The sequence below is a fragment of the Motacilla alba genome, chromosome 2, assembly GCF_015832195.1.
Source record: "Motacilla alba alba isolate MOTALB_02 chromosome 2, Motacilla_alba_V1.0_pri, whole genome shotgun sequence".
Lineage (NCBI taxonomy): Eukaryota > Metazoa > Chordata > Aves > Passeriformes > Motacillidae > Motacilla > Motacilla alba.
Window position 1 is genome coordinate 11821444 of NC_052017.1, and position 72089 is coordinate 11893532.

The window sequence follows — 72089 nt, forward strand, 5'->3', positions numbered from 1 at the left end:
TAAAAGTCAGTTCAGTATCCTGAGCTTTAGTTTGTCAATAAATCTCATGAACTCTGCATGTAAGTTGGGCAGGGTGAAGAATGTTTTTGAGCTTTCAGATTTAACAGTGCAGTGCAGCTGCATCCCAGCTCTTTGTTAGTATTCCTGGATCCTACTTTGGGCTGTGTTTTTGCTAGTGCACATTGCTGGGTCATGTTAAGCTTCTCATCCAACAACACCCCCAAGTCCTTCACCTCTGGGCTGCTCTCAAGCCATTCATCCCTCAGCCTGTGCTTGTCCTTGGGATTGCCCTGACCCACATGCACAACCTTACACAGGACCATGTTGAACTTCAGGAGGTTCCCATGGGCTCACCTCTCCAGCCTGTCCAGGTCCCTCTGGATGGCATCCCTTCCCTCCAGCGTGTCAAGCCTGCTGAGGGGGCCCTGACCCTGCTGTCCACGTCACCAACAGAGACCTTAAACACCACTGGTCCCAGTACTGGCCTCTGAGGAGCAGCTGCCACCACTGTTATGCAGTGAATACAGTAAAACACTATTATACAGTGAGATCCTTAGGGAAGTGGACAGTATTAGCAAGATACTTTTTCTACATTAGGTTATTATATAATTTCAGTATAGCATATTTTCTCTATCAATTCCTGGAATTCATAAGAGTTTGTTTTTCTCTATGGCTATTGCTTCTGTGGCCCTGTTAGGATCACTTTTAGCATGAGTTAGGCAAATGAAGACCACTTTCTGAAACACTTTTTCTGACTAGAGTTTCCGTGTCTTTAGTTTCAAGAAGAACTCGTCTCCTATGCAGCCCATTTCCCTTTTCGGTTCTACAAAATTTCTGCAGAGTTTCTTTATTTCCCTTATTTTATATGATGCAGTACATATTGAAGAGAAAAAATATCAAGCATATGATTTAATAGGTCTCTCTGTGTATGTGTGATATTTGAATTCCACCAAAAGCTTGTGTATTTTATAGAGAATTCATTCTGCATGCCCAAAATGAGTTTTCAGAATCTTTCCATTTTAGAACTTGAGGTTATTAAAATGCATTACAGCAGCATCCCGAATGTACACAACCGGAAAAATATTTTGTTCTTATGAAAATGCAACCTGTAATAACTTCCTAAGTTTACAAATCATGAATATTGTTAGTGGGTACTGTGCCTTACAACAAGTTAAAATAATGTGCGGTCCCAGAAAAAAGGAATTAAAACAAAACAAAAAACAACAACAAAAAAAAAAAAAAAAAAAAAAAAAAAACAAAACAAAAAAAAAAAAAAAGAAAAAGAAAGAAAAATAAAAGAAAATAAAACCGGGCCACTAATCTGAAACAGAGTGCTTTCTTCACCCCCTTCTCTTGGGTCAGCCTGGCCTGAGGTGAGGCTGGGAGGTGCACACAGTAACAAGCATGTTACAGTTTATCTGTTCCTGTCAGCTGCTGCTCCTGGCTGAGTGTGCTAAATCAGAGCTCTGGAGGCTCTATTTCAGTAAGAAATATAACATCAGGGCTGAAACTTGTCAGTTCCTAGATTAAGGCTTCACATATGATGGAGGCCCATTAAAACATGAGTACTTTTGAGAACACATGCGAATGGAGGATTTGTAACCATAAAACTGACACGGTTCCAATGGAAGATAGCAATATATTCGTGCCTGTTGAATATAACGCAGAGAAAGCTGACTCCAAGCATTCATATATTAAATGTGAGGTCCCAGAAAAGTACAGCATTGGCTTTAAAGCAGTGAAATGTAGATAATAAATAAGTTCCTTTTATTATCCTTCAAGTGTTAAAGCACCGAGGGTTTATGTTTCAAGTCTGTCTGAGCAAATAGGAGATATACAGAAAAGTTACATATCTGTGTGTGAGTATTCAGATATAAAATTGTGGTTCCCAGTTGTTTTTTTTCAGACACTTGTACCATGAGACCAGATATGGGATAGGAAGAATTTTGCTGTAGAGCTGAAATAATTTTCATATTATAGTCTATGGTTATACAGTTGGAAAAAGAAACATGCTTTCTCAGATTTAGTTTTAAGTTATGAATAGATAGCAAGGCTTTGTCCAGCACTTCAGGATCTTAAAATCACTTAATTCATAGCAGTGCTCAAGTGGGACAGCTGATAGAAAGCAAACCGTGAGAGCAGTTAAACCCTGGAAGAGTTTGATTGAAATGCCTTTCTTAAATAATGTGCCACAGTACTTTGAAAATGTTAGAGTCTGATTGTCAGTATATTTAATAGGTATAACACTGGTGTCACTTAAGCTTCTGCAATTTGAAATCACAGAAGCACACCCTGTGGTTTAGTAGTTCTGGGCAGATGGTGGAACAAGGTAGCTATTTTTTACTGCTAGAAGATAAAAATGCTATTTGACAGAGCACAGAAAACCATGTTGCTTTTACAGCAAAATTATGAAATCTTCTGTTTTTATGGGCTGGAATTATAAAATGATGCTTGTGTCACAAGGAAGATAAGAGTGAAATTATGTAGGGTGCTGAGGCTTTTCAGGATGTATTTAATTTTATGCTGAATTGCAAATTCATATTCACTGCAATGGCTTTCCAAATAAGTTAAATTTTTTACACATTTAAAAAAGTAGTGTGTTTTGATGTCAAAGAAGAATGCTTGAGGCCTCACTGTGTTCTTGCAGTGTCTGTTGCGGGAAATTGTCCAGAGTTTTATTTTTAATACCTAAAATTAGGCTCTGGGCACAGTGTGGAGCCAATAGATAAACACTGTTGCTATAGAGTTTTTAAGTTAACCCATGAACTCTTTTTTTGGCTGCTCCCTGCCCAAGATAAAAAGCTGGCATTAGTATTTATATGTTATTTATATATTTGTATGGGATATTTGAGTCATTGTAGTGTGGAGTATAACACTTCCATGGCATTTTAAAAATACAAAACTTACAACAGACCAGGAAAATATTCAGAAGATGATGAAATCCTGTTCCAGGAGTGCTGCAGCTGGTGGCATGTTTACTCTCTGTTGTTAGAGGGGGAATTTGAATTTGGCTTGCACAGTTAGTTTCTTTTTGTGCAACTTTTATGCAGTTGTGAACTGTGCTTAAAGGTACTTGAGCCAAAAATGAGTAACAGCAGTGTAGCATTTGAAGGAAAACTGTTTTTTCTCTTTCCACACAGTTATGTGAACTTATATGTAATGCAAAAGATACACACTGTGAGTGACAGTGCAGAAGTGGAGAAGGAAAGAAACTTTTCTGGGCTAGGCTGGGTGCCCAGTATTAAGAGAATTTTTCTTTTACGCTGATTTTAGGAGAAGCAGCATAACACCATGAGCCATTTATAAGTAGTTGACAAAGGATCATGTATCAGGCGTTACAATAAGGCACATACTTGCTTCAGCTGTAATGCCTGTGTGAAGTACTTTAACTGTAACAGCGACTCAGTCATGTTAATTGTCATGGAAAGTTACTGGTCCAGACAAATCTCCTCACTCATCCTCATTCTCATGATGATAATGTGGCTGGTTATACTTTACTCACCCATGTGGGAGAATTCTTGCCCTGGGGGGGTTGAATTTTGTACAGGCAGCAAATTTTAGAGAGTTAAAAGGACAGGAGGTTTCCAGATGCCTTGCATTAAACTGAGTGGTTATTCCTAACCATAAATGTTTGACTACAATCCCTCAGCAAATCACTTTCAAAATAGATGTTCATTTTCAAACAAAACCGGTTGCCTTGTGAAACTGTTGGTTGGTTAGGGAAAAAAAATGACCTAATGCTTCTGAATAAAATATCTGATCTCCTGTTGCCAAGGCTGAGTCACTTCCTGTTACAATAACAAGACTGTCATCAGCAAACTTCTCTAGCCACACAGTGGAGCTTGCCAGCGTGTGCATGGCTTTATTTGTCCATGTTGTTAGAAAGTTACCGTTGAAAAACACGCTGTACTAAATTTGGAGGCACCAGCTTTGCATTCAGTGCGTTAGTGTCGGATCTGGGTTGCATTTACTCCTGATAGAATAATCTCTTATTTCTTCGTGCAACATAAGAATATCCACCCAGCTGTGTACAGTAATGTTGTAATTCTGTCAAGGGATTCTAGACACAACATAGTGCATTAATATCATCAGAGCTTTCTCAACTGGAATCTGCAGGATCACAGTCAGCTGCTTCTTATTTACAGGAATGAGATTTGAAAAGTACCTGGAAGTTCATTCCACTTGTCACCTAACAGATAACCTCTAGTGCTTTCTGGACTGTGGTGGGTTTTAAAGACCCGTTTAAGTTATCTTTGAGAACATTAAGCACACAGTGGTTTCGATCATGTTTTCGCAGGACGGGCACTTGCCTGGTTTGCAGGCAGCAGGGGTCTGCTCCTGCTGCACTGCTGAGTCAGCAGAGCAGGAATTCATTAGGGCTTTTACATCACGGCTTGGAACTCATTTCCTGGGCAAAATCAGTTGGCAAAAGCCCTTTCTGCCGTTAAAGCAGCTAGAAAAGAAAAGCTAAATCCAGTGTTTAGCTTCATTGCCATTATTACCCCCTCCATGCCCTGTGTTTCAAACATTATTTGGGAACAGTGTCTGGCAGGCTGTACTCTGGATGATCTGTCAGATCTGTATGTGAATCACAGTGACTGACTCATTCAAAAATGACTTTTCTGAGCCTGTTAATGAGATATGGGGGGGAGTGCATGTTATCTTGCACGTTCTTTGGGACTTTAATCCTGGTTTTCTGTCCAAAAAATCAAGACTCATATCAAGCCCCCAAGCTTTAGGGCCAATGGAAAACCTTCACTTCTTTGTGCCTCAGTTTCCCCCTTCAGGAAAGAGAAGTTTTAAATTTTTTAATTGATTTGGCACTCGTGGACATGCAGAACTAGACACAAAGAAAACTCTGGTCCTTTCAAGCGAACAAAATCATCTCCCCAGGTTCTGGTTTTGTTTTACCATGTTTGCTGTATTTAATATTGGTCCTGCAGGATCACTTACGGTAGTTCTTCCTGAGAGCCATGTGATGGATAGTCCTACATGGCCTGTGCCTCTTTTGTCAGATCTCTTCAGCCAAATACAGAGGACTCCAACTGAATGAACATACTTGTGAAGTGCTACTCACAAGAGGAGGGTCATCACACTCATGGGAAACATGTCAATGAACATCCTTTTCATCCCCCCATTTTTACAGTCAAATTGTAATAAACATGGCACAGAACAAGGATCCTGTTAATAGTTAGCCAAGCTCTCTTAATCTTCAGTTTTCTTGCTTTCACATTTTTACAAAAGAAAAAAAATCACTTTTTTGTCTTTTCATTTATCTTTCATTTAAAAAAGAAAACAGAAAATGTAAGTTGATATGTTTCAGTTGACTATGATGAATCTGGGATAAGTTACTATGCTCTGTTCTCTGATAAACAGAGATGTTATTGTGCAGTCCTGGATAAAGTAGCTGATTATACTGTTTGGACCATGAATGCAAAATGTGTTGCAAGGATTTGGATGTCTGTAATTAACCAGTTGTAAAAGCTGTGGTTGGTGGCTAAGCAGCTGTTCAGATCACTGTCAGAATTTCACCACTGTAAAGGAGCGAGCATGTGTAATTCCATTGTTTCAGGATGGGAAAGAACAGTATGTATATGTTTCTTTTTTCCCTAAAACAGAACAAATGTTGGCTCTCAACTGCTCTTACAGTGTTCCAGACTATATCAGTGCAAGGGAATTGTATTTGCCTGAGACTGTCTTTTTTTCAGGTGTAACATACCAGACACCAAAGAGTATCACTGTGACCCAAAGGTTCATTTTTCACGAGGCTTTGCTGGTGCATACCTTGGACATTCATTCTGCTGTGGGCAGCTCTCCCTGCCCATGCACTGACTCACTGCCAGAATACATCTGTGGATATAATTTACACCAAAGTTTGGATATTAAGAATCTCATACTTTTTTTTTTTTTTTTAAGAACACATATCATCTTAATACTAGGTTCAAGCCTTCTAGGGCTGTCTTAAAATAACCCTTGCAGTTTGACATGGGTAACTCTTTAGTATTGACGTGTAGACAGTAAAAAAACTTTACCACCAGCAGATTATTTCAGGTGCAGCGGGTCAGCCACTGGCTGCCTGAAAATTGTAATACTTGTAGGTGAAACTATGGTGTAAGACCTTTGGCACTCAAACCTCCTGACTATCTAGTTCAGGGAACGGTGAGTTCTCAGTTACAGGGAGTGGGAAGATGATGTCATTGAAAAGCTATTGCCCTGCTTTGATATTAGTAAATGTGTTCAAAGTTCCCTAGGGGCCCCCAAGGACTGACAACTTCTCCCTGCTGTGGGATAGAGGTGTTTCTCTCTCTCTCAACATATCTATATTGTTTTTTTAAAAAAAACAGAATGTCAGTGAAAGACTTGTAGGAAAATAAGTCTGTTTCTGTATTGTTTAACAATTGTTTTGAAAATGAGGCTGAATCCATTCTTGTATCATTAATGAAAACAACGATAGGAGCAGATAAATTCCAGAAGTCTGAGTGCGAGTGGGGAAGAGGGGGAGGGGGGACAGGATGAAGTCCTTTGCAAAACAAAATAGTAGGTGCCAATGTTGATGTCTTTTAAGGCATGCCTTTCACTAGGCACTATGGATAACTTACTAGCAATCAAAACCTGAGGGGCCAGATTCCTAATTTTTCTTTTCCGCATGCACAGCATATAAAAAGAATAGAGTGAAAGGTCCTGGCAAGCTGCCAGTCCTCCTCCTCCTCGGATAAGGGGGTGAGTGATACAACACCATGACTGTGTTTCCTTCTCCATCTTGTCTATCACATGAGGAAGTGAGCGATTGCTGAGCTTTTTCATGCCTGTGAGCTGGACTGGGCTTTGTCCTCCTTGTTCTGCTGACAGACAGCTTTACAGCATTTGTGAGGCCCAAACCAGCCTTGGGGACATCTGACATTTTAAATCTATCTGGATCTGGGTTCTGCTGCTGCCCTATGCCTTTATAGCAGGACCATCATGTTTACTAGAGCCACGAAGCAGGATATGTGCTAAAATGCCAGTAGCAAACATAAATCTCTTAAGTTGCCTCAAACTTCAACCCACACAAATTGCTGAATTCAGCTTTTTAAGCTGTAGGGTGTATGTATTGTGAGTTTTCTTCCCAGAAGTGAAGCCTGACTTTGATTTGTTTAATCATGGAATACTGGATTCTCTAATATTTTCCATGCTGCAGTGAGGCTTTAGCAGGACAACAAGTATCACAAGACTCCTGATAAAATCACGGAGTTAGCAAGGCTAGCACTTGGAGGAGCTTTGTAGATTCAGCCTTTTCTGCAAATAGCATTCCAATGAAACAGAGATAAACTGAATGTCTGAAACAATCTTGCAGAACATTTTACTTCGCGGGATTTTTCCTTTGCATAAAGACCCTCTTCATACCATCTGAATAGGATGTCAATTGTCACAGACCGGCTCCAGTGTCACTCGGTCGGTGACATAACTTGGCAGGGGGAGGGAGGAGATGAAAGAAATGGAAGATTGAGCCCTTTTTGCAAAAGTTAGAAAATGTGGCGAGGACTCTCAGTGTTACCAAGAAGTGTTGTAGTCCAGTTTATGGCACCACTGAAACCAATAACATTTAGTACTGGCCAGCAGCGTGCTCGGCGTCACGGGTGATGTCACTGGTGACATGTCCGGTACCTGTCCCCTGGCCGGCTGCAGCCGGGGGCGGCAGCCTGAGAACCTGGGAGCTCGGGATCGGGCAGGATTCCAGAGCGCTGAGTCAAAGGTGAAATGCCAGCGCCAGGGAGTGATTGCTGGTTTCGCTGGCTGAAATACCACTCGCATTACACATTTATTACACTTACACGGAGAGAATGTGAAGATAGGGCAAAGGGGTAAACAGCAGGAGGAGTGCTGTGATGGGGAGAGGCGGTGCTCAAACATGATAAAAGTGCAGCTGTGATAAAAAAGCAATAGTGTTGGCTGGCACGTATTGTTGCTGATACAGCATTGGACATTTATAAGGGTATTTTTGTTTCCTTAGATGGGGGGAAGTGCACGTTTTTCTGTGTGTGTGTTTATCACATTTCCCATGCAATTCTAAACACCTGCAGCTGTTCTGATGCATAGCAGCAGAACCAAAGCAATATTTATGACAGGCATATGGGCAGTACTTGCTGAAATTGAGGTTCTTGGCATGCAGCTGATCCCATGGACCTGAAACATACACTGAACCCCAGTTCTTACACTTGGAGTCAGGCACATACTTCAGTGACTGCAACAGAATTATTTTGCTTTGAATGACTTCTCCCACTTCCCAAGACTGAAATGTATAATTAATATTGGCTTATATTCAGATAATTCCTCTTGGAAGTTTGGAAGAGTTAGTTACTTGTGACTTTCTTTAAAAACATAAACTAGCTCTGGAAATGGAAAAAAATATATGTTTTGTTTTTCGTTTTTCAGACTTCTGTTATTTTGTGTGATTGCTTCAGTTTTTAGAACTGGCACAGGACAATCTCCACTTGTACACTTCATCCTCTTTTAATTTGTTTTTAATATCTGTCTTGAAAAAGCACTGCAGAAAGAGTGAATTTTGTTGTACTCTCTGAATACTTGTATTGAAGTTTTGTAATTTTGAGGGAAGAAGCTTCAACACATTTAAAAATAAAAACAGGTACTTTCACGAGGTAGTGGTACCAGTAAAGCAAAGATTTAAGTGATAGAAAAATTTTACAACTTTTTGCCACAAACCGTGATGTAAGAAGAATTTCTGTGCATTAAATTAACTTACCATAATAATTATTGGATTCTCATTTTTAATGTAAAGATTCTAATTTCCAGAGGGGGGTGTAGAGACATTTAATGAAGAGAAATAGCCCAAAAAGTTGAAATGGAAAAAAAAAAGAAAAATATTCTGTTATGGTTTATTATTGACACCAAGATGAATGTAATAGCTCTCTCTTAATGAAATATTAGAAGTGACAGATGTGGTTATGGGATGTTCTCTGAGCAGACATCCACATATGACCTCTCTTTAAGAACATTCAATATCCCAATTCTATGAGCACTTGGTGCTGGGCTTGGCTTTATGCACGTGAGGAGCCACTTTGATTCAAATTTCACATATGCTTCATGTTTGCAACCTTACTCTTCCAGGACATCTTCCAGCAAATTCAGCACTCCTTTCATTTCTTCCAAATGTGAACTCTGCTACATGCTCTCCTCCCTTCCAGTCACTTAGAAAAATATGATCTGTTAAGTCAGTGGCAGAACTCCCACTGACTTCTGTAATGCTGGAAGTTAAGCTCTCTGCTTATGAGACTTACACATTTTTTTTTTTTAGAAAACTTTCCAACATTGCAAAAGGGTCATTTCAGTCCTGCAGCTCTCCAAAATGCTCACTGAAAGCATTACACTTTTCTTTTTATTAATATAATTTATTACCAGCATTTATTATACCATTCTTTGTGGTTTTTTGGAGGAGATGCTAAGGATTGATGACTTGTCTACTTATCTGAACATTTAAAGCTCTCTTGATAATATTTATAAGGGTTTTTGGGCTTTTTTCCTCAGCCTTGCCCTCCTTTCCAAGATGCTGAATTTTTGTTGCTATCTGCACCAGAATTGTATTCCATCCTCTGATTCAATTTTTGTAAAAGATCTTAGTGGGAGTTCTGTCATTCAGAGACAGTGGCCAAGAGATGGAAGGTGCTGAAGATTTCTGTCAAGGTTCATTTGCAAAGAAATGTGGAATGAGTTTATATTTTTTCTCAGTCGTGACAAATTTGTCTGTATCTTTTTCTCACCCTTGAAACAGAGGCATGCTGGAAAGATTTTTGTGTTCTCTATGTATCCTCCACTAGCTTTGGCACCACTAAGAGGTAAAAAAAAAAAAAACCAAACAACCATATTTCAGAAGAAATGAAATGAATCTGTGAAGAACTGTGGAGTTGTTACAAATGGATTTACTACGTTCAGTTGCTTCAACATGTTGGTTCCAAATGCACTGTCAAATACAGGGCAGAACATGGCCCTGAAAGCAGCAGAGCTGACACCACATCTGTAGGTCCAGAGTCAGACTAAGCACTGGTTCTGCAGAACACAGATCAATAGGTAAGATGGGTCCTACCTTTTGGTTCAGATGTAAATTCACTGGTATTTTCAATTTCTCTTAAAATAATCTGTGTTCAAAGTGCTCTGAAGTAACAGTGCATTGTGCAGAATTAAACTTCAAACCCTTCTTGAGCACACTGAAGTAACCCTCTAGCATAACTACACACTGTTCACCTCCATATTCCTCGTGAAACAAAAGTTTCACTTTGAAAGTCAGTCTTTGTGGAGTTTTTCTGCAAGTGGAGGTCGGACACTAATGAGAGCTTGGCCAGCCAGTGCCTTGACATGTTTCATTTATGGCTTGATTAGACCCTGATTTAATGAGATACTGTACTACATGGAAGCATATCATCTTCAGTCATTTACCACCGAGTGGAGTCTAAATGTTTCATTTCAGCAGTTTCTCTGCACTTTTGAAACTAAGAAAAACACCCCACAGAATAAAGTATAATTTAAGTAGAATGTTTCATTCCAACTGCAGTAGGCAATTACAAAGAAAACCATTCTGACTCTGCCCACTTCTCTGCTCCCCTTCTCAGTCCTATAGGCTGTACATTAGTCCTTCTGAGGTTCTATTATACTGTATAGAATATGGTTTGAATTTAAGATTTGTAAAGGGAAAGCCAACAAAAGGTCAATCTCATGTTGCCATTCACATTCCCTCTGTGTTATTCCAGGGACCCAAAAGGTTGATACACTGTCTAGATTTTGTAACTGGTGAATTTCCTTGTTACAATGTGTTTTAAGATGACACAGAAATTTTTTACATTCTCTTTCCCGTGGCTTCCAGCAGAGCGGCAGCTCCGGAGCTCTGCAACACTCCAGTGGATTTTCTCTGTTGGATGACATCTAGGCGTCCAAAGGCTTCACTAAATTATCCTGTGGAATGAGCAGCCCTGCAGTTGTACAAGATCTGAAGTGCTGCTACTGTGTTTTAGACTCTCCTCCCTTTGCTGTGGTTTTGGACCAAATGGATTTCAGGTAAACCCAGTGACACAAAAATTGCCAAGACAACCTCACTGTGAGAGGTGGACCTGGTACTCATCCTCCCATGGGAACAAGGCATGGTGCCATGTCGAATGGCTCACATCTATTTCTTGGCTCTGGGTTAATTGTACTAACTTACACAAGAGTCTTCAGAGAAAAAAAAAAAAAGTATTTCTTAAGAATACATTATATCAGGCTGAGATGAGGTTAATTATTTAACATCTGGCAAAAGCGGATGGATTCTCAGTTGACACAGTGAAATCCATTCAGTCAGAACCTTGATAAGCACCGTGTCTGTTTCACTGTCTCAGATGCCTTCCTGAAGAACCTGTGTATGTGCTTCAGGACACTTTAAAACCATTGTCTGCCATCCCCTGCAAGGCTTTGGCAATTTGCAAGTGTGAATGATGTGGCTGGCAGACAGCCTCTTACTGCCTGGCCACCTTGCCCAGAAATTTGCTGCTTTACTGAGCAGGTTTGGTGCTGTACATCAGTATCCTGGGATGGATGTTCTCCAAGGTATATTTAATTGAGAAGTGGCCTCTGCATTCTGCTGGTGCCTATTAAAGCATTGTATTGGAGTAATTTAGGAAAATATGATTCAACACAGAGGCCATATGTGATGTTCCTGGTGGCCTGACACAGGAAAGACAGTTTAAGATTTGCTGACATGGGATGCAGTGTTCCATGAAGGAATGCACAATAAGTTGTCTGTATGTTACAACAGAGTTTAAATATATTTAATTCATCATGAGACATTTTTGACTCAGTGTTGACCATCTTGATCTTCTTTCAAGAAGAATTCCCTGTGGTCCCTTGTAAAGGTAAGCCTCAAAGAAGCACCTTCAAATTATGATGATTAATTATTCATATTTGTGTGCTCCCCCTGGAGCTCAGGCAGAAAATATGTGCAGGATTTCCCATGGCCTTCAGTTTGTCAGCTTTAAATCAGGTGTCATTTGGCTAAGAACCTTGTGAGATTATTCTGTATTAGCAGAAAAAGCTTCAGCCCTGCTCTACTTTACATTCATACAAGAAAAAAAAAACAAAAAACCCACAGAGATCAGAGTTCCAGGTATATTAAAATTTTCTGCAAGCAAAGAACCAAGAAAAATATACTTGAATGAGAAAAAAAAAGTCAGTGGGAACTTTGTTTTTATACCTCTCCCTTCAGATCCTGCACACCCCTGAACCTTGCTGGAAGTGCAACTGTACTGTCAGTGCTGTCATGTCGTGTACGTGGATCCAAATGCAGGAGAAATGCTTTTTCTAGTACCTCATGTTTGTGATCCACTGGATTAAAATCCCTGGTGTTGCTGTTTCGAAGTGCTGGTGTTCCACAGCACCTGGAGATCGGTGCAGAAAAGTGCAAGTTTTGGGTGTGATGCTCAGAAAGTGCTGCGCCTCTCATTTTGGAAGGTGTAAATCAGAGGTTGGTCCACTGTAAGCAGCAGATTTCCTGCAGTTGGTGTGAAATAACCATCCAATTCCACACAATAATGTCTCCAAGTCTGGAGATCCTTGGCCTTGCTGCTTCCGATGCTTTCCAAGGCACAACTTGTGTGTTAGCAAGTGCTTGCACAACTGATGGCCAAACATTCTTTCTGGGGCACTTACGATTTCCAAATATATCTATCTTTCAAGTAAATCAATTTTGTGTTAATTAGTGACAGGTCTCTGCTAAAATATTCCCTTCATTCTTTTATCACCCTGTGGCAGAGTTCTGCGTGCCCTGCCAGCTGTCCTTCACAGCAGGTCTTAAAGGTTTGAAGCCTTATTTGGTGTCTGCAGTGACCTTTTAAATTCCAGAGTAAAGTTGGGGCTGCACAAGTCACAAATACAACACTTGTTAAAAAAATGTCAGCTTTGTAGCAGTCAGACTTGCATGGAGCTTTCAAACTGCATTTTCCATCAGGCTAATAGCTCAGGATTGTGTACATGTGCTGGCACAGCTGCAGGAAGGGTAAAACCTTCAAAAAGAGCTCCCTTCTGGTCCCACCATGTAATCAGGTCACAACTCTACCCCCTGGGGAAAAAAATCATTTTGCCAGTTACAATCCAGCAAACAGTTGTTAGTTCCTTCATTGCTTAGGTGACCTCAGTGAAACCCAGAAATGCCAGGTTTTAAAGACTGAATGATTGCCTATACCTTCAACTCCTGAAACAAGAAATGCCTGAATGTAAGAAATAATAGCAGCAGGGCAAAGAAAGTGTGTGGGGGAGGGGAAGCAGAAGCAGCAGAATGGTGAGCAGATGTTTCCTAAAGAAGGTATAAACATGGAAAGCGAGCGGTCAGATTTTCCTTTAACTTTATAGTGCAGTTTACAAGTTCATTAAACAGAACTTCTGAGCAGGGCAGCCCTTGATGAAGGGTTGTTTAAGTTGAAACATTCTTGATTTCCTGCTTAACTGACTCACTTGGTAAGATGCTCTGTAGTGATATCATCAACCATGGAATAGTTAACAAAATCTTTGGATTGTATAAAGCCCTGTAGTTTAGGTAGTTCTTGACTTTTTCTGTGTAGGTATTGATTACTTACACATCTGCAAGTATGCTGAAAGCTCTTTGTAATGTGCTCAAGAAAAATAACACTGATATTGTTCAAAACTGTCACTTTCTTATTCTTTTAATACAGTTATTATAGCAGATTAGATTCTAATGATTTGTCTGTGCAGTCACCTAAAGTAATTCCTTTTGCATGTATTTACTGAAACTACAGAAGTAGTAAGTTTAAAACATGTGCTGTTCTAAAGATTTATCTAAGGTTAGGTATTGCCTGTGTTCATTCTAGTAAGCACCTCCTGGTGTTACAGTGATGTTTAGCTCCTGTCACTCTGGCAATAACTTTTGGTTAGTCCACAATAGCACTTATTTTTCTCTTCTATAAAATATTTTTAGCTGCAGACCTCTTGTTATCAATGAAAATTTGTCAATGGACATCAATGGATTTCTACTTGGCTCAGCAATGCATTTTCATTACTGGACTGATACTAGACAGCTGGAAGTTGCCTAGTACACATGCCATTCTCATTTAACCAATAATATGGAATAATCAGAATACTTTGAAATAATCACAAACAGTATAGGGTGAATCTACAATTGGCCTGTTCTGCATGGGGAAAAAAAAATCAAACCTTTGAAAATCTATGTCATTGCATGAAACAATACAAGGCTTTTCCAAGTTTTTGCTTCCACTTCCTGACTTGCAGATGTTTGTGCATGACTCCAGTCCTCTGAGATTGCTGGTACACCTGTATTTTCATCACAAAATAAGAATGTTTCCTTGACTGCTGTAGTTAAAATAAAGGTATTCCTGTATTTTTCCATGCCAAATGGGAGAAATGTTAAAATCAACTCAAATTATTACCTCATATGGAATATGAGATTCTGTTAAATGGTACATTGCAAACAGGAACTGTGTCACAATATAGTCATGACTGTTTTCCATTGTATTTTCTAAAATACTATAAATTAATATTCCATAGCTGATAAGGGATGAGATTTTTGAGGAAATGCTAAGTGCCCTAAGGATTACTATTAAGATATTAAGGAATATCTTTCCATCTTTGTATTCTTCTTCAGCTTCTGTGTTCACATAATGGAAATCAGTTTGGAATCTCTGCAAATCCAACAGCAACATTTTGTGCTCTATTTGTAAACTCATTTGTTATGTTTGTGAATCCTTTTAAGTGTTCCTGATGATCTTAACAGACATAATTTCTGCCTTTCAGTATGAGTACTTCTATAATGTTTGCAGTCATGTTTTCTTTGAAAAAAATCAGCATTTAAGTCTTGTAAGGAAGTGAGCTACAGCTCTATTAAAAACCAGACTCCATGAAGTTCAAGAATTAGCAAACACTGCAAACCATGTCAAGTTTAAAAAACAAAATAAGTGTGATCTGTCAATGCTATTGAATTCTGTCATTTACATTTTGTTAAATATTATAACTGTCTTTTCAACTGAAGTGAGGACTACAGTCTATCTTCTGTATGCTGATTTTGGCACAGTGTTTTATCAAAAAAAGCATCTTCCTTCCTAGGTTGGGATCAGCTAAGATCTGTCTTGGGGTCATTCCCTCTTTTCCCTGCTTAAGGTAGTAGCTTCTGGGTAACTTGGAAGCATCTTTTAAATAGACTATTTACTTCTTTATTATTTTTTTTTTGTGAATTGTTTTGTCTAGCTGGAAATACCAGTAATATCTGAATGACTGATTTACTTGATAAAATAATTTATGGTGGCATCAACATCAGCTCCAGGCCTAAGTACAGAGAGACAAGTATCTCATGAACAGATCTCTTTGACAAATGTGCACAATGAATCCATGTTAGGTGACATCTTCCATAGGATTAAGTGTTGTAGAATGTCAGCTGTGAATACAGCAAAGAGTAAGATTATGTAAGAGGGCCTAAGAAAGATGATTCTTAGAAATTCATCTCTCTCTGCTGGTGTCCTCATAACTGCATGGTGAATTAGTGCTCACTCTCACTCTGTCAATCAGCAAAAGCTGAGCAAATAAAATGAGCTGTCACATTTTTGGTTCTTTTCAGTGTGAAACTGAAAACATTTCTCGAGCTAATAAACGAGTCTAGGGCTGCTGGTATGTGCTTGACTTTCTCAAACTGTATACTTCAAAGTGCAGAAGCTAGATAAGCTAACAGCTCGTTCAGTGAAGTTATTGTGCAGGAGGCAGCATGTCTATCAAATGCTTGCTTTATAAATTTGAATAGATGTGATTGTTCTCAGCAATGTCACCCCCTCTGTGGCTGAAGGCATTGTTTAAGCAGAGGGAATGTGATGTGAAGCTTTTTTTTTTTTTTTTTTAATTTCATCCAGAGACGCTTTGCAGGAAAGTCAGCCATTCTTTATCTGGATCCTCTTTATCAAAACAATGGTGCAAGAGCAACAGGGAGGCAGAGAATATTGCTGGCTAAAGTACTGAAGGTCAAGCTGATGGTTTAGTTGCATGGTCTTCAGAGTAGATGAATCCAAGTGTAAGAAGAGAAAGTTTCCATGGCAATTAAATGTTGCTTCTCGTTTTCAGGGAAACTGGGTCAGAAGGCAGCATTAACAGGAAGTATTAAGGAATACATCTTAGGTTTTGTTGTTTACCAAGTGTAAGGACAGATGACACAGTGGCTGATTTCTATCTCCATGGTGTGCTAGGTCAGTGTGTTACAGACATCTGCACATTGCTGCAATCTGGTTGTGAGATGAACACCAATGGCCCAAACACATGCCTTGTCACAGTAACACAAATACAATCTGGCCCCTTGTGTTTATTTCAGCACTGAGTGAATTCTTTCGGCTATTTATAGATCCTTCTGAGATTGTGTCAGTGGGGTGAGAGTGAAGCTGCATGAGCAGCCAGAGTACTCCAGAGAGCTCTGTTGGCTGGCATTCGTCCACTGGCTGTGTAAAAGTCACAGAGGCAGAGATGTGGCCTTGCATATTTGCTACCATAGAGAAAATGGTCTGTGTACTTTGTGCTAGTGGTGAGAGACCTCAGCCATGGACTGGAAGAAGAACTGGAGAAGACTCATAGTTCTGTGTTTGGAAGAAGAACTGGAGAAGATTCATAGTTCTGTGTTTTCTGCCCTGACTCTCCAGGAGGGCAGTAATCTATTTCTCTGATATCTCTGATTCAGAGGTGTTTTTTTGTTTTTTGTTTTTTTTTTCTTGATGCTCTTGAGAAAGGCGTTGAGAGGAAAACAGCAAATCTGATGTAATGGGCAGGACTTCATTTTATCCAGAGAAAGTCAAAGTACAAGACAGTAGTTAATTTACACAGCTGCAAAGCCTGTTATTGCTCCCTTATCTGACCTGCCCAAAAAACCACATAGCTCTGTGCTGCTTCATGTGTCTGTGCTGACAAGCACCTTTAACAGACTTTACCAGGCTTCTGTCAATGCCTTCAGTCCTCCATAACTCCATTATAGCTCCTCAGGGACTCTCAAGAATGGATGAGGAAATTGTGTGGACAGGAACTGAGTGGGAGCTTTCCCCTTTCCATTCCAAGGGAATGAAAGGATAGAAAAGTAATTTTGTAGGTTGGCCAGGGTCTTGATGAGATATTTAATGTTGCTGTGATTTATTTCTATTGCTAATGGTGCATCAAGATGGTCAAGCATTTTGGTAAGAGGCTCTTAGATATTATTTAAATTGGAGTGAATAAAACACAATAGGTGTCATTAGCGATCTCTGTCTTTATTTTGGAGATGTTCAGTAGCACTTTGCGTGTATCTAGTAAAAGACCTTCCTATTCTTACGTTCATTAATTTTTTTTTCCCACCACTTGATCAGATAAAGGACTCCTGATGTCATAAATTATTGATGTTCTTCCCTTCTGCTCCTGACAGAGATTTGCTCAGGCATATTGCCATACTATGCTGCTTTTGAGCAAGCCAGAGTTGTGCTTGAGCTTAGGGGACTAGCTCAGGCTATGCAAGTTTGTGTGCCTTGGCCCACAGTATACTGTTTATACCACAGATATTGTGGTAAATTAAACCACACTATCTTCTCTACCATGTGAATATTTTGGTTTATATCTTTCTTGGACCATCCTGTCTTTGTTAGAGAGACTGCTGTGAATTTTAGGCTACCCATTGTTAATTAATGAAGGTCCAAGCAGCAAAGATGAGTGCTCAGAAAGGGAAACAGATAGCAGCCATCATTTTTGCTAAGGATGTGCCATTCTGCTGCACAGGAACATTGACAACACTCACTGAATGAAGGTGCTTAATCCTTAAATTCCTGTTGCAGAAAATTATGTCCCAGAATTTTCCTCTTCGGATTACCTGCTGTAACTGCCATTATTCTATGTAAGAATTCTTGCATACAAAGACAAACCCTTATGTGAGGTCAAAAACTTACTGAGAATAAATTCTTTTGGTAGACATTTAGGGGGTTTTGTGGTTTTCACTGTGGTTTCAGTAATTGCTTCTGTTATGTTACTTTGTTTTACATTTCACCTTTCTTGTATCTGTAAGATTTTTTTACCTTTCTGAGCCATCTCTCAGCTGCTCCATCACTACAACTTTTTCAAAAGAGATTGTAGTAGTGTCTAAAAGATGTTGTTCTACTGATCTCTTAACACCTGTTTTTTATTCTCTCCAAGGAAGGTAATTTCAGCGTGACAATTCACTCCTTGTTTATTTTGATTGCACATAGATGACCCTTACATGATTTTCTTGCTACAGAACTGAGCAACCTTATTAGTTCCTACTGCGGTATCAGAGGAGTGTATCAAATCCAGTGCTGAGATAATGCTGCCTGGTTTTGGAGCCCCAAAAACAAAAGAAACTTCAATCACAACTTCTTTGAGCTGGAGTATTTGAGTGCATGTTAAACTGTGTAAAGAAAAAAACTGCTGCAACTTGCTTTATCTCAAGCTTGAGTTAAAAGTTTGTCAGGGATAAGTGCTTCTGGAATATTACTGGAATACTGGAATGATTACTATCTCAGTGCTACTATAAATAAGAACATATTACTTCTGCATATTGCTTAACTATTTTCACTGAAGTGAGATTACTACTATTCGTAGTCTTTTGGGCATGGGAATGAACTTTTCCAAGAAAAGACATGAAGTAAAATGTTTATTCATGTTTCCTTTTATTTTGGGCAGGGAAATAATTTTTATTTTAAAAAAATAAAAGTGCTTTAAAACTAAAGAAAGTCTCTACATTGGTTTCTTCATTTAACACTTTGCCTGATTTAAGAACTTTTTTTCTTTTAGGATCCAAAGCAGAGAGGTGGCCTGAGAAATCTGAAGGGCTTTCAACCACAAAAATCATTGTACACTTAGCAAAGCAAACAATTTTTTTCACAGAATATTCCTGAAAGACAGAGAATTCATTCTAATAGTGTTTATATTTAATTGCCTCAAGGGGCACAAGCAATAGAAAATACTTATGACATCTGACAATTAAAGATAATTATTACCAATTAAATAAAAGCTTCCCTCTCGAATAAATAGAAAGAAAAATAGAGCCAGTCATCAGTACAGTAGTTTCAGTTTCTGTTACTTTGTTTCTTTATTTCACTCCAGTTGCTATGTCAGCATAACAGTCTTATGGTGATAAAAGGATATGGAGTAGAAACTTGGAACATTCTTATTTATAGTAGATTTGTGGGTTTGGACTAGATTGCTCATTTTTGTTTAGACAGTAACAAGAAGCTTCTTCATGGGAAGCTCTATCATTGATAAATATTTTTAATCACAGAAATATTTCCTGTATCTTTGCATCTGATGTTACAAATAGGTTTCCACCCCTTTCCTGGGAAGATTTTTTTCCAACCTAAAACTTCATTTGGAGAGTTTTATAATTCATCATTTGCATTGTGATATTAACTCTTTTCATTGATGAAAATTTCTGACAGAAACAAGGATGTGGTCGTCAAGAGGGAATACACATCACACAATTTAGAAGTCCACAGTGTAAATGTCTGCAGCTGGCTGGGTGGGTGAGTTCCCTTTGTAGTCAATGGGGAGGCAGAGGCATTTTTATTGTACACTAACTAATATATTTTAGATGTTTACTGCAGGAAAAGAAGTGTTGCATCCTATGCCTCCACTGATTGTGTTTCCTAGGTATCTATTGACTCCATTAAGCCTGGCAAACTGGACTCTGCATCCTGAATTGTAGAAGTCTAATGAGTAATACACAGAAAAGTGCATGCAAATCACAGAGGTGAAGACAGCAATCTGTAGGGATATTATATGATACTAATTTACAAATTGTATAGGCTCAGGATTAAGCCATTTGGCTGCTCCAGATTGATAGCAAGTGGGGAAGAAAGGACAATTCATACTTTGTACAGCTGCAGCAAAATGCCCATGTGAATGCTGGGATGGTGAAGAGAAATCTGATGAAAATTATGTAAGTCATGATGCAGATAATTCTTCATCACAGGAAAGCTTTTTGAGACCTCTGTTATGTGAGATGATAAGCAGGTATCTGCTGGCAGAGGAATACTGAATTAGGGACTCATAAGGAAAAATAAACATTTGGAGAACAGAAAATATGAGCTGAAATAATGAAATTAAAAACAATTAAAAAGCTGACATGCAGACAAAAATACACTGAAAATAAGATAAGAGATGTTATTGCCCTTGGAAAATCCAGATGAAATTGGGTTCCCACAGGACTAAACATTAAATGAACCTAATATGTGAGACATCTCAAAGAGTTTGAAAAACTAGTTATTTTTGCTCAGTTTTCAAAATAATTTTTTAATGTTAAAAGTTACTGGTACATTGACTGGACTCAACACCATGACAATATTCTGTTGGGATTATTCAGTACATAATCTTTATAGCAAATGGTTATTTTGTTTCCCTTGGTTTACTTTTTTTGTTGTTGTTGTTCACATTTTTGTTTTTGTTTGCTTGTTGGCTCGGCTTGGTTTTGGTTTGTTTTCCCTTCCTCGCTATTATTTTATTCCATTTTTGCCTTCAGCTACCTGTCTATAATTATAGCAACAGTTATTCAAGAATGTGTTCGTTGAAAGTAAATATCACCACAGCTCAACAGTGACAGCTTGATCCATAAATCAGTGACTATGAAAAAGGACATCTCAGCCATTCATGAGTGAGTGAGACATCCACTGAGTTGCTTTCTGGAACAGTAATGCTATAAAAAAATGTTAGTTTCTATCACAGTGCATAATATCAAGAGGATTAAAAAACTGCAGGAAGTCTGAAGCATCCATTTTTGAGATCAGTCACCCTGCGTAGCCCAGACCTGTTTCTTTACAATGGAGAAATCTATATAATTACAACTGATCCCTAGTAATAATAAGAAAAATATAGGGACTAATTTTCATAGTACAGAATTGTAGTTCTCTAAGAATTCAGTAGAAATCAACACAATGCAAAGTCAGAAGGCAGCTTTTGCATCTGACAAATTGTTCAATATGTTAACTAAAGCTGGGCCCCATTAGCAGTGTTTAAATATACAGATCACAACATTTCTATGCAAACAGGTTTTAATTACATGAAATCTACCAGTGCATGTGTTGGTATATAAATGTGTTCCCCATCACGTGGTATCAATGGGAAAGCTTTGTTTAAAGAAATTCAAATTCAGTCAAATTCAGATTTAACTGACTCAGATAGCTAATTTTCATGCACCTTCCTAATAGTTTGATACACACCCGTTGAAGTCAATAGTAATCTCCCATTAAACCCTATGGGAAAACATATGGTAGTAACTGAATTATTCAGTTTTCTTGTAATCAGATGTCGATCTATAAAATTGAAATTTAACTGCCCCTAGATAAAATACAGAAGTACATGTAAATATTTATTTAAAAGATTTAATAATAGGCCTAATATTGAATATGTGCACATTTTGCAGCAGAGGAATGAATCCCAGTATATAGTTACACAATGTGATGCATTAACTCCTTACAGCCTGGTGGTGCATAAAAATGCCAATTATGGCATGTAAGAGGCAAGGAACAGATACAGTCTATATAAGGTTATAAGAAACACTTTCTAATACTGTTTATAAAAAATAGTTTAACTGCAAAAATGAACTTATTTAATCAACATAGCAAGCAGTGATTCTTAACTCAAGACCTAACACAAGATTCTTATATTGTGGGCAGGTTCAGATGGCACTGGTGAGAAGTTAATTTATTTATCTTTATATTAAATCTTTCCTTTTAATCTCCAGGCTGCCAGTATCAATCTTTCCTGATCCAAGGAACCCTCATGTGTTTTAATCAGAGCTTAAATGAAGATGGTTGAATCCAATAGCAGTAATGACCCTGGGAATCACTAGGAATCTGAAAACAGTTACAGTTGCTAATGCACAAAAATGTCACATAAAGGAATACTGTTAATAGCACTAATTTAACCAATGGATTTGTGAATTCCAAAGATTCTTGCACACTTTTTTCTTTAGAAGAGTTTTTTGAAGGTTCTTCTGCTACTGGATAAATGGAGGGACATTATGGCGTGCCAGCACTGAACCCAAGGTCATGAGCAACTTTTCCATTTACTTCCTTGGATCATAAATCCTCAAAATCTTTCCCCATACATTTAGGTTGAGTTGATGTGATTTTTACCTGCTATTTTTTTTCCTCTTTTATTTTTAGGCTACTCACTTTCTCAGATTCAATTTTGTCTAGCACAACAGAGTTTTCAACTTCAGTATGAAGCATACTGGAGGAATAAACCATAAATGACTCTGCAGTTTACAACAAGGTGTCCATAAGATGCCCTCACATAAGAGCATAGAACAAGAAAACAGTGCAGTAAAATAATAAAATATCTATCTCACTGCTCACTCACTCATACAGTAAAACCAAAAGTAATGCCTGGCCTTAGCTGACATGCCATATCCTTTAAGTGGCTGAAAGGACAGGAGCTGGTAGGAATGACTGGTTTCTGTAGTGGCAGAAGGGAGATTTCAAGGGAATTAACATTTAGCCTGTTAGTCCTTTTTACATCCCTTGATATCTGTTTCCCTTGAGATTGCAGGTGAGTTTTTTGCTTCCTTGTGAAACTGGTAATGCCAGGAGTTTTATCTTCAGCTGTTTCTTTCCTGTCTCTCAAAAATTCACTTCCTATGGGAAGAACTTGCTGTGCTGGGTTCCTACCCAGTAAATCTTCCCAGCCTTGATGCCTGAATTAGAAATATACTAAAAATAAGGAAGACAAGACCCCAAACAGCCATAACTAGGGCCATAAGTGGAGTTATTCCCATTTAAATCTACTGAAGAAAGGCAAACATAGTAAAGACGCTTTTTCACAAACACCGCTGATGCACCAGCTCCTTACACTGCATAACTAACAGATAACTTGTCACTATTTCTTTTTGGCTTTTCTGGGAACCAAGTGGTAGAATGAAGAGCTCTTTTAACCTAATTCTTCAGGCTTTTCTTAGAATTTGGTCAGTCTCTTGAATGACCTGTATGAGCTAGGACATGGAATGGATTTGTGTTTGGATCACTGGGAAAGGCAAGAGCAGCACCATTTGTAGCTATTACTGACAGCTTGTGTAAAACTACGAATGATTAATCTCACACCTGAGCTAAGAATGCTCTGAAAGTTCCTCTCAGGTTTGTCTCTCATGTCCATGAGAACCTGGAGATTTAACCTCCATATTATCAATTACTTCCTGTTTCCTGTCTCAAGTGTCTTTCCTTTAAAACTGCTACAGTCTTGAATTAGGCCATTATTTCATCCTTTAAAATCAGTTCCCATTTACCCAGTTCACCACTTTTTGAAACCCCAGTAACTCATGATTTCTGGGGCCAGAGGGGAATTTCCTGAGAGATGTGTAATGTGCTGAGCTAACATGTAAGGCTAAATTATAAAATTTAGGTTATAAGTGAAAGTGACAAGCAAAATTTTTCTCCACTTAGCTTTATTAACGATGCAATATTTTATTGCCTGTGGCTAAAAGTATTTATTGTCATTGTGCTTAGCCATAATTTGGTTTCATAATTCAGTTTTCTCTTTATGTTTTTTTTTTCATTTCATTTTTTTCCCTCAGCATCTCTTTTAGTTTCCATGCAGATTGTTTTCATAGTTGGTTCAGATAGTAGTAAGTGTGTGGTGTTCTGGGAGCAAACACATGCAGATTGGCATTAAACTGAAGAAGCAAAAGCTTAACTGTGGGCCTATTTTAAGCATACAAATTTTAAGCATTGCTGAAATCAATAGCTACATAGATTGTACTTCTGGGGTGATTAATAAAACTGCATGTGGTTCTTTGGTTGTAGGCACAAACATGTATTTGGCAGCATCCAGCTGCAATGTCTTCTAAACATTTATTAAATAACACAAAAAATTCCACTGAGAGCAGAGGGAATATTTGTATGCTTTAAATTAAGTACCTGGTGAGTGACAAGCAGTGTTAAGGATTTTGCAGTATCAAGTCTTGAATTTGCACATCATATATTAGTGTGATCAGAGAAAGATAATGGCAGTGAACAAAAAGAACTTTAAGGAGGAGAGTTACAAAAGATGAAATTATTTGATTTACAAAGGAGAGGAATTGAGCAAACATATCAAAAGTACATAAAATGGTGACTGCTACTGAAATGGAAGAAGGGGAATATCCTTTTTCTCTGATAAATTGTATAAAAAGAAAAAAAGAAAGTGCAAGTCAGAAACCGTTATAAGGAAACACTTTTTGTTCTACAGTGTTTTATTAGGTGATTGAATTCATTCTCAGAGGAAGTGAGGCCAATGAAGATTCCTAGTGAGACTGAATAATCCCAGTGGTACCTAGAGTTATGCAAGCACTGCAATTAAACTCATTGAAATGGCCATCAAATCTTGTGCTCCAGGGCTCAATGACAAAAGTGCTGGACACAATCAGTTGATACCTGACAGAAGAGACAAGTTATATCCACATGTTTGCTGGAGGGTCTTCTACCATTTTCTCAGTGATCTGGTAACAACCAGTCTCAAACCCAGCATTAATGCTGGATGAAGCCAGAGTCTTTTCTTCTGTAGATCTTACCTAACATGATCATTTCAGTCCTTCTATGTATCTGTCTAATATTCTTTAAGAGGGATAGATTCAATGTGTTGTCTCTTGGTAGCTTGGTGCAGTACATTACTAGTACAATGGGCTGTCCCTTGAGACATTTTTTCAGTGTGCATTAAAAAAGGAAAAACAAGGTAGCAGACCTATTGGAATTTTTTTTGTCTGGTTGGTTGGTTGTTTTGTTTGTTGTTTTTCTTTTTTAATTAACTGGACTAGCACTACTTAGATTATTAGATTCTTTCATTGCAGCATTCTTGCAGTATCAAATTCAGCCTATCATCAAATACGATTCTGTTCTTTCACCCATTTTATTGATTTTAATGTTCTTTTCTTAAGATGAATTTTTTTATTGTACTTTCAAATCAAGGATCTTTATAGAAGGGTTCCTGCCCTTTTTGACTATCTTTCATCTCAATTACCATCACTCTAAAGAGAATATAGAAGGATGGTGCTCTTGATGAAGTCCGTAATGACCGTGACAGAGCAGAAGCAACATCATGAACCTGTGCCATATGTGCATGGATAGCATAAATAGCAGTGTGGTCTGACAATAATGATTTTTACTGACAATCCTATCCTCAAAATCATGAGGGTTTTTTTTCCAAGTTGATTCAAGGTGAGCACCTAAAACTCCCACATTGTCAGCAATGCCAATTATGTGCATTTCTTTGCTTCATAGTGCAGATTCAAGTGTGGATTGGAGAATTTAACATCATCTCGGTAGGCACTGGCATGTTCACAGTAAATTGGTGTAAATAGTAAATGAACACGTGCAACGTAAATGACACTGTACATTTTTACATTGAGAGAGAAAATGATTAATTATGATATGGAGTAAATGAATTCATGCATGTTTTCAAGAGGTGTTAGAGGTAGAAGTAGGAGTTGTTTCCAGCTTAGTCTCTTCTGCAGAGGAAATTAGGAGTCAAATTATATTAGACACTAAAGAGCAGAAATGGTCTCCATGGCCTGGGAGAGCAGATAATGACACCTAACATTTATAGACACACAACCTATCATCTTGCAGCTTATACTCTGTCAGGATCACTTCATTTATCACTTCAAGTACATTGCAACACCAGAGAACACGCCCTCAGAAATTTTATTAGGAAGTATGAATTCAGTCATGGTGAATATAAACCAGCTGGAGCACACTTGCAGGAGAGGGCACATGCATTAGAGGAATCACAAGTCATATTATGAAGTCAGAAGTGCAAATTGATTACTTTAGGTCAGCCTTGGAAAAATCTCTGGAAACTTGTTCTTAACTAGTAAAAAGGCTGTGAGTCTATAAATTATTTCTCTTCATTGTCCAGAGATTTAAACTGTGGTAATCCCAAGTGGGGATGAACATTATTTATCCAGTAATAAGGTCAGATTTCTCTAGAAGTGTATACTTGAACCTGTATTTTTTTTTTTTTTTTTTTTGTCTCTATCACATATAAGGGTTTGATGCTTCCTATCAAGTTGAAGTTGCTATTCTAAGGTTTTTACAAATTGAGCAGGAAACCTTTTTAGGAACAGTGCTTTAGGAGGGGAGGAAACACATTATTTGCCTGAAGAAGTGTACTTTTATTCACAAACCCTTGATGCTGCATAAAGCTAACGCCAACCATCTCCAAGAGTTCACAATAAACAGTCCGACAGACAAAGCTTTCAACATTTCCCTCTCAAATTAAGTGCAGCTATTCCTCAGACTGAGGGACCAGCAAAAAAGAAAAGGCATCATTTTTCCAGGACGGCAGGAAAAAAGGACAAGAGAGATGGAGTTCACTTAGCAGAGAACCAAAGTTGTGAGCCTGGCAGAAAAGGAATGGCCAACTGATAAAAGGAGACACAGAGAAGACCAAAAGAAATTGAGGCTTGTTGTCAGACACTTGGTGGAGATATTCTTTGCTTTTACTAACTTTTGGTGTACTTTTAAAATAGAAATAATTTACATTCTGACACACAGTGTAAACAGATTTTAAACCTCTGTGTATGCCACAAAGGAGATTTTGTTTTTCCAGACAGCCATACTGCCAACCAGCATTGCACAGGCATCTACACATTCCTCCCTCTGCTCCATCCCTCATAGTAGCTCTTTCCCTTCTCCACCCCTACTGGGTGTATACAGCTAGAGGATTCAGCCTGCTCCTAACTCTCCTGGCATCACAAAGACAGTGGAAATAAACATAAGTCACTAATAAATGTTACATCCCAAAGCTACAGCATGAAGAAAGATGGCCTTTCTCCCAGAAGCTGTGCACTGAATATTTAAATTTGTTTGCAAACCGGCACTGAAGGCGGTGTTGTCAGCCTGGGCACGTAGCTAAGTGCAAGTGGTGCAGCCTGCAGTTAATTAGTAAGTTTGCTTTGCTAGGCTGTGACTGCAGCAACTTTCTTCTCAAAAATGCCTTTCATGTACATAGCTGGAAACAAAACGTTCCACACAGAAGTTCTGTCCACGTGTTTAACTCTCCTCCAGGGCGTCGCCAATTGACAATCTCCTGAATAAAAACAAATCAGTGTTAAAGTGAACACACAAGGGGGTTTGAATGTTCTTATTGCAACTCACTATTATCTAAAGATTTTCTCTCGAGTATGCATTTTCTCTAGTATTCTAAGTGCTTTCTTCTTGTCCAAAATCTTTCTCACATGCACTTGTACATACACTAAGAGTTTAGTGTGGCTTCTGTAATAATGTATAAATTATTTATTAATTTTCCATTATATAGACAATTTGAGAATTAAAAAATGATAATTGGATAGAGTTAAAATAATAGGACAAAGCTAATTTTTCATACAATATGGCAAACAAGTCTAGTCTTTGAGTATAATTGCCTAAATATATTTCTGTTATTTGAAATACTCAATTATTTTGGAAAAAAAAATTAGGTAAGGCAATGAGACAAAAGGGGAAGGGCAGAAGATGAGGACAATGCCTGATATATTATGTTTCCCCTCATTCATGAGGATTTGTTTTGAAACCAAACTTGTTCATGATTTTGGAAGGCTCTTTTTGCCTGGATTTTAAATCTCTTGGCCCTAATTTGCTTTTCTCACATATTCTAGAATATATGGTATTCATTTTCTTTGAAGTCAGTGAAACTGCACAGAGGTAAAAAACGATAGAAGAAAATCAAAGGTTTTAAAGGACACTCGCTGCAGTACCTTCCTAAAGGTGAAATTAGTTAGGTTAGACTGTTAATCACTTGTCAAACTCTGACATTATATAAAGCATTAGCAGCTGCAGTCTATTGTCCAGACGAGGATAATCAGCAAATCCAAGTTTATAAATTGTTGACTGGAAACAATGGTGTAGAGATAACCCTGGAGAGGTTGTGAAAGACTTCACTGGAGTTTATTTGCATTGTAATTCTGCTGGAAGTCACAGACGCTTGGCTTCCTACCTACTTACTGCCATTTATTTTTGATATGCCCCAAAGCATCCATGACACTTATTAAAATAGAACGGTGTCTAGGCAGCCGCAACGCTACTGTATCTTGTTTCAGCAGTCGCTCTATTTTAAGAACTTCCAAAGAGGTTCAGTGTACATCTTCAAACCTACTACATCTGTTGATTCATGAAGCTCATGGAACCTTTGACCTAGATCAAAAAAATTCCAGCACTTAAGAAAGGAATCTGTCCACTTAGTGTTGTGTGCTAGCAAGGTGTTCTTATTTATGTAGTTTTCTTTATATTTTTTGTACAGTTTATAAATTTAATTTGCTTGTAATAAAAAGAAAATCCACCTTGCTAATCCATATTCTGCATCTTTATTTTTCTTGGTTTATTTTTGTAGTGTCTTGATATACCTTTGCTTGAAATATGCCTTTTATTTTATTTTTTTAATAGTGTCACTATCGCTGTATATATAAGAATTTCCCTTTTTTCTCACTTTTGTGGCAAATTCTTTCTGCATTTTCTGGATGCAAGCCAGGTATGTTAGAGTGAAAATTGGAGCTATTCTCTCTGCAAGCCTGCCAGTGTTCTCGCAACAGGGAATATTAGTTTATAAATTACCCCAGGGAGAAATGCCAGTCACAGAAAACTCAGGAGTTCCACAGGAGCCAAATCACACCTTTCTCATATCCCATTCCTGTGAGTGTTCACATTCAAATGTAAACAATGTTTACATTTAAAACAGATTTTGGCATTATAAAAGACCTCTCTGCTTCATACATCTTGGTGAAATGGTTCTGTCTGAAATGTCTGTTTCTTGCAGACTACTTTCTATTTCTGTTTTATTGGGGGAAAAAAAAAAGCTGATGCAAAATAAACCAAACTGTCTAATTATTCCTGACATATTGCCTATCAGAATATAAGCACCAGGAGAGGAGCAAAAGGCCATCTTCTCTTATCAAGTCTGTTCCTGTTGCTGGCAATTCAGTTTGCTTCTCACAAAGAAGCAGAGTTTTGATGAGCATTTTGAGATGATGAGTGTCTGTCTCAGTAACTGATGGCGCAATAATGCCATGAAATGGAAGATACAAGTCAGATAAAATAGGCTGTAATGAGGTACATAAAAGGACGGCAAAATATCCCCTCAAAAGTGAAGGCCATCATACTGGAAGGATACGTTTCCAGGTCATTTCAGTCAGTATCACTGCAGGAATCAGTGCAGTTAACACCAGCTGTGAATGTTTCCTGCAAGAGCAAGTTGACAATTGTGTCACCCATTTCTGAGTCTTATTTAATAACTCCTATTTCCCATCTGCAGTGATGCTATTGGATGTTGCATGATTATATTGTTTATGGTCCTGCCTTCTTCTCAGTGAACATGCTAGAAAAGCATTTTTTTACTTGAAGGGTTCAGGCACGATGTCTCTTGCAAATGTCCTGAATGCTTTACAGTGAAAAGAAATTACACAAATTGTGACCCATGGCCTATAGCTGTAATTAGGTTTCTAATTAGAGATAGGATATAAACTCATACATTTGCATTAAATTTGTTTGACAGAGGTTCCCCAAATGTTTAGTACCTTCTGGCCTAGACTACCTCAGAGTGAAGATAAAATTTAATTCAGTAACACTATGCTTATTCATGCCTATATGAATTTTTTTTTTTTCATTCCGAATTTCTTTGGATACAGAATGCAATTGAAAAGAGGATCAGCTAAGGACACTTGGCTTCTTCAGCCTGGAGAAGAAGAGACTGAGGGGAAACCTCATTGCAATCTTCAACATTGTCACAAGAGAAAGAAGAGGGGCAGGCAGTGGTCTTTTCTCTGTGGTGACCAGTGACAGAACCTAATGAAATGGTCTGAAATTGTAATGGGGAAGGTTTAGGTTGGATATCAGGAAAATGTTCTATACCCAGAGGGTGGTTGGGCACTGGAACAGGCTCCTCAGGGAAGTGGTAACAACACCACAACTGGCAGAATTCAGAAAATATTTGGACAATGCCCTCAAGCACATGGTGAGATTCTTGGGGTGTCCTGCACCAAGAGTTGGACTGAAGTTGGATTAGATGGTCCTTAGGGATCTCTTCCAACTCAGCATAATCTATGATCCTATGAGATGCAATTGTCCCTGCAGAAGAATCACACCAGCTAAAAAGCATGTACCCCTTCTTGTGTCTTGCAGGACACCCAACAGGGAATAGCATCATTTAAACCTCTGTAGGGAACAGACATAGAAACAATTGTCCTGTGGATAGCAGGGAGTTGAACTTGGTGATTTAGATGGGTCCCTTCTAGCTTGATATAACCTCTGAATTCTGAGAGCACTGGATCAAAGCAGGTTTGTTGTCCTCTGCAGAACAAAAAGTTCTGATAGGAGGGAAAAGACACCATGAGAAACAAGATTTGTCAAGTAAAAAGGCAAAGAATTAGGTTGTGAGTTGAAGATAGAAACAGGGAGAGTTAAAGTTGACTGGAGGAAAGGTTTAAGGGTGGGACAGAGTAGTATCAGACATCTGTGTAAAGGTGAGGTTCTTAGGCAAGACTTCAAAAATACTTTGCCTTTTACCTTTGTGAAGATGAACAGTTAACTTCATCAGTTTACACAGCTCTCTGTCCACCAGCTCCAAACCCTAGTGTGACTATCCCTCTCGCTGCCCTTTGTTGTTCCCCCTCATGCCCTGATCCTTTCGGACAGCCTGGGGAGGATGAGAGCACCCTGGGGTTCCCAATGCTCAGGGGGAAGGATTTCCTGCCTCCCATTCTCTGCCTCAGCCCCAGACACCTTCTGCCACGTGCCCTAGGAGGAGCAGTAGCCCCTGGTACTTTGCACTCCCTCCCTTCAGCCCAAGATGTGCTTTCCTTCCATGTAGCACTGGCTGCAGGGTGGACCTCTGCAGGAGCTGCAGCACGGCCCCAGGGACTTGGGGCCGTGAAGGAACTGCTTCTCTAGAGAAAAATATTTTCCATGTTCCCTAGGGACAGATTTTGTTTATTTATGTTCAGATACAAATCTCTTCAATTGTTTGGGAATGATAGGTTTCTCCCCTTGGAACTGAAAAACACAACCTTTGTGAGATGGAGGTAGAGCAAAGCAACAGCATTCATGAGCTGCTGCTTGGCATGAACAAAGGATATCGAGATAAGACAGAGTAAAAGAAAGGTTTCTGTTCTCCCTGATTATGCACAGATGCAGTAGAGGCATGGGGGAGGCTGGGGAGAGGGAAGGGGCTGTGAAGTGGCAGAATCACAGATGCATTACACACTCTGTGAATTTATCCACAAGCCTTTTTAACACCTCAGCAAACTGAGCTGGAGTAGTATTTCCTATTTTTGGTTTTCTGGCTAACTGCACAGTTAGAAATATTTTATATTAAAGTGGGTCAAACACAAAGAGAGAGGAATAGACAAGTATACAAATATTGGCCACGTTGTTATGCCTTTTTCAGCTTCGCAGAATCGTGGAAAAAAAAAATTATTGAAATCTTAAAGGGCCCAATTGTTTCAGCAGCTCCTTAGGTAGATTAGAAAATTAAAGCAAAGAAAGTTGTAGATGATAATTTTCCTACTTTTGTTTTTAATTTTTATATTGGATATATGTGGCATTTCATTTCTGTTTATATTTCTTTCCATAAAATAACAACTTTGTGGGGAAAAAGAAAAAAGGCTTAAAATAGTTATTACAAGCAGAAACCTTGGTCAGGCCCCTGAACTGGGTCTATTTCTTGTTTGATAGAAGTCAGTGGAAAACTCATATCAATGTCAATGCTTTGGGGTTTTTTGCTGCATTTATCATGCCCAGATAGACAGGTGATAGATAGAGTGCTACACATGCCTGGAATATTTTTTCCATGAAAAATGTGACAGATACCACCAGACACTACTACAGTAATATAATGCTTCAACACTGATTTCTAGAATTCCATGATGGGCTTCATTAATCATGAACACACAACCTGTAATAATAATTCATAGTATAAACATAATTGGAATAATAATTAGAGTTTTTAAAATTTTCTTTCAGAATTGAAATCACTACAGCAGGTTGATGCAATCTAAAAAAGCATTCATACAATGAAAAAAGATCAGTCCCATATTCTGTGTTAAACTAATATAAATAAGATTACAAGTTATTTAAGACTACCCACTTGAGACAAACAGTAAAAGAACCCTCCATAAGTGGACTAATTATCTTATTATCTAATTATGCTTACTCAAACAGGGACTTAAAACTGTTTGGTGTGGGATCCATAAATGAGTCTATTTTTTTAAGGTTGCTTTAAACTGTATCAGTATTTCCCTATGGAAGTACCCTTCACAACCTTTGAACCATGTCAATCAAGACAGCAGTAAAGTCTCTTCATGGCTGAATACAGACACCCAAGGCTGCCTCTGGTTCATGGTGTGGCAATCCCCCCAGTAGACAGCACATCCCCTCAGTGCCTGGGTGCTGGTGTCCCCTTCACTGCTGGTGCACCAGCTCCTCTAGGACCTAGCTCCTCTAGGACCTGCTCAGCTTTCTGAGCACCCACAGTAAATGTTGATCCCAGCAACCATCCTCTGATGTGAAACAATCAGAGAAAATCAGGTAGCAGGAGGTCACACGGGTTTCCTGGAAACTTTGGAAACGTGCCTGAGTGCAGAGGCTTTGCAGTTTCACCCAGCCTGAGCCTGAATGCTGAGTTCAAAACCCAGCGACTGCAGTCTTCACAGCCAGCCAGCTGAGCAGAAGGCAGAGCGGTACTCCATGGCCAAAATACATAATGCACCAGATCCTCATCCTGTGTAAACAGGGAAATGACTGTAGCACAGCTATGCCAATTGACTCTAATCAAGGCTCTGGGCCAAGAACTCAAAGGGCATGTCTACAGGGCTCAAACCAGGGGTGTATTACAGATCTCTGAGCTGGCTTCAAGGATTTTCTTATATGGCACAGTGCAGTTCCTTATTGTGATGTGCATGCGGGCCCCAGAAGTTGCTCAGATTTCCAGATAACTCAGCTACAACACATGGTCACAGGTATGTACACACTGGTAGGTAAGGATGGCGTCAAGGATATCTCTGTGTCCTGCCATGCACTATAGTGCACCTGAAATCACACAGATTTACCTGGTGACACCAATACTTAGGATTTGTATACAACAAAATCAACTGGTTTTTTTTTTAATTTTTTTTCTTTTTAGATATGCTTGAATAAACAAGACAACAGATTTGCCATGTTATTGTGGTAATGCTCCTGGTGGGAGATGTATTCACTGCTTTTATGTTCATTACACTGCTTACATGTAGTCCTTAAGTACGGGAGATGCTTCTCAGTGAGCCCAGGGACTAAAAATTACCATCTACCTACCTGAAATTATTCAGATCCTTTCCCTGTGAACTGCTGAATCAGATGGATGTGCACAGTCCAGCTGCCAACGGCAATGGAAAGACCACAGATGGAACGAGCTGGCCAGTGACATCCCACTCCATCTTCTCATACAGCAAAACCTTACAGCTGTGGCAAATGCCAGATCGTTGTGGGGAAAATTATGTTATGAGCATCTTATAAGCAGTAGCTTTAAATTTCCATGATTTTCAGAATGGGTCCTTTCACAAGTAAGTTGAGATAAAGAGTGATTGTGCCCACATACCTACCAAATAGATGTGCAGAGGGTTTCTGTAAATCAATGCTGGAGAAAGACCTTTTTTAAAGTTTGTCTTTTGGTCTCTTGAGAGAGAGCAATCCAGTGGGTTTGTTTTATCATGCTCACTGCTGCTTAAAAGAAGACAAAATGTGGCAAGCAGCTCATTAAGAGAGAGAGAGATTGGATCTGTGTTAATATGCAAATGCTAATCCATTAGGACCCTGCTCATACACCAATCAATCAATTAACTGGTCTGTCTCTGTATTGTTCATTATTTGAAAAATGCTTTTAATCATTTTGCTATGCATTAATTAATAGCATGCCTAGTTGAAAAGGAAAAAAGAATTTTAGCATTCCTTGGGGCTTACATGTACAAATATTTAGTATTCAGCTGTGATTCCATGATTAAGACATATCATATATTCAAAGATAGCACAGGGATTTACAGGAGCAGAGATACAGGGCAATTTGATTTCTTAGCAACTGTTTTATATATCTATATCCATATCTATATGTCTTTTATGAAGCACTTGATAGAGTAAGTCATTATATGCAATAGATTTTTACAAAATAAATACAGAATTTCCGAAAGAGAAATCAAAGGTTATAAAATATGTTTTTTCATTTTTCTGTCATTTAAGAATGTCAGATTTAACTCTATGGGGCAAAATAGCAGCAAATGGACAGAGTTCCATTGACTTGAAAAGAAATACTACAGAAGATATGAATTTGGCTCCAAAATTCAATGAGGGAGCAATAAACAGAAAAGCTATTCTGAGTGGAACTGGATTTTCTAAACAATAGTGACTTTCCATTTTAAAAATATGTATTGAGGAAGGAAATGGGTTGCAATATGGGAATGAAAATTCTAAACTGGGCAAGAGGTGTGCAGTGGGACAGGCAATTTGAAATTGATGCAGAGGTATGTGGAATTATTTGAGAATAGGATGAGCAGAACTTCTTGAATATCCTAGAAATCAGGCAGCATTATTTTACAAATGTTGTGTGCTGGAGTTAGTGGATGTTGTAGAAAAAGAAGGAGCAGCAGTCAAGGTGAGGGAAGAGTGATATACATGTGAATTTAAACAAAGGTGACAGTCACAGGGAGTGTCTGAAGCAGATTAATAGATGCAGGAAAAATAGGAGCTGAGAACAGTTCAGGATCAAGGATGAAATGAAGGTGACAAAGAGGTAAAGCAAAATGTGAAGCCTGGTTTTGAAAGAGTCAGGAATGATTGTATGGAGCAAAAGGATGTTCCTCTGCTGTGTGCAGAGCTTTATTTCTCTCCTTCAGATGAATATGGCTTTTACACAGGTGAGTAATGCCATTAATTTGATTTTTTTTTTTACACCAGCTGTTGACTTCAAAGAAACTGTGTATCTGAACAGGGTTCACAGAAGCAGTGATTTGCAAGCTCAGAATTCAGTCTTACCTAACAGTCAATTTCTAAGCTGCCCCAGGGCTCATCCTTGTCCCCAGGCATCCCTTGTCCCTCCCCTGTGTCAGGGAGGCTTCCTATCCCTGTTTGCATGTGCGAGTGGCTCCTCTCTTCCACTGCAGCCTTCCCCATGCAGCCATCACCGGAGCGACCTCTGTGTCCTGGGACAAAGAGAAATGCATTACTGTGCAAGTCTTTGCATTTTCTGCCTGATCTGTCTTAAGTAATTTAGTCAGAGACAAGGAACACCCATGCATTATGGACTGCTAATTCTCGGCACACATCTGCCTTGATAAGTATGACTCACAAAGCTCAAATTGCAGTGTTTATCCATTTGAAATCCTGAAGCTTTTACTGTTACAGAAGGAAAATGACTGATCCCCTCACGAAGAGGGCTGTTTTCCAAAATGTTACTATACTAAAGATTTCTAGGAACATCACTACTGCCATAAAGCGTCAAGTTAGATTTTATTAGTGAATGTATGCTGAGTACTGTACATACAGAGTTGAAATGCTATTTATAATTGTGAATTAACCCTTAATTTTATATTGCATGAGCTTATATTCTTTTTCTCTTTCTGACTTTTGTGAGTTGTGTTTATATGTTATATTTTGGGAGGATATTTGAGAATCTGTTCAAAAGCAGCACAGAGTAGTAAAATAAGCAGAGGGCAGGACCTTGAAATTTATAACTCAGGTCATGCCACTTATTTACTATTTATTACTCATATTATTCTGCCTTTTTGCTTCACTGTGGTAGTTTTCTTAAATACAAAAATCAGATTGCCCCTTTATTAGATAATGCTTGCTGTGAAGCTCCTGAAAAAAGAAAAACAGGAAATGGTGGTGAAATATGGACAAATGAAAGTGCTTGTTCAAGGTCACCCTCCAAGAAAGTAGCAAACCTGGGAATAAATAAATACTGAACTGCCAAGTGAGCACTGTGAAAATGCCAAGGGCCAAAGCATATGTTTCATTTTTAGGGGAACTACTGAGTGTGTAAAATGGAGCTACTTGAATAAATTAACCCATGATCTAACCTACTGTATGTGCTATAATATTCACAGTATACCAGGCTTTGGGGGTGTTATGGAAGAGACGACAGCCTCTGAGCAGGAGCTTGTTAGAAAAAGAATAGTTAGAATACCTGTGGGTGTGTAAGACCTGGACTTAAAGCCTCTAGCTGATTTGGGTTTGGAAAGTTTTCAATGCTTTCAGAGGGTAAAAGATGAAAAGATTAGGTTTCTTCAACTTTTTAATGAAAAGAACTGAAATTCAATTTTTGTAAGAAATAGGACTTGTAAGAATACAGAGCATCTTTATTAAAAAAAAAAAAAAAAAACCTGAAAATTTTTGACCAGCTCTACTTTTGAACATGAGACAAACACCATGCCTTTCCCTGTTGTAGGAGGTGGAGTTTGGTAGCAGCTGCTGTGGGGACAGTATGAGTAACTCCTCTGGAAAACCACCATGCTAATGTGATGGGGAGTGGCCTCGAGATGCAGGAATCATTTTATTATTAAAAGTCATCACTCACACGCTGACAAGAAGGACAAATAAGTAACTCTGGCTCTGGCCCAAGATGTGAAACCCTGACACTTGTTCCTTACTCTACCTCTATGCACTGAACCTAAGATTAAAACTTCTCAGAAGTATTAAGTGCTGAGATGCTTTTATTTTACTTTGCCATCCATGGACCGGGAGTTTAACACTTCCCTGCTTCACATGGAGTACTGGGTAGAAAAGAGCACGTGATGTCTGTGGAGCTCTGTGGCTACAAAAGCCAGCAAGATATCCAAGGTTCTGTTGCTAAGGAATATTAAACAGGAATTCTGGGGGCAAAGGAGATATTGTATACAGCAGTATCCCAAATTCTGGTGGACACAAAGGAAATGAATAAAGTTGGACTCATTCATCTCAGCACCATTTAAAAGATTTGAACAATGAGTTCTCACTGGGAAAGGACAGAAATCAGTAATGGAATTTTTTTTTTCCAAGGCATTAAACAGGAAATTCCAAACAATGGAAAGCTTAAAACATTAAATCTAGCACCAAGACTATGAATGTACTTCCTTTCGTACGTATTTGTTTAGATATGAAAAGAGTGAAAAATATTTATTGCCTTTACTGCAGAGGCAAAGACAACATTTAATTTAAAGTCACAGGCATGTGATCATGGGGTATGTTTATAAACAGCTGAAGCCAGAGAGGCTGCAGATTTTATGGTTTGGGTATGGAGAGGCAGAAATTGCACAGCTCTCTGTGCTGATCTCCCCTGCATTCCTGGGAAGAGGGAACTGCAGAACTAAGCACTTCTGAGGCTTGAAGAATTCACCAAGAGACACTCGCCTAACCCTATGATTACTTCTATCTGTGCCTATAAACATACTGTAAATCATTATGGTATGGGAAGTTGTCTCTGTGCATTGATTGCAGATAACAGATGACATTTTAAACAAGAGAAAAATGAAGTCTTCCCGCTCCTGACATTTTCACCACTTCTTTTCTTTTACTAATTTTCAGTGTCAGAGGCGGTTTGTGCCAAAGTGCTAAAGTGTTGCTTCCATAGATTTGCAAAGTGAATTAAGCCTTCCATCCATCTCCTCTGAAGAGTGTATTGATATGCTCCTCTCTGTGTGTGAGGTAGAAGAGCAACAGCTTTTTAGAGGCACAGAACTGGGGATAATATTTAAGAATTACCAGTTAGGCCACAGGTTTTTAAAAGAGTTGTGTCCTGGCTTAGAGTTTATCCTTCTGTCTCTGAGAAATCTTTGAGTAACTGTTCAAAACAGACACATGCCCCCATTAGTGCTTTGCCTTGGGCCCCAGCCCCCTCCCTGTCCTCTTGCTTTGTCTCTCAGAGCTGCGTGGTGGGTTTGTCACCAGAGTTAGGCATAGAAATCTAGACACAGGCTAATGAAAGCCCTGCACCTTTCAGTCAATCCTTTCAGTCACTATAAACATCTTGTGCCCAGGAAATCTGTTCCCAGCATGCTTTTATCTACCAGATCAATAATTCTCCATGAGTCTCCCATAAGAAATATGAAAACCAGAGCAAAAAACTCCTCTCTGAATTTAAACAGTCACTACTCCTAAGTCATCAAAAATGAAAAGCAAGATTTTCGAAAACAGGAAGTCTTATAAAAAGTATACAAATAAGTAAAAGTGCAAATATGCTGGAATTTTTAAATTAATTCCTATTTTCAAGGCTCCTAAGTTCACATTATCCTGATTTTATTTCCCAAACTAGGGCTAGAATTGTGTTTTTTAAATGACATATAAATTACATTCTTTTCCCATAGTTTCAGTAAGTGGAATTTTAAAAAGGCTTTCCCAACACCTCCAAGTATTGCAATATCTTTGCAGACAAATTCCAGTCACAACCACTGACTTCAATGCTCTGCTTAAAAAATGTTATATATGCCACTATGCTTGGGAGTGGCTTTGCATAAGGAAATGGTTTTAAGTAGACACAGGTGCTCCTAGAGTTATTCAAACTTGTTTGTCTCTAAAGTAATTTTGGGTGGGGAACAAAAAATATTTGAACATGACAAGAGGGAAACAATGTCAATGATCTATCCTGAACTCCACCAATTCTGTATCAGTGCCACATTTATGTGTATAGACCTTAAAAAAAACATCAGAGACCAAACACAGATGAGCAGAGGGAATGGATGAAGAACCCCCACAGCTGATCACTGGCCTGGGACTGTGCAGGCTTGTGTTTGAGTCCTTGTCTGACCTCGGGGGAGATCTTGCCCCCTCTGTCCCTCTTGTGACTTAGTTATCCTGTTTATAAGATGAGGGTAATGATTTTGACTTCTCTTGTAGAGAATGTTGAGACCTGCCAATGAAAACTGTCACAGGAAGAAGGCTGAGAACTGTTACAGTGATTGTGTGGTCATTCCCAGGGCTTTTGAAATAATGAAGATAGTAACAACCCAGAAATAGATCCTTTCACTAGATGGGCATTCAGTGGGTGACAAATATTGATTGCATCAAATGCCAATCACATCTTTTAGGCAGGAAATATATTTCTCTCTTTATTTGGAGGCTAACATCTTTCTCTGTGATTTCTATAGGTTCCCACTTGGCAGCCTGTGCCTGGCCAAGGAAAATATCTGAACAGTGATGATATACTTTACTGAATCACACCTTTCAGGATTATTTGCTGGGTCTTGGCATTTTGTCTAATTCCTTCATGGAGCTACTGGATCCCACCACTGCATTTTTTCTTCCCTGCTAAGCTCAATTTTGAGCTCAACTTGTAGAGCCATCTAGATCACATCCCTTATTTTTCTCATGTGGGTTAGCCCTTCAGGTCTGAATCTTACCCCTTTCCCTCATCTCTAATAGCCACAGTAATGCCATTTTGGTTAAGCACTTAATTTGATTTTTTTTTCTTTTTTTTTTTTTTCTTTTTTTTTTCTTTTTTTTTTTTTTGGGGGGGGGGGAATTTCACCTCTGGAACTTTGTGTGTTGGGGCCACACCAGTATGAAGTGATGAAATCCATGTGGTTGCTTTGCCTCCAGAGATGCCTTGAACAAATATGGCCTTGAACCTAATTCCCACTCACTTGATTGGCAGGTATTGCTGTGCCATCAGCACAGATGTTAATGTGTCTTCCTGGACAGTTGTTCAGGATTTGTCCCCACTGTGACATCAGAAGTGTTTTGGCAGGGATTTAAAAAAACAGGCAAGCCAAGATTTTAGCACTGTAGAAATATGAAACTACATCATAGCATCAATATATATTTTTGGCAAAAAATTATTTCTTAAAAGAAAATCTTGGGGGCAACTACGTATCTTAAATTAAAACCCTGTAAAATTAGAGCATGGACTGCAATGAATCAGGGAGAAGTCTGAGGGTTTTGTTAGCAGGTTGTAGCCCATAGCGACGGACAGACTGATTAATACTGAAACCGCCTCCAGCAAAGGGATCCTGTGTCAGGAGAAGAGACCTGTGCATTACTCACAGCGGTCTCCTGGAGAAGCAGAGAGCTCTTTCAGCCTTCCAGTTTCAGTTTGACACTGGGTCAGAATGTACAAGCTTGGAAATGGACAGGAAAGAGTTTCACTTGCCTTGGGAAATTCAAGATATGAATATGCATAACACAATTTAATTCACTTCCATAGATGCCATCCTCTTAGCTCACAGCAGGGTCTAAATGCTATCCCTTTAGAAAATGTTGTCTTGTTGTGTTTTGTTTTTTAAAGAAATTTTCCCTCTACTCTCCTTTTCCCCTTCCCTCTTCTCTCCTTTCGTAAATCTGTAATCAAAATACTTTTCTCATTACAGTTTCTGTATCTGACATTAAAAAATGCTTTAAAATTCATAGCACATTGCTTGATGTTAAACTTTGCTCAATAATAGACCATTAGTTTATTTGATTCATGACTCTCTGAATACTTTGTACCAGTAAATATAACAAACTCATGATAATTACTGTGTGTAATATGTTTGCATTCAAACATGACCTTGAACTTACTTTTCAAACATTTCAGAAATGTCAGCTATGATGATGATCTTTGTTCATTACTGAAAGGAGTTTCTGGGTCTGAATTGTGTAACACACATTTATATCTATTAAAAATGACACAGTAGAGCTATTTTTATTGTTTTAAACTTTTAAAACACTTTTAAATCTCAGTAGCCCTCTGAGTCATGCGATCTTGTGACCATCTCGGCACTTTTCCAATCCAAAAGTCTATTAAAAGCTTTGACAAAAGAAACCTTAATTTATTTCAGAAGTAGTGACAAGGCCAACCTGCATGCTTATTAACACCCTGCTAAAAATGTCATAAGCATATAGCAGCACATTTTACTGCGAGGTATGTAGTCCTATAGTGCAAAGCAAGTGGTATTATTTTGTGTAAAAATGGACATTATGGTGTGTTTATCAACACTGGAAAAACAACTGCAGCAAGGAAAGGTGGTGCAGTGATCCAACCTCTGCTTTTGTAATCACCTAAGCTTGGTGTTGACCTGTCAGGCCCAGCAGGATCAGCCTCTCTGCAGGGAAGGTGATAGTCCTGTGATGTCTTACCCTGCCTTGGGATTGGGCTTTAGGCAGTCAGCTAAGGAGGATGCAGCTCACCAAATGGTTCAGGCCATTCAAACATTCCAGCAGGATACACCATGATGTTGAAAACACGCAGCTGCAGGTCCACTGCCCTCTAGTAGATGACAATGACTTTAACTTACAGCTGAGAAGTGACCCTGACCTACACTGTATTCTGCAAATACTGAAGAGCTTTGCTTCCAGTGGGGGGAAAAAAAAATCTCAGAAGGACGAAATTGTCTGTTGTCTAGGAATGGGTGTGGAGAAACGTGACTGTTTCCAAACCAGAACATGACACCATCTCAGCTGGAGCTGCCTATATTGAGAGAATGGGAAGATTCTTCCCTGCTTCATAAGAATAATTGCTCAAATGCTACATTCATGAAGAGTTAAAATTAGAGGGCCTCTGAATCCTTGTGCTAAAAGCAGCAGCCAGTTCCACTTCTCTGAATCCTGTTTGCTTTCAAACTATGGAAGCTGCTTTAATTACCAAAGTGAAAGTGACACTAGTGCCAGTCATTTATACTCCCTTATACACATTTACATGCAGCTTCTCCCAAGCATTTTCTAATTTAGGTACTGTCCACATTAGAATTCAAGCCATTCCAGCCACAGTTATGTTTAAATGTGGTTGCATACTAGTTCAAGTTCCAGCATACCATTTCTGACCACAGAGGAACCAGGATTTTTAAACTGTTGTGGCTGTTTTCCTTCCCTCCAAAAGTGTTGCAAGCTGTGCTGTGCTGTTGATGGCAGCTCAGGCCTCCACTCAATATTTATTGTGTGATTTTAGTAGAGCCTTACATATTTTGACCTGGATCTGCTTCTGTTTCTCTGCATATACTGCACGGACTGTGATTTGGTACCCACTATTCTGGCAAGCTGAAAACAGAGAAAGAAAATCCTCTGGGACCAAAATCATTGCATGAGAGCTCTGTTAAACAGGAATTACAGCAAACCCACTCCTCATAGCATCTCAGCAGCAAGGCTATTCCTTCCTCTTCAGAGGTTAAATGCCGCAGTTATGACTGAAATGGAACCATTTTGAGCGAGAATTCTCTACTGGAAAAGATGGTTTGGATTCTGCTTTTTTTAAACTATGGTCAGAAACTGGAGATTTTAGATATCGCTGCGATTTGACTCGTATCTCTCAAGGAGGCAATGCACTGGTGTAAAATTGATGCATGTAGGCTGATTAAGGCTCTGGGGAATCCAACCCTCTGGACTTCTGTTTGAATAGCTATTACATTCTGTGCTTAAATGTTGGTGGATAAATAAATGCCCTGCAGTTCACTAAGAAGCAATGCAACAACTTCATTTCCAAACCCTCTGATACAATCTGGTCCAAAACCTGATGTCTCAGAGCAGGGACTGGGGCTAAAATTCATAAATTAAACTTGATTTAGTCCACCAGCATGCCTATTGCTGTTCATCAAATGATGGAAGCCTCATGCTGAAGTCAGATTTAAATCCTTGCCTATGCCTTAGCTCATATGGTTGAAAACTTGGCTGTTGCTCACATTTAAACTCTTCTGTATACCTATATATGGTAAAGAATACATTTTCAACTCATTAAGGCAAGAGAAAAATTGCAACTTAAACCAGAAAGTTGCAATTTTTTTTTCTATGTCATCAGGAAATGCAATCCAGGAATTGTTAAAAAACCATTCTGTAGGGCAGATAACAGAGTTTTTCAAATAGGAAAAATAAGTGTTTATATTCTTAATACTGTTTCTCAAATAATCTTAGAATTATTAGAATTTTCAAGGGAAATCATCTCAAGTTTCATCTATCCTGAAAGACCTTGTACATGGTTCTTTTACCCAGGCCTTGAGTGAGAAATACCACCTTTGATTAACATATTAAGAATCTCTTACTTTTACTTTTTTAAGATTGAAAACAAAAAGCAGTAAAATAGTAGAATTTAAAGTTAAAAAAGTTAAAAAGTAAAAATGTATCACTTTGTAATCTCATGGGAGAAAAGCCTTTAATGGAAAAATATCTCAAGCTTCAATTAGGATACTGTCTCAAAAATGTCTCAAGATCATAAATTAGAATAATCTAATTGGACTTACCTCATTTTTATACCAGCTAAGAATGTGACCCTCTACATTTATCTGCAGAAATCTTCAGTCAGAAAGTATTCTTCTTTATAAAGTGTTTCAAAGCCTTTGATGAGCTGTTGAATGGCAAATTTCAGTGCTTTAGGCCACCTTTTTCACTTAGTGGAACATTTGTGCAATTAAAGATATAACATATTTTTGGTATCATGTACAGTATAGTATTGCTAGTTCTGTCTCTCCAAAGAAGAAAAAGCTTTGTTTAGTGGAAATGACCCAAAGTAGTAGGTGGATAATTTGTGTTTGGGTACATGAAGGAATTTTTGTTTTTCAGTAAGAAACATATTCTTTTGATTAATGGACTCTCAGTCTTCAAAATGCCTTTGCTATGTCCCTTTTTGGATGAAAAGCATATGTTCACCTTCTAATAAACTGTTCTACTACTGCTGGCACAACTTCTTACCACAGGTTTGCCACAGGAGCCATGATTCACACTATCATGTGTTCTTGACTATTTTAAATTATAGTTATTAAGCAGTTCTGAGAAGGCAAAGCTCTCAAAAAATCAGCACATCCTGCAAGGCCCCAACTGTTCTGCAAGCATGTCAGGTATCTCATCCCTGCCACCCACCCCACTACAAATACAGACTTGCATTTGTATAGGGTTAGGTCTAGAGCTATATTCTGCAACAATCTCTTTTGATCCATTCATTCTTTCAAAATGCTCTAATTCTTAATTCCTTTTATTTTCTATTTTTCCACTTCATAGTCCAACTTTTTACTGCTACTTACCAGTTTGTGCTTTCACTTCCCTGACAGTGTTTCAGAGTGTTACCAACTCTCTTTCCTCCTGAACTTCTCACCAACCCTTATTTCATTTCACACTTCCCCATTCACCACAACCACTGTGCACAGAGATAACAGAGCTGGGTCCTACTACGACATTAAACCAACATGCAACAGAGACAGATTTAGGTTTCCTTCATTGTTGGTCTTGCCACTGTATCATGTACTGCAGTTTTTAGACACTTTTGGGGAAAAAAAAAAAAAGTTAGTTAAAGGGAAAAAGGTTAGAAAGGTTAGAAACTCCTATTGCAGAGGGCAGTCGTTTTTTGGATTTTTATAATGGGTGTGTCTGTCCCTGGGGCCCACAGCTTAAAATAAATAAACCCCTGGGATGACTGTGCTGGCTAATTTGCAAGATAAGCCTTTTATGTTGGGATTTTGTCTGGACAAAGTGGACAGGCTGGAGAGCTGAACACACAGGCAAAGCACTCACTGAGCCTCTTGCATCACACTCAGGCATAACTGATACGTTAATCACCGATGCTCAAACACAGTCACCAGATATGATGCCAGAAATAACTTCTGACCCTGTTATTTCTGTTGACCTCCCATATTTCTTCACTTTGGCCTCTCGTTGCTGACCCTCACTCACTTTTGGTTTTGAAACGAGTTTCAGAAATGCTTTCCTCCCCCAGCTTCGCCCGTGTGTGGAGCATCCCCTCCAGCACAGCCACCAGCTTTCCCTGGGGAGCCGCTGGGCCCGGCTGGCACAGACTGAGCCAGCGCTCCGGGCAGCGCTTGGTCAATTATATCCCCGTCATTTGAGCTAATGCAGTCAAACGATAGCGTGTCACAGGACTTACTGTAAGGCCAGGGGATTTCTGCTGCTGCCTGAGCCGCTCAGCCTCAGCTGTCAGCGGTGACGGCACCGTGCGGCCGCTGCCAGGGCCTGGCGGGACAGGCGGCACCGCCGGCACCGCCGCCCGCCGGGCACCCGCCTCCCTCACGGGCCGAGCCACGGCCCGGGGCTCTCGGGAGGGCAACGGGGAGCCAAGGAGTGCAAATGTAATTCTGTGATTCCGCTGCGGCGCTGGAGTGCGCCCAGAGAAGGGCAGCGAAGCTGGGTGGGGAAGAGTCTGCACATGCCACCCTCTTATGAGGATCTGGGGGGCTCAGCCTGGAGAAAAGGAGGCTCAGGGGAGACCTCATTGCTCTGAATCACCACCTGAGAAAAGGAGGTGAAAGACAGGGGGGATTGGTCTCTCATCCCAGGCAGCTACCAACAGGACAAGAGGAAATGGCCTCAAGTTGCACCCAGGGAGGTTAAGATTGGAAATTAGGAAAAATTTCTTCCCCAACAGGATTGTGGAGCACTGGGACATATTGCCCAGGGAAGTAGTGGATTCACCATGCCTGGAGGTATTTAAAAGGCCTGTAGATGAGTCTCTCAGGGACAAGGTTTAGTGGTGGGCTTGTCACTGACATTTAGGCTAAAAGATCTTAAAGATCCTTTCCAACTTATGGTTTTGTTGTTGTTTTTTTTTTCCTGAGCTTCACTTTGGTACCCAAGGGGATCACATGTTTGATTCTCCACTGCCTTTTCCCATGTGCAATTCCTTGGTTTTCTGTGGGATTAGTCCCATTTGACACCGGGGATAAATGACAGTAGCATTTACTCCTGTCTTGTAATAAAGCATTGCATTTAAATGGGCACGTTTTACTTGGATTGCAAAGTACTTTGCTGATGTAAATTAAGTAAACCTCCTGTCAGTGCTTGGAGATAAACACCGAGCATTATATCCTTTTTACAAGTAGGTAATCTGAGGCACAAAGGACTTGAGACAAGAAGCTTGGCTGCCTAAAATTAAACACCTCAGCCCAAATGAATAGATTGCAAATCCATTTCTCGTGTTAGAAAACAGCTCTTTCCCTCAAACATCAGGAAAACAGCAGCGTGTGAAGTATTTGAACCATGCTTCACAGCCAGGCATAGTAAAACCTTGGTGGATATTTATAGACACCAAGTTCCCAAAATAAGCCTAAAGAAAAAAAAAAATTGCTGAGATTATTTTCAAGAGAAAATGTGACCATTAATCAAATTAATTGTTTCAGATTGTAAAAAAACATTCTTTAATCAAAAATTGCCTTCAACATAAGAAAAAAAATTGTTTTCCTTTGAAAAGTGATTAACTTATCACTTGAATGCTATAATAGAGAAATTATGAGAGAGGAACAATTTTGAAGGCATACTCTGAAGCATAGTCTAAAGACATCTTTCAGATACATTGGTTTTTAGGTAAGGATCAACCCCAAGAAAGCTTCTTGTGCATGTTCCAGAAACAGGGACTGGGATTCTGCTGGGGCTTTCCAGTCATTTCACAAAATTCTTCTGTCATTCATCTGCACCCAAACTGTGAGAAGTGAGAGTCCCTCACTAACAGGGAGCTGGGGGGTGTGGAACAATCATGGCTCAGGGTAGGTCCTGTGCAATATCTTAGAAATCCTCTCCAAGTCCTAGAAGAAGGGAACAAGGAGAAGAGAAGAACAAGAAGAAGGAGACAAGGAGACAGAAGTGGCAGCGGTGGCTGGTCTGAAGGCTGACAGGCTGCTCTGGAATAACCTTTCTCTCAGAGAGTCAGAGCCCAAAGGGACTGACTTTTCGCCCCCACAGATGCTGCATTTTGGAAGTCAAGTGCTGACTCCTACCACCTCTTCAAATCACTGACTTGTAGAGGATTTTTAATATACTGAAACAAGCTTAATTCAGTCAGGGTTGGGTTTTTTATGTTGTTGTTGTTTCTTTTTTACCCCCTAGGTACCAGGAACTGATGTATTTCCTTTATAGTAGAACTGACACTAAAATGCATCATGATAAGAAAAGTATCTGTTCCTGTTTTATTTCTGGTTTTAAACCCCTGCTATAAAATAACATTTAGTTTTATGCTTTGTTCAAATATGACATATGATTCATGTTTGGTGAGTCCATACATAAAAAGTGTAGCTTTACCATGTAAGATTTTCTTATTCAGTTCCTTTAACTGACTTCATACTGCACTGACATCCCTGTAATCCAAAGAGGTCTGTTTTTTTCAATGTAAAACACCTGTACAAAAGGTCAAAACAATGCAACATTGATTTAGGTGCTACACAGGGACCATTTGCACATAACTAGTTTCAGAAGTATGTATTAGATCTTCAGATTGAAATTGAAATTTAAGATGCATGCAGATTATAAATGCTGGGTGATCTATTACTTTCCCTTTTTGGCTACAAATTGCTTTTGTGCCAGTAGGCACAGGGGCATAGCAGTGCTGCTGCAGACATCACTCTGCAAGGATGGATAACCAAAGGAGAAGTTCCAGTCTCACACAAACAAAATTTGTTTTTCATGGAGAGGCATTTATAGAAGAATGCAAAACACACATCTGTTGAAGCATTTCACTAAGAGCCAGAATATTTATTGCATTTTCTGAATGGGATGACCCAGCTGACATGCTGATTTGTTTAGCATCTGCTATGATAGTAGAGGAAGAAATCCTCATTGAGCCACAGCATCACGGAACAGAAACGTGGGTGGGAGGGGATCTCTGAATCACTCCAGTCTCCTGCTTGAGGCAGACCTGTCACCACCACTAAATCACATCAACAATGGCTTTGTCTAGCCTAAATTGTTAAAATGTCCTTGGATGGAGACTCCACAGCCCCCTGGACTGACTTTTCTAGCATTTCTTCATCCTTCCAGTGGAAAAAAGTTCTCTCTTTCACCAAAAGAAACTTTCTAAGATGCAGTTTGTGGCTGCTACATTTTCTGTTACAGCTGAGAATAGTTTGGGCCTTTCATCATTGTAGCTACTCTTCAAGGAGCTGTCAAAAGTCCTGTGGTAAATAAGTACATGTTACCATACTTACTGATCCTTTTGAAAACTGACATTTTAGAATATACCAGCCCAGGTTCAGGCTTCATTCATATGAACCATTCTGCATCTCCCACCTAGGATTTGTCCTGCAGAGGTGAGGTGCTCCCATTATGAAGACAGTCCTGCAATTCCCATCCAGAATCAGTGAAAAGACTTCAGGTTACCAGAACCAGCTTCTGGAGGTGCCTGACTCTCATCACTGCTGGTGTTACTTAGCTCAGCAGCTGGGGACAGCTGCCTGAAAGTGGGTAGGATTGGTTGCTTTACAAGTTCTGTAGTGCGTCCCCCATGCCACATAAGATTTTTTTTCTGTGTAGAAGAGGAGGGTAGAACTTATTCTGCCGAAAGTGTTAAAATAGCACAAACCAACCTGAATGTCTCTTTATCACTTCAAGGAAAAATACATACAATTCTCCCTTCCTATTTCTTAGTATTTTTATGTTCCTTAAAACTTACATCAGGTTTTATTTCTTTCTAAAATGAGAATAAGATCATCAGAAACTAATTAGATCTGGTTCTAGTGTAAAACCACAGTGGAAACCTTTCTGAAATGTCAAAGCTGCTGTAATTATTACATGTCCTGGGCTCCAAGGGAGTCAGAGTAGTTTCCAGGCTTTGTGTGGTTTCTTTTCTTACCATTTATTTTTTTTGCTGGTTTTTCTGTTTTGTTTTGGTTTGGTTGGTTGGTTAGTTAATTGGTTGTTGTTGCCTGGTTGACACAACAATTGTAAAATACAATGGCAATTACTATTGTGTATCCCCAAATCACGCATGCCACTCTCATTTTTTTTTTTTTTATTCCCCTGACTCTAGTTCTGACTGTAAGAGGTGGGAGCTTTGAGTAAAAAACCTAATGATGTTATCTGTCTTCTCATTTCACTCCAGGATATATGAATGTATAAATATGTGTCCAGATTATCAATATATGATTCTAGATTAATATTTCTATGGTCTCTCCAGTTAATTCACGTTACTTATTTAAGGGTTTTTTCCTTTGTCTGGAGAATGATGACTTGGAACAAAAGAACTTTCTGGGAACTGGCTAGTTTTAATACTTTTTTTTTTCTTTTTTGGTGTTTTTATTGTGTTTCTCATATCCTTGATGAAATTTTGGTCAAAGTGGGAGTGAAAGGATGAGAAATGTCTTGTTATATGCTAATAGTGAGGCATTAATTAAGTCCCCTCTGGTTTTCAGCAGGAACCTGAGTTACGTCTTGAGTCAGCATCATAACCATCAGGCACTAGAGGGGAGAGACAGCAGTGTCTCTGTCCTAGAAGTCCTACCCAGGTGTTGAAGTGGTGATTGGAAGCTAGACTGCATCCCTCAAAAGGGCTCTAACCACCTACCAACAGAGTGCTAAAGCCTCAGGATTTGAAAACACCTCAGGAAATGATCTGGTTCTGCCTCCCCCCTTTAGACACCCAAGCTATATGAAGCTGTTACTATAGATGTTATTCTCCTCAATCTTTAAAAGCATTCACTGTGGAGAGTCCACACCTCTGGGGATTTCTGTTAGAAGCTTAAAAATGTTTAAACTAGAATTTTGTAATGTTTTTTTATAATTTGGTAATCTTTTAGTTTTTCTTGGAAGTAAGAACCAATATTCCCACCTGCTAGATGGGGAATTGAATTACAGATAACTCTGGTCTGATTATGATGATGCAGAAAACTCCATCTTCCCATAAATCAGCTATTCTACACCATGCATCTACACTTTCTGTCTTGATGAACATAACAACAGTCCAAAAGTGTTGGCATTTTCTGTTTAATTAACCTTCAATGTAGCAATTTACCTCAAAGACAATAGTGCATTGTTTCCTGTGCATGTCCTGCACGAGGCTCTCTCCACGCATGGCACCTGTTTATCAAAGTTAACCAAATGGTTGCTTGCTTGTTTACTGTGATTCATTATAAAATCTTGCAAAAGGTCTGCAAAGAAAAACAAGGAAGAATTAGCAAAAACTGGAAGGGATTCAGAGTTTAAACAGAAAATAAAGGATCGGAAAGGGCTGCAGATGTTCATCTCATGATTTGAATTTGCATTAGATTTCAAGAGGAAAAAGCAGGACAGGTTGTAAAGTGAGGTAAATTTCAGTGTCAGCAGTTTTAATGATTTTATTGCAAATCTAGCAATATTAAGTATTTGCTTTGAGCTCAAACCCTTAGAATACATCCAATTCTTGGGTTTTGTTATCAAAAACAACAAAAGCCAAAACAAACAGACAAAAACCCACAGCAAACCACAACAAACTTGAGTGTGTAGTGAAAAAATGTGCTATAAATTGAACTTAAACTTTCCAGGACCATGAAAACAATCAGAATATATGTTTGGCATGAAAAAAAAGGCAATTGGTACCTCATATTTTTGTTCAGAGGAAGTATGTAAAACAGTGTAGACCCAGCTGTAGATTTGCCCCAAGGCTTATAATAAGGAGGAATTTACAAGACCTACAAAAGCCAAAGAGTAAATGAACTTCAAGAGTGAAGTCTTTTTCCCACTGTACCAACTGCTATTCAGTTGGTACAGTGGGAAAAAGACTTCACTCTTGAAGTTCATTTACTCATATTAGCAATATGAGCATATTGGCTGTTGGTATTCTAGACTGACTTCTGTCTGAATGGTTTTCTGGGATAAATAGGCTGGCACCTGCTCTAGCAAATTCTTGCTGTTTAGATAAAACCAAAAACTTTGAAAAAATATTTTTCATTTTTTACATGAAATTAGCTTGAAATTAATGACAAATTTTAATGCTCATTAATTGATATTTCTCTCATTTTCTCTTCATGTGTCCCCTAAGGAGAGGTAACACACTTGCCATAGGAGCTTCCTGATCAGCAAATTCACTGCCTCTCACCATACTCTCACATCAAAAAATCACTTCTGTAAATATGTCAGATTTCCCTGTAACTGATTCTTTTTTTCCTACCTACTTCTCCTAATGGAAGGTTGTTCCTGGGCTTGACTGTTTGAAAATTTAATTTCCAGACTGTGTTATTTCCTAGTCATTTGCTGTTGTGTAGTAGCTGTCTTCTATCTTCATTTTATATGACTATTTATCCTGACAATATACATTTCTATCTATACTGCAGTGCTAAGACTGATTGATATACCTATATTTGACTTTGTAAAAAGTATGAGGTAATTTTGATTATTATGGTTTTTACTCAGTAAAGGGCAAGTTTCCATGACATCCGCATAGTCCTTGATTGCTAGGAACTTCTTACCTGATTGCCTCAATTATTCTATTTAAACCTCTGTCTCTAACCTGCAAGAACACAGAAGAATGAAGTGGTTTGTGTAATCACATATTACTACCTGTTTGAGTTGTATGTTTTTTGGGCTGTGATGTTATGCAAAATTATTAAAGACCTCAAAGGTGAACATCTTCAGCTAAATTCAGGAAATTACAGTTATCTTTAGTTACTCAATCTCTCAGCAGAACCCAATAGAAACATAAGTCTTCTAAACAGATGAATTTACACTTTTTCACAGTAAAATACTACAAGGATTTTCAGCTTCCTTATCTGGAGTGTAATCTTTTCTTTCTCTTTTATGTAAATAGTTTGCTACTTATGCCTGTTTCCTCCTTTGGTGGCTTCATTATTAGGTTAATTATTCAAAAACATCTTAAAGGTTTAACTGCTGAATTGCCTTCTTGATAGTTCTGCTATGATTTCATAATATGTTGTATTTTCATTCAAAATACAGTCAAACAAACATTTTCAGGGCTGTCATAGACAACACAGACCACAGCAAGGAGTCTTTGTAACCAAACAGGAAGTGAAAGAATATTTTTTAAAATATACTGGAACAGGTATTTTTGCGCAGGAAAATAGCAAATTTTTTTCTGTTGCTAGGATTTTAGGAGTATGAGAAATACAATTATGTATTTTTTTTTCTCCTTGTCTCCTGTATCAGTTATTTAGATATACATTGGAAAACTATTCTTCCAGTCTGGCCCCATTTAACTATTAAGGACAAATGAATGCAGGCAAGAATAATTTTGTTCTGACTTCTGTATGTATGATTATTTGTAACAATTGCAAGTGAGAAGGCTGTGGCCGCTGAAAGAGTTGCTATTTGGAAGCTCAAACATGCCAGCTGGTTGTGTGAAGTGCTCCAAACCTCTTGCAATCAATGACTAAAATAGTGCTTTGAGCAGAGCTGTGTTGGGGCCACAGCAGCATAAACTCACTCACTCAGTCCCCAGGCTCAGCAGGGAAGGGAAGCTCCTTAAGCTGCCTCGTTTGGCCACGTCCATTGTGACTGAATAGATGAAAATAGGCATGGTCCAGTGAAAAATGAGTCATCTTTAAAATCACAGATGTGACCATGCACTAAAAAAACGTGTGTTCTGGGATTCAGTGTCAGAAGTCATCAGAAACATCCCCTCTCCAACTTTTTTCATCCACAAACATACACATAAATAAGTGATTGTTCATTAAAATGCCTTGGCATTTTTGTTATATTTTTGTGGGTTTTTCTTTCCTTTTTTCTTTCTTTTGGCTTTCCAATTATGATTTTCCTGTAATATGATCAACAGCACTTTCTTCATGATTCATACAATGGTACAAAATTCTTCCCCTTCAAGATTTATTAGTAGATCTTGTTCCAATGACATCTGAGTGTTTCAAATGCCTATTCCATTCATTAGTTTGCTCTTAATCTTGTTGTTTATTTGGTCAGAGGTCAGAAAATATAGAAATGCAATTACTATTTTTTAAAAATTAATATTCACTATTCTGATTATTCCGTGATGTGGGTAATTAAAATAAATAAATAAAAATATCCAAACTGTCCTCTTCCTCCAAAAACAATTATCACAATTTTTCAGATGTCTTTAAGACTGTGCCCTGGGTGAACAACTGTGAATAACAAAGACCGAGTGATGAATAGCTGGAATGATTAGTTTGCAAACAAATCATCAGCTGAGTATCACTTGCCCAAACTATTCACCAAATATTTATAGAGTAAGAAAGTAGCAGTTGCTTCATGAACAGTCTGATTAGATGTGACATGTGGGATGAGTCAAGGAGATGGGGTAGAGCTGGTAAGCCAGATTTAGTGTGTTACCCAGAAATACCCAGTGACAAGACGTGCTTTCCCTGGGGGCTTTCAGCCACTGATGTAGCAATCAGCCCAAATATCCAGAGGATGAAATCATCCAACTCTCATGGACCCAAATTTATGTAGAAGAGGATGGTCTTTCATAACGCAGTACAAAAAAACAGTGAGGTTTTAGAGCTGGCACCTTAAAGTGAAAAGTCTTTTATGATTTATTTTTCCATTACCAATTCCAAGTAATTCTGCCTTGCTATCATCTGGATGTATGCCTCTTATTGGAAATTGTGTTTTGGAACATTTTTTTCTTTTACACTACTTCTGAAATTTTGGAAATATGTCTCAATATAATATGACCTTCAACCTTAACTGATATGTTCCTTTACGTCATTAATGGAGATATTGTAAAAATGGAATATGGCTCCAATGTGTTCATAGGAAACTTCCGAGGGGTTACAGTAACTTATATTGCTATTCTGATAGCAGTGCTTAAATGCTGTAAAAATGCTTTTTAGAGCTAATTTAAGACCTAATCTGAATTGGTCAGAGTAGCACAGCTGCCATAATCTTTTGGCTAAAAAAAAAGCAAAACAAAATAAAAAATAAATTTCTGCATATTATTGCAAAGTTCAATTTTTAATTGCAAAATTGAAAGACAATATGTTTTTCACTGAAATCTTAACTATTTTGTTTAAAGCGTTTTGCTACTGGGTTTCTTGGGAATCCTAGCTTTGATGGGAAAAAAAAAAAAGATGGTATTTCTAAGGATTTTAGATTTTGCAATGCACTTTGAAAATCATTAACAGAAATATTAACATCTGGTCATGAGTGTTTACTTTGTTTCCCCATGTTTCTGCCAGCATGGGGATTTTGAATCCCATAATTTCACAGTGGTATAATGGCACAGTAGAACAGAAAATTGTGGTATAATCTACTGCCTCCTGACCACAATGTTTAAGTTAAGCATAATTTTGCTTTCTCTTGCACATCACTGGCTTTATGATATAGAAAAGGAATTATGCAACTGCTGTGTAAGACTTCTGAGTAATTGCTTTATGGATGTGTGCTCCACCCAGTTAAAATCTAAGTTTGTTCTCACACCAGGTGTGGATGGGTCAAATGTGCACTGAGGCACAATCTCATTTGGTAAGAACGTGCAAGAGTCCATAAACTTTATGGGGCTACATAAATTATACAAGCTTCTCCTTGGAGTTTCCTGTTAAAAATCTTCTGCTCCTTTGCAAGGATCCTGCATTTAACAAAGGTGAATTCAGAGACAGAGCTTTTGCACCTTCTAACTTTAGTCCTGGAAATTGTTCCAGATTCACTGCTAGGATTAAGGTTGGGAAAAATGTTTGTTGAAGAAGAAAGATTTAGGCAGGGAATCTGAGAACACGGGATGATATCCTTGATGGACCAAAGCTCATGTAGGGCATTTTCACCTCCTGGACCAGAGCCAATGCTACAGGAAATGGTACAAACTTTGAATAATGATCTCTGACAGAGTAGCAAACACCAAATGCATGATTTTTTTCCAATACATTTATTTTTGTCAGTTGTGACCAAATATATTTCCAAATCTATATGTATATTTATTTACACATAAAATTTTGACCTGTTTAACTTCCTTCTGTGGTCAATTTTCCAGTAAGAGCTCATAATCAGGGTGCATCTACATTGAAATTCAAAATATAAAAAGGCCTTGAATTTTTGGACTCCAACAATTCATGAAGTAGTTTTAATGAAGGACTGTTCTGGTTTTTAATTTAAGAAATACACACAGTTTGTGTTCAAATGGTGTACTGGCTTTGAATGTTTGAAGGATGGTATTTATAAAAGCTGTTTTGAGCATTTCACTATTGTGAAATTCAGTTTACCAAAGCCTACAAACTTAAGTCCTCCCTGTAGTTAATGGAGAGAGATCAATATCTCCAGATGGTGACTCCAAACAACTTTGGAAAATGTTAGCATAGGATTATGTGGATATCTTCTACAGTGGCAAAGCTTTGTTTGTTTTTTAAATGGCATAAAGAATTCTGGTGAACAAGTAAAATACAGGAAAAAAATCACCCAGTAATTTTGTGTATTTGTTTGTACAACGTAGGAAAAACCCAACCATTTGCAGGATATTTTTGTGGGCAGATGAGCATAAGCTCTGTTGATGATTTGAAATAAATGCAGCCCCCAAGGTAAGAGAACATGCTTACTCCACACAGACCATGTTTACAACCCCAGCAGAGCAACATATTTGAGTATCTGGGATCCTCCAGCAGATCCATGGTTGAAACAAGGATTTGTGACAATCACCTAGTGGATTATAACAGATTTTCATTACAGGAAGTATTCCATTTTGACAAGTTCTTCTTAGAACTTGAGCTTGTTAACTTCCTCTTTTTGATTTCACAGTTTACACCACTGTGCCTGTTACCATAGATACAGCGGGTTGTTTCCATGGGAACGTGGTGTGCCATAAACAAACAAACTACAGAGCCATAACTTCAGTTCACAGTCATTATGCTATGCTAGGCTTAGCTAAATGTAAATATTAATTGAAAAATGATGTGAACAATATTTAACATTTTTTATGGTGTATTTGTTATTTAAATACATATTTTAATGAAAATCCAGGAAGGCATAGCCATCAAGTCTTTACGGAAGTAGGAGATAATAGTTTAAGAAGCTTAAAATCCCAGCTAGCTCCTTTTTTTCTTGTATCATGTAGCTTTACCTCTTGGTCTCAGATTTCACCTCTATGAAAAAAGAATAACAATATTTACTTGCTTTTGGAGGTCAGATTCAGTCTAGTTCAAAAAATTATTTAAAGTAATTGCTTATTATTATTATTATTATTATTATTATTATTATTATTATTATTATTATTATTGCTATTGTTGTTTTATTCAAATATTGAAACTAATTATTTTAATTACAAGACATAATCCAGAATACATTTCTCATAACAGGAGATCTGTAAATTGAAATAATAACAGTCTCACCTGAAACCACTTGAAACCTTGGCTTAAAACCCACCTGAAACCTTGGCTTAACAAACAAGTTGTATATGACCCTGAGCTTCTGATATCCATAAAATATCAGTCTCAACATTTTAAGTTATTAAAATATTGCAATTATAATTGCAAAAGAAAACAACTTTTTTTTTTTTTTAATGTCAGCTACTCAAGTACAAACTGGACCTGATTCCTACCCCAGTCCATTTAATGGAATTTAAAATTGTTCATATCTTTGAATTTTAAATTAGAAGAATGTCCAAGTATTGGTGCCCAATTCTATACATGCACATGGGCTTAGAAAGTCAGGTTTATTTTCTGTGTCTGACTTGACATAGCAACCTGAAAAATAAGGTGTAAACCTATGTGGTTATTGAGGCTGCATAAATGTCACATGCGTGAGTAATATGAGAGAATTTACTTTTAAAGAGTGCATTTACAGATTTGAAACAGAAGTAGAATCACAAGAGCATTTATCTTTCAGTGCTAATAGAAATATATAGATTAAATCCCATCTAGGTAAATAAAAAAAAGTGAGATTTTGGAACTAAGCTCCACTGAACATCCATGAAACCATCACCAGGCAGTTCAGAGTGTGAAAAACTCATGTCATCTTGGAAGTCCAACACTGGAACATCTGAGATCCCCTATCAACCAGAAGCAAAATCACCTTCCCCAGCAGATGCTCTCTGTTTGAATCAGACAGGAACTGCTAAGCAAGGATGTTGGGGACTACCAGGGGATGTGTAAAATTTACATATGTGAGCCTGGCTATTGAGAGAATGGCAGATCTTTTCATTCAACTTCTCTATGATTCTGCTAGTGCAGCACCAGATGATTTTCTCTATTGCCATGAACAAAAGGTTGGAGACGTCATATTACCTCTGAGAGATGAGGAAAGGCAGACTTAAGAACTTCAGTCCTGTCCATTTCCCTCAATATGATGGAGATATTGCTCTGTTTTTGGGACAGGATATTAGCCAGAAGATGTCTCCCAAGCAACCTCCAGAGACAGCTCTTGCAGAGAGTGCTGCCCAAGACACTTCCCTTTTCCAGTGTGGTTCCCTTTCTAAAACTTCAGGGACCTGCCTCTTTCAGAGTTACTCTGTGTGGCACAGCAATTGTGTTCACTGCAGTTGAACTGCTTAAGTGAAAGCTACAGAATGGTGTGGCTACAGCTCATTAGAGGAGAGTGCATTTTCACCCCATTTCCTGCAGGTTGTGTTCTCACCTCCGGGTGATACAGACAAAACCCAAGTCAGCAATCCAGGAAATGCCACTTATAAAGATTGCTCAGTTGCAAACACACAAAAGCAGTCTCTTATGTCACTCCTTTACTTAGCTGACTCAATTTAATAAGTTTCTGATTTTTTTTCTGATTTGGTGCGCTCTCTGTGGGGATAAAGATACACAAAGCTCTGGAGCAGAGCTGTGTCATGCATGTTGCACTATTCTTGCCTGGAGAAAGATAATCCTGGTAGCCACTGCAGCTTGTTTGGCAATTGCATCAAGCCTGAAGCGACTATATCTTATTCTGCTTTATCCACATTAGTGTCCTAGAAGTCTTAATATCTGCAGTGGCTGGGTGCCTGCTTTGCTTCTTTTTTATTTGTGCACTGCAAGAAAGAAAAAGAGAAGAATAGGACAGTAGATTGATTTAACCCATGTTCCACTTTCAATTCCTGCACTGCTATGACATTTCAAACTTCTTTTGTCACAGCTGAGCCACATTTCCCAAAGCTGTTGTATAACAATAGCTGGTGTCTGGATTTAAAATCACTTGTATACAATAGATCACATTATCTTAACCTTTGTTAAATATTAAAGAGTAAAATTTGGGTAGTTACTGGAAATTTCAAGGAAGTGAGTGCTGTGAAGCTAAAATGCTGAGAAAGCAGAAAGAAATCCCCAAAGTTCTCAAAGTGTACTTTAAATCTCATGAGTCAGTGTGGGGATTCTTGGCTTACCTGAGTACTGACCAGTAAAGCAACCTTCAGGTTTTCCTTCTGTATTGCACCTCATAAGATAGCCTTGTAAAAAATTGAAGTGCTGCAAATGGATTTTCCTAATCACAACAGGCAGGAAAAAGGAAAAAAAAAAGCCATATGTATTTGCATTAAAAGCCTAGAAGAAGAAAATATGAATGTTTCTCTTTTCTTAAAGGGTCTGAAAATGCGCTAGATAAATGTGTAACTCATACCAGAGCTTGGCAACACCATGATATACTTTATATTAGAATCCCATGAAGAGCAGCCCCCCTTGATGAGATCAGCCCCCAGAGGACAGTGCCACAGCCACAGATGGCTGAAGCAGGGGTCAGGTCTCAGCCCTCTCTCCTGCCAGTTAAAGAAGGGAGCTGGGAGACAACAGAGTTAACCCTCAGCGTCCCTGTCATATCTTACTCATTAAACATTAGGTACTCAAGTGGCACATTTGGATACCTCCTCACCTCACTGTTTCCCTTCTTCCCAACAGCTTGGTCCTGATCCCTCAGAACTGTGGGAAAATTGTCCCTTTCCACTGTCCAGGTGTATCCAACATAAAAAGTGAGCTTCAAAAGAGATGTGGGACTTTCATGTGACACTTCCAGCTAACTATGTTCCTAGGGGCATTATGAGCTCCATGCCAAGCCTAGAATGCCAAACCCTCTCCCATTATGTCCCAGCACAGGCTAGTGGAGGCCAGCTGCATGTGACCCCACATCCAGCAGGAGGGCAGGCACTGGGGATGGTGCCCTCGGGGGCATTGTGGTCCCAGCCAGTGCTTGTCTGCCTGTTTGCCAGCTGGAATGTACAGGGGCTGAAGTCATAGCTTCAGAACAGGCACTGTCATGTACAATCCCCAAAGCAGTGTCAGTTGCCCCTAAAATGGATTTTACTGGTGTATATTAATCAGTAAAAGGAACCTCAGTCAAGACGTTAGCTTTGAGATTGATATGAAAAATTGAAGAGGTGATAGTGCTGAATAAAAGATGATATTAGCCATAAGGCATTTCAAAGAGATAAGAATACAAGGCTGGGATGTCAGGCCTTTAGTGTATTCTGTATCTTGGGATCTTCTACTTATTTGGATAAAACACCTTTGCACAGCAGATGGAATCTGATGTAATCCTGTCATCTGACTGAATGTGCTTGTTTTCCTCTGCCTCGGAGAGCATGTGTATTGCCCCAGTCTGGATCTAGTTGTCCTAATCTGCATAGGGGGATCAAGGTTCTTTTGCTCAAGGATCCTGGATGTTTCTTGCATGACTCACACAGTTCTAAGCAGCTAAAGGTAAAGACCTTCTAAAAAGACAGAGACTGCCCCTCTCCAGCGAAAAGCTGGCTGGCAAAAGTTTAACTGAAGGTGTCCAGGTGTTTTAAAAATACATATACATGGGAGGGAATCGTTCAGTGCTTTTGTCATGGGGAGCACTGGACTGCCAAGTCGTTCTTCAGTTTGGGCTGCTCTTTAGCATGAGAAAAGCCCTTGTTTTAAGAGGAGGAGAGGACTAGAAAGAATTAGTGTACAGCTATTTACGTGTACTTGGGCTTAGTCAGTGTCTGTATTGCAGTGTGTGGACTGACATCCAGCTTCTGCAGCCAAAGCACATTGGAGTTCTGACTTCAGTGGCTGCTGGGTCACACGGAACAGGAGAGAAAGCAGCAAATCAACATTAATTGAGGCCACCTATGCTTTGAGTAGCGCAAATGGCAGGGCAAAACAAACATTGGAAATACGGCAATAAAACGGCTTGAGGAAAGAGGAACTGTTCATTCAAACTAATGCTGTAACTGCCAGAAATAGTTTTCAAATAAGCTGTTCCTCTTGAATCTGGCAGACAAGATCTTTTGGTTTCACAGGAAGGAGCAGTACTCATCGGAGCAGCTGTAGCCCAAGCTGCAGCAGTGATGAGACAGCTTGACAAATCAGGCCCTTTTAAGGTTACTGCCATTAAATTAGTCACTTGAAAACACTAAATATCAGCTTGTAAGATGATCTTTTTAGTAGGCAAAGGCCTTTTAATTTTTATTAGAGCAATTAGTCCTTTTATAAGTCTCAAAATAAAATTAATCATTGTGGTAATACAGCATGAAATAGCTCCCCTAGTTTCAGTCAGGCACAGGATTTTTGAGGAGGTTTTTTTGCTGTTGTTCATTTGCTTTGAGGGGGTGGTGTCTTTTTCTTCTCCATTTGCAGCAATCTGTATATGTAAACATAGGTTTGGAGGCACAGGTCTCTGACGGCAGTGCTGTGCTCAGGAGGGAAGCTCGCCAAAAAGGGAATTCCTTTGCTTCTCTCAATCATATCTTCTCCTTTCATCTGAATGCACATACAGCCCCAGTGCAGTCTCCCATGGAACAGTGAAATGACACATCAGTATAAAAAAAAAGAGACGTTAGAAAGGTATAATTGTAACCCAGTCCCTTCACTGTCTCTTTTTCTCCTCCAAGACTAGTTCTACTTGGATAAAGAACATCTTTTTCCTTCATTTGCATTTTTAATGTCTTGTTTACCTTTTCCAAGCCATCAGGGTACAGAGCAGTTTTTAAATAATTTCTCAACATATATTTAACCATTTCAGTATAAAATGTTTTTATTTTGCTGTTATCTTTGGGTTTTTTTTGATTAATCCCCTCATTTGTGTATTAAAAATTGCATACTTTTATTAATGCACACAATCACTTGTACAGTACTCCTTGTGTAAGTACAAAGCATCAAAGTCATGCTGCCAAATAAAAATTCTCTGATGTCTAAGGCATTGATTTTAGTTTACTTAACTGCAGAAGTTTAAGATGTGATTTAACCACAACTCTTTGTTCTGTGTTTCTGCTTGACCTCAGTAAGTGGCAGTAATCCTCTTTCTCAGCCACAGCAGCGAGTTGGCATTCAGCTCAGCCTTCAGGTGGCTGTTAACTTAATAACCATACTTTTCCCCAAAATGGGTGGAACAAGGGCACCATTTCCCTAACTCTCCAGTGGGGATGGTGACCCTACAAGAGAACCCAGTGTTCTGAACCCAGTGAATGCTGCTAGGCCCAGGAAAAATAAACCCGTGCATTGAGGTTCTTCAGTACTCAGCTGTCAGAAGCCATGGCCTCTGATCTCACAAGTCCTGACATGTGTTCTAAGTTCTCTACAAGTGAGAAATTGAATGGGATTAATCAAATTCATACACATAAATATGTGGATGTGCTTCTAGAAGCATGACATAATAATGTTGGCAGTATGATACAGTGGAATTATCCATATACTGCCAGAAGATCTCACTGTTTGGGAGTTAAAACCCAGCAGTCAATCATCTCTATTTTAAGGATTCTTTAAGAGCTTATGAAACAACAAAACTAAAGTAACAGTAAAAGATAAAGCATCATACTGTGAATATAGTAATGATATTTCCATTTCAATATTTAAATCATTATTTAAATATTGTGACAACTTAAAATATTTATGCACAAGCACTCACAACATTTAATAATTGCATCACTGAAACATCAGTGTGGGGTTAATTTTATTTTACTACAGAAATCTACAGCTCAGCGAGCCCTCAGCTTGCTTTATGATTAGTGCAGAGAAGTAGCTCTTGGAAAGTCTTTAGTGAATATACTGTCATAACAAAGTAGGAATTTGAGGTCTTTCCAGGCATCTCCAGGGCAGTTATCTGCATCTTGTCAAACAAGTCCTGCCCTTATTGGAGAGATGGCCTTTTCTGTATCCCTACCTTCACGAAAATAGTTGATGTCTTCTAGTCTTTAGCAAATAAAATCTTAATTAGAATTTTGTTAATGCTGATATATAATGCAGGGGAAGATTGACTTTAACATTCCTGTTTTTCTGCCGCATTTCATCTTGAAAACATCCCCATTTTAGCTGATTGTTCCAGTTTTGCCTTATAGAACTTTGAAGTCTTCCATTTTGATAAACAAAAACAACCTTTTTTTATTGTTTTGACATTTCCAAAACAGTTGTCTGAATCCTCTTTCCTTACTTTATGTCTGTGATACTTGGACTATTGCATTGGTTTCCTGTTGGACACAAATTCCATATTCTGGCTTGCTTCAGTACCAAAGGTGATCTCACAATCTCACAGTTAACTTCAAAAATCAGAGCAGTTGATAGGTCTCAGAATGGCCTTCCTAAAGAAGTCTAAAATGCTAAAATAATTCTTTTTTTTTTTTTTTTGTACAGTGGAGCTTTATAAATTTACTTAAAAGCATGCCTGATGTGATTACCTTCAATAGCAGGGAACCTGGTGACTGACTAATCAATCTCTGTCTGCCAGGTTCCATTTCTGTGTGCCATGTTCCTACGTCTCTCAGTGACAATGGCATCATGGATAAGCATGTTGTGGGTTAAGGAGGTAAATGTATTCCAATGTGATCAAGAGGATTTTATATTTTTTATCACATACTCAGAACCCGTTCCAAGAATAGAGAAGAAGAACTATTTGAAAAATATGAACAAAGCTTTTTTTTCCCTTTTTTTTTTTTTTGTATGCTGGTCATGTGACCAAAAGGAAATGCTTGTCAGTATTTGCTGATCAGCAGGAAAATGACAGTTCTCTGTGCACTTCTGTATGCTTTGGGGAAGAAAAGGACTTTTGCTCTCCTTTCTTTAAACTGCCTGCTCAGTACAGGACAAGAGATTTCACTTCTCATTTCCTAACACTGGTTGGATTGCATAGTTCAATTGCATGGTTTTAAATTAACCATACAAATGATAATTGCAATTTTAACTTTAAGAAATGACAACTTATTAACAAGCTGTATTTTATAAAGAAAAGCTGTGACTTTGCTGCTGTAGTAGAAGAACCATTTCCTGAACCACATGCTAGGGCCATTTGCAAAATGACTTACGCGTTACAATTCTGTGCTAGTTTGGTAATTCAGTGAAAGCAGCTGTCCTCTGGTGGGAAACCATTGATCTGTTCTGTGATGATTCCATGATCTACTCAATCAGCAATGTAAAGTGAGAAATCGGCCCCCAGGTCCATGTCATGTCAGCTGCCTAATGCCATTGATTTACAAGCCCCTGATTCTCATTCCAATGAATATAGCTGCTCACATCAATATAATCGTCTCACATATTGTTGAAGGTGCAGTGCTAAATAAAAATAGTGTTTAAAAATGTTGGAAGAAGTTACTAAGATTTGTGTGAAGGGATCACGTTTGTCTGTGTGAGGCAAAGGCAAGAACATGTGTGGTATAAAGGGGTTGAATGTCTGGAGCTACTCTGTTTGTGCTTGTTACAATTTGTTGGATGTGTTCTAGTAATCAGTGTTGTCTCATGTGTGAAAACAACATTGTGATGCAGATTGTAGCTGTCAGATGACTCTCAATTATAAAATAGTCTTTGGAGACCGAGAAATGGAACCATGCAGTAAATGACACAATTTATTAATCAAATTTATAATCTTATTCTGCTTTTCCTGAAACTGAGAAGTTACTTGTGAATTCACTGCACTCATTGCTCCTAATTATAATCACGTGAAGAAGCTGGCTTCTGGACACCAGCTGATGCTACTCGTGTTTTTCTGAATCATATAAGACACATGACCCTCCTTGTGCAAGCATCAGATCGGGGCATATGTGTTCTTGTGACTGAATGCAATTACTCTAGGAGTTTTTCTGAGTCAGTGGAGTTTCAGTGACTTTGCATCTCTCAAAAACCTCAGGTAAATTAAATCAAGAATTTGATTTGATTGTAAGGAACAAAATCTTTCCTCCTCATGTTAGAAGGGACTACGATTTCCATTAATTGTACCTGAACTCCTGTTAATTCAAGGCAAGGCTCTGAAATGGAATGACTCAGTGAGATTAACTGATATACAGTAATTAGGCATGATTTTTAAAGAAAGAATGCAGATCATTCAGGAAGTCAGCAAATTCTAGGTACTTAATGTTTTTGCTTAGTATTGGAGAAAATTAATGATCATGTGCTCAAACTTTACCAAATGCTCCATAAACTATCAATTTAGACAATGATATTACTCAAGTGGGAATTCTCGACCACACCTCACATTGGAGAGTTTAGAAATTTCTCCTCTTCCTGATTTTATGTAAAGAAACACCTTCTGGTACAGATGAAAAGACTTACTGACATGAGAAGATCAGTTCACAAATGTATCTATGTCTTTATCATTTTTACTGAACAGCTACTGAAAATTATTTGTCCTTTCCACTTGTCTTGTTAACTTAATCAAACAGTTCAGTTCAGTACAGTGGAGTAAGTCTTCCTACATGCATACTGGTTATTTTATTGGGATAAATCCATTCCCTACACACTCCAGAATAAGACCTCTTTGGGAGTCATGGGATAAGACATCATTAGATGTATGGGCCTAGCTGACCACAGCTCACAGGCCAATAAATCCTCAGAGTCCTGAAGACACTTTCATTTTATTATTTAGTAGAGAATCATATATTTTGTGGAGAGAATTTTGCTACCCCTTAGTGAATATTGTGTAGGATATTTGCCAAGATTGTCATCTTGCATCTGAAAGTAGAGGAAATGCATTAATTTCAGAAGCATTACTCATGATCTCTGGCAGTTCAAGGGATGTTAAATTTAACCCCTCATTATCTTAAGCTAGAAATCTTTCTGCAAATAGTGGAAAAGCTAGAAGTTCAGTTTTCAGCTCTGGGAAAATGAGCTTTTATGAAAAAGCAAATCAAACCAAAACAAAATACCAATCTTTTGTAAAATGTTATGGAAAAAAAGAATCCAAATGCATCTACCTCCTCTTTTGGAGAGGTTTTTATTCTGTATGAAATTATATTTTGCAATGGATCAGGAATTCCCACTTCTGGTTTGTGCTATTTTCCTCTGTTATGATTGCTGTTTTGTTCTGTCCAACACTCTGGGAAGTGAAGGTGACAAGAATTGCCTAATATCCTTGAAACTCAAACTACTTGTTCCTGCACATTTATGAAAATAGAGAAAAGGATGCTAATGACCAATTATTTTAGATCATTTTGGTCTCCTGATATCCTGTATAAGACTAAGTCATAGATAGTGAAAGTTCACTGTACTTCATGTAAAACACAGGTTAATAGAACATAAACCTCACCCTAAATCCAACTTGTAAAACCTATTAAAAATAATGCAATTTAATTAATTAGACTGGGGTCTGAAACAAGAAATTTGCTTATGCACTTAAACCTGACTCTCTAAATAGTCCCAGTGAATCCTAACAGAGGGGCTTAGGGTCTGGGGACAAAATAACTTGAAACTCTGGTAGCAAAGTACTAACATTTTTATTAATTTAAGACTTTAAAGTTCTCTGTGATTTCCTGGGTTCATTAGGAGTTTTTTTTTTTGTTTTTTTGTTTGTTTGTTTTGTTTTGTTTTGTTTTCTCTAGAAATAAGTCAGCCAAGTAATATATCTATTGAGACCTAATCTTTTCAGTTCACACCTGAATTTTATATCACAGTCATGGACCATGAATTTTGGTGACTGAATTCAATGGCCAAAATCCATTTTTCTACCTTTTGGTAAAAAAGGCTGGCAATACAACACAGACATTAATACCTTTACTTCTACAATGAAATCAGACCCCTTACTGGAAGGTGCTAGAAAAAAAAAAAAAAAGTTCTCATGGAAGTAGATGAGGCAAGAAATCTATTATAAATTGCAATGCAGTTACTGAGGACTCATCAGAGACAGATTTTTCTATGTTATTTCTAAGCATGAGTCTCTCTTTTGCCTTTAAGAGGCATTTGCATTACAGGATGCGTCCACAAAATGATTTGGCACTTCAATTCATTATTTATCCTTCTAAAATGAAGCTGACCTAAAATCTCCATGCTGCAGAATGTTGCTGTAGGAATGTTAATATTAATGCTGGTTTTTTTAACTCCCACACTGATGAGTTTAGGTAATAAGGTTATTTGCAAATTCTGAAAAATACTATGCTTTCTTTTTTCTTCTGAATTTTTGGTCACAGCACTCACTTTAAACTATGCAGAATTAGATGCTTCTACCTGAGGATTTATTTTGGCCTGTGTGTTGTTTTAGATATGGGACTGTAGCTAAATTTTAGCACCACTAAAAAGAGTAGCTCCCCTCTAGAAGTGAACTGGTATCTTCAGAGAGAGGGAGCAAAAGAAACGTAGACCCATGTTAAGCCCTCTGTTGTCAGCACATCTGAGAGGAGGCTCCAATTTCTGAATTCTGTTTATTCCTTATGATGAACTGATGGTTTCATGAAAGAAAGCTTCTGTTGAATGTTGTGCATGCTCTTGAATTCTTGTGGATATCAGTAGAAGTGAAGTGCAAGATATAATTATAGCATATGCTTTTCTTACAGGAGCTGACAAAGTCAAATCAAAATAATGTTACCAACTTCTTTTTGGATTAATTTTTCTGTTTGTTTAATGAGTTAAATCAGCTCACTGAGTACTAGATTTGAATCAAAGGCAGAAACATCAGTTTCAGGTTGGTGGTAAGGAGAAAGGATTTGGACTGTCCCTTCTGATATTATCAAGCTATTCCTTTATCTTAATTATGCAAGACTTTCAGAGCTTGTCCTTGGTTCATGAGCTAAGGTTTATCTACTGTGTCCTAAGGAAAGTGATTCAGCTGCAGCATTTTTAAATGCTTATTGATATCCTTAGTAATACATGTGAATATTTTTAAATGAATTTGTCTTTTCCTGACTACTAAATAGCATTGGATTACTATGACTACAAGATGGAAGAAACAGTCTCACTACTAACTTGTGGTTCAAGGGGTAGGTTCAAAGAAATTCTGCAAGAAATAATCTATTCCAAATAGACCAACCAATTCAGTTCTTATCTGTATAAAAGGATTGTGTGTTGCTTCTCACATGCATGTAATGTAACTTCATCTTTCCATTTTCTATAATCTCAGCATTTCTTTCATATATAATTATTTTCCCTCTTGTGGCCGGTTGCAAAAAAGTGGAGATCAAAGCTTAAACCTATGAATCCAGAATCAATATAAACATTAAACGTGGGCTTTAGAGTTGGACCTGTGCTTTGGGACTGCCCTTCTCATTCTTTCTTTCCCCATCACCTGTTTCCCTCTGGGTGGAATGATGCCCCAGGACTCAGGGGCACAGATGGTCAGCAGTATAGTGCATTCTTCACAGGGAAATGTGGGACTTATGTACTTCTTTCCCTGGAATGAAGCTGTGTAAGTGCTGCAAAGTCATGAGTGAAGTGATGCAAGAGTTGTGATGGCATGAGCACACAAAGGAAGCATCACTGCTCACTCTGCTTTTCTTTTAGAACCAGGAGAATGACAGTAATGTAAGTAAACCCCTAAACTCAGTGGTCCTCTATTGTTTCACATCCAGGTTCACACAGATATTAATTCTTGCTGCCCACCATCCATATCTGTCTGTCAGAGAAACTCAACATTTTTATGTACGGGATACAAATATGTGTAGTCTACAGTTTTCATTCCCCATGACAGGAACACTACCACAGACTTATGAAATATAATAACTTCTAGTTATCATATAATATGGCTCCAGGTGCATGTAAAACAGAATTATACAGACATTATGAAGCAATCATATCCCTGGAGTGCAAAGAAAAATAATATCCCATTTTCATGTGAGGTTTAGATTTTAAATTCTTTCTTGAGATAAAGACATTAATATTTTGATAGTAAAAGGTCATTTTTCAGTAGCACTCACAGATTGCCAGTAAAAGATAATGCTTCCCTAGTGGACAAGCTTTCTTACAATGTGTCTTCCACATGGTAATGAAATCCTCAGGAAGCAATGGCTGGTTCTGTAGTTTGCTAGATAAAGAAAAAAGGGGAGAAAAAGAGGACTTGGGGGAGTACTTCGTGCTGAATAATTTATCTGATTTATTTCACTCCTTTTTCTGCTTGCTGAATATCTAAAATCCATTTAAATTTCAGATTTTTATGGATTTGTTTGTTATTTAGAAATGCTCAGTAAGCTCTTATTTCATTTTTGTATTCTTATTGAAATGCCACATGATCCAATGGTGACCTAAGTAATACACTGTTGTTTTGTTCTCATGATTGGATAATTTAGGTGCTATAAGAAAAATGTGTCTGAAAATCTCTTAAAAACATGTAATTATATGAGTGTTATCACCAGTTCCAGAACTACAGTTAATGGTTGCAGCACCTTAGTGCTCTTCTTTTTCCCCTGAGAAATGCCTTTTAAAGTTCCCAGGAGATACAGATGTTTTTCATTGATATAGAGAACTTGGAATGCTCACCCAGCGGTGATTAGGGAGCTAAATTAATGAGAAATAATAGCAGGAATAATTGGGAATTTTCTAATGATGGCATTTCATTCCTTGGGAAATTCCACTTTATTGTAATGGGAACTTCCCACAGTAACACAACAGTTTTAAAGAAATTAAGGGATTGGGAAGGGTTAGGGAAGAGCAAGGCAGATAAAATGACTCACCCATACCCTGAGAACCTGGTGATTTGGCTGCTCTGTGAGAAATGGGAAAGACACCTTAGGCTGAGTTTGTGCCTTGTTCAGTACAAAGCTTTATCTCCTGCTGGGAATCCCAAATAATGACTTTAAATCACCAGAGATTGGCAGGGTGTGTCTTTCCTGTTGGATAAATCCTGTTTTTCATATTTGACTGCTTATTCAGCATATAATTTTCTTGAAACTCAATGATCTGTATCCTGAAGGAATAGTGAAACATCCGGACAGATTTTGATTCTGAAAAATATTTTCTTTAGTTGTTCTTATTGGAGCTGGAGATCAAAAATTGCAGCATTTTGGATAAGTCACTCTAGACATCTCTGGACTACAGGGAATCACTTCCCCTTCCTCCTTCCCAAGTTAAAATTTGAGTGTATATTATATAAATTAAATACATTATTTAAAACAAACTTTTTGATTAGAGAGTTAAAAAAAAAGGAAGATTGAAGTACTCGAAATAGCAGCACATGCCAGGTATTGAACTATTCATCCATCATCTTCTGTGAGAGATTACTCATTGTTCAGATTCCATAGAATATTACTTTTAAATCAATTTTGATTTTGTACATCACTAAACTACTATTTGATATGAAGAATCACAGACAGCTACAGAGCTAAGAAATAACTAATAAATAAAGAAAGCAAATAATGATAAGGTTAATAATAATAGTTAATAATAATAATAGCAGCAACAAAAATAAAACACCTAAAACAGTAGCTGGAGATGAAAACCTTTAATTAGAGTTCAGTACTACAGTATTTTGCTTGAAGATAAAGCCAGGATGGCTGGGGGTTAATACTGAACAAAGAGGTACTATTATTTAGAATGTGGTGTTTTACACATTTACAGATTTGCATGTGGATATTTATGATGATGGTTATTTACAATTATATTCAGCCACTCTAAAGCTTCTAGTTTTGATTACTAGTGCTGATTACTCAATGTAAAAGCAGAGGGATTTTCTGAAAGGAGATTCGGGTTCTTTCAAATAGCTCCAAGTTGGGTTTCATGCTGCTGCTTCTGTTTGAAACCATGGCCTGTACAAAACAGCAGCAGCTCTGCTGTTGAGTTCAGCACGTCCAGCATTTTGTCCCCCATTCTTGGTGCTTTGAGTGCACTTATCAAAGGCAAAAGGGGAAAAGCTTTTCATAAGGGAAAATTAGAGATCCCTTCACAGACTCATCACTTCCTTCCTTGTACTATTTCCCTGTCCCACTGAGACCACTCATTGCCCCAGCCTTTATATCAGCTTTCCAAAATCCCAGCAGTGACCTTGAAGTCTCAGCCCCCGTATTAGAAAATCTTGCCTGTGTAATTCTGACACAGCTGATTGTTTTGTTTGTCTGCTTTGTTTGCTATTCCAAAATAATGTCAGTTAACTGCAAAACACAACAAAACTCCTACAAGCACAGTTGTGAGGATTACGTTACAGAATGGTTTGTGTTGGCAAGTACTTTTAAAGATTACCTAGTTCAACCCCACTGCCATGGGCAAGGACATCTTTCTCAACTGCTCTCAATGATATGTTACACTCTGAAATGATATGTTTCCCTCTGGTGCCCTATGGCACCTCTTTGTCTAGAGAACAATTGGTGCTGGAATACAATGCTATTAAGCAGAAGGATTTGGAGGTTGATTCTGTAATGTTTTACACCATGTGTATTCAGCTGTCTGTGTGATAAATGGGTGAAAAGTGCCTTTGTTCTAACTTGGTAACACGGTGGGGCCAATGTTCAGAGCTGTAAGTGACAGCAGCAGCAAGACAGCCAAGGGTGGCTGCCTTCTGACCCACATAAAGCAAGATAACATCAACAAATATGACAATAGAAACAAAGTCAGGCAATCACTGGGGTTTTTTATCTGTTCCTCTAATGTAGAGTATATCTTCAGGTAGGAAAAGCAACTGTCACCCAAAAAAAGAGCTGAAAGAGCTGAAAATGTATGTTCCTCCATGCTTGCAAGAATAAAAAATCTTGCAAGACAGAATCTCATCCACCAAAAGCTACTTTCCCTTGCTATCCTCCTCCCCTCCATCACACAGCAGGAGGATCTAGGGCACTGCATTTTTGTTTCAGTAAAAGGATTGTAATTTGGAAAAGACTATTCCAAAAAGAAATCACTAGTACTGCTACTACTTCTTTCTGGTCAAGATGATATAACTCTGCAACAGAAATGCAAATTTAATTTTAAGTTTCAGGTCAAATGGAAAACATTTTAAATTCCAGGATGAAATAAGATTTTCAATTATGAATTACTTAATGTTTTCTAAATCCTCTTTCCTTTGTATTTCCTGCCTTTAAAATTCTGTAGGATTTAATAAGAAAAATATTTCTTATGATTATGGCAAAAATAATAACATGAAAGAGAATTTCAATATTTCAAGATAAATTTAAACTTTTAAAAATCTTGAATATGAAATATTGTATGTGTGTTTTAGAGTGTGTATTTTTTCTTTCTTCCTTCCCCTGACTGTAATAACTAGCTTAATATTATTGTAACTTCACTGCTAATTCTTGGTTTCCTCCACAGACCCTTTGAGAATTCTCACTCATCAGAGAATCCAAAACCACAGTGAAGGAGTTTTACTTAACAGCCCCAGGATTTAATTTTTGTTCTCAAGTCAAGAAGCTCTGAGGCAACTGTTTAAATTTAAACAGTTAACCCTTGTGTCCCTATTGACTTTAGTGGCAATAGTGACCATCTGAAAGGTAATATGAATAAGTGCTTTTGTTGGTTCAGGACACTGCTGCCATTCTCACTGGGGTTCAGCACTGAATGTATGCAACAGAAAATATGTGTGGCACTTGAACCAGAGGGGGGTTTAAAACACTGCACAGCCAGACGTGTGTGCTGTGAGAATAATTCACAATGCTGTATTTTTGATGCTTTCCTCTTGAAGTCAGATAAGTGTTGCAGGGTGGGAAAGGTTACACAGCTGCACACAGGCACATGCCAAGAGCTCTTATCTTCTTGTTACCTTACCACACACTGAGCTGATTGGCTTAGAAAATTAAGGATTAGTTTAACAGCACCTTTGAAGAGAAGTGGTATAGCTGGTGTAGAACAGTTGCTGGTAGAAAAAAGCCATCTCTAGTGAGGTTTAAGACAAACCAAATGCTGAAAAAGGTCAAGAGATCTTAGAGCCCATACAGGGGGTTATTTCTAAAGAGCAGTGATAGCACCACTGCCATGAAGGGGCCACCAGCTCAGGCTGCACTGCTGCAGTTCAGCAGGAGCAGACTAATTTTCAAGCTGCCTGTTACCTTGACAGAGAAGTACAATAATTAACTCATCCTGCACAAGTATTAATTAGTTTTTTCACTGCAGGTAGGTCTCACAAAATCAACAGTTCGGCCAGCACAGCTTCCTGCCCACATTCCCATCACTGGAGAACATGGGTAAGAACAGGATGGCTCAGAGGAATGTAGCATTAAACTTTCTGTACTGGGGTTGACCAGAGGTTTGTACAGCTTTGTAAACCGCTGTAAATCTGTCAGTGGCAGAAGATTACAGAAAAAAAAAGATTAAACAACTATGCTTATATGATGAGATCAGGAAGCTGACTTGGCTGACATCACTTAGTTTCCAATTAAAACTGTTTCCTGGGCCAGCTGGATAAAGGAATGAGGCTGGAATTACATGCCCAGGGCAGGAGGAAGTGCAGCATTTACATCATCTTGAGCTGCTGTGAAACTGCACTCTAAGAATGAGGGCAAGTACAGCCCGTCTCTCAAAGTCACACTGCTCATCTTAG

The 72089-nt window shown here is 38.4% G+C and overlaps 1 long non-coding RNA gene across 2 annotated transcripts; it reads right to left on the reverse strand.

The window, feature by feature from the left end:
• Positions 1-24660: 24660 nt before the first annotated feature.
• On the reverse strand, positions 24661-45275 carry LOC119697897. Of its 2 annotated transcripts, none has more exons than XR_005255985.1 (3): positions 44779-45275; positions 35001-35167; positions 24661-27045 (listed from the first exon to the last, which is right to left on the reverse strand). It is a non-coding gene; the product is annotated as an uncharacterized LOC119697897 (long non-coding RNA). The 2 variants fall into 2 exon arrangements; XR_005255984.1 differs by lacking the exon at positions 44779-45275 and adding an exon at positions 43145-43241.
• Between the last annotated feature and the right edge of the window lie 26814 nt (positions 45276-72089).